Here is a 70,872-nt window from a genome sequence, read left to right as displayed (position 1 = left end):
CGTTGGCACATGGCAGTACAAAGTAAAGGACACCAATTTGCTGAAGTCCTTAGGTCAGTGTCATGGTGACCTTCTCTCACATGACCAGGCCCTGTGGACCTTGGTCCCTGCCTTTGAAACTAGAGACTGGGCAGGAAACTAGAGACTGGGCAGGGTGAATCTGGGTGCTTCTTTGGGAGTGTCCCTTTAAGAGCAGGTGTCACTTGACCCAGGGGAATGTGTTCCTCCGCAGGCTGGGATCCCAGACCAATGGGTATTACCTGCTTCGGTGGCAGCACGGGGCACGAGATGAGCAATTTGTAATAGAATACGATGAACTTCTAGAAAGTCGTCCTATCCCCACAGCTCTTTTTCAGCCTCCAAGCAGCCCAGAGAGCCTGAAATTACACCATTAGCACTTTACAGTAAGTTATTATTTGCCATTGACACCACAGTGTGAATTAGCTGATTAGCTTGCTGGAGGACTGCAGGCTGTGGGAGGGGCTCCTCCGCAGCCTGGCAGGGAAGAGCTGGGCCCGCCTCAGGTGCAGAAGAATGGAGCCAGCCCCCCCAGGATGGAGGAGTTGGCAAGCCAAGGGCGCTGGATGCCCACAGCATCACACGGAGAACCGGAAGACCCAGGTTCAAGTTCTTCCCTTACCATTAATCAAGCCGTGCATGTCACGTTTCTCTTCTGTGCCTTGGTGTCCTCCTTTGTAGAGGAGGTAGGAGCTGTCCTGGATAGGGACTAGGAAAGTAGAATGATTTCTCAGGGCTGACATATGGAGAATAGTCAAAGCTGTTATTGCCCGATGCTGCTCTATGCTAGTCCCAGCCAGAGGGCTCCCCCTGCTCCTGAGAAAGGGAAGGAGGCAGGGCCTTAGGAAAAGAAATGTCGTGGCATAGGAGTGGGGAGTAGGTAGTCACTTTGTGGCGTACCTAATTCCTGGTCTACACAGGGTCAGAAAGGTAGAGAAAGGAGAGGAGGGAAGGAGAGTGGGAGTGAGAGGACCAACTTGAGCCTATCCCCCCTCACTGCATTCACTTTTAAAATAAAACCCATTTATATATAAATGTTGGCCTGATGCCCAGTCTCTGTAGAAAAGCTTTTCTGTATTAAACGCTACAATGAATTAAATTAACCATAATGATTTCTTTGTGAATGGAAACCTCTCTCTCCTCTCTCTCTCTCTCTCTCTCTCTCTCTCTCTCTCTCTCTCTCTCCTTTCTTTTCCCCCTTCCCCCTTCTTTGTGACATGGTTTTGATCAGGTTTTCCTTCCCTCCTCAATTCTAATGCTCCCCAGCTCCCCACCTCATGCCCCCCCCCAACAACCCTACCAGCAGGACTGGCCTCCCAGCAAGTGACCAGTTCTGTGAGCCTTCCCCAAGGTTAAACAGATGCCTTGTATTGTCCAATGCAGAGCAGAAGCCACTTAGCCGAGGGGGCCTCATGTGTGTTATGAGGCCAAGGGCATATTCTGAGAAAGCGTGTGCCCACTGCAGGGCAGGGACTCTCTGAGCCTCACTCCTCTTGGGCTGTAAGATAGAGGAAACTGGGAAGATGCTCTTCCTGTGGGCAGATGTGTATCTGACTGCACACAAGAGACAAAGGTACTTTAGGAATCCTCGCGGATGGGGCTTGCTTGAGGACATATCTGCCCACAGGGGCATCTTCAAGCATGGCTATCAAGACTTTCATCCATGATCCTTTGGTTCCCTTTTCCACCTGCATGTGTGCGCACACTTGCATGTTGATCACTGGGGACTTCCTGGGCCCATGCCTGGGAACATATAGACAGGAGCGAGACATGAGGCCTGCCTTCCAGGCACCCCATGGGAGGAGATGCTAAGTAAACAGTGATCAGAAGTGAGACGAAGACTTCAGCTACAGGAGCCTAACGGTGGTAACTTTGAACCTAGGACCAGACCTAGGGTCCCAAATAACACCAATCTTTCCCATGGGCATAGACCTTGATATTTTCAAGGCCCTTTTATGGGCATGCTGCCATTTCTCCCACACATCAAGCCTATAAAGCACATGTTATTATATACCCAGTTTACAGAAGGGAGGACAGTTTCAGACCTCTGGTACCAGTTAATAGGCCAGCCCTACCCAACCGCTTCAAATTCCATCTCTGCCAGGTAAGCCACAAGCAACTGTTGATTCCTGCCCTCCAACTGCAGCTCACAAGCTTCCCCTGCTTTTCCACTACCACGCCCAAGGACGTCTTTCCCAGACCTCTGCATCCCATCCCTGCAAGGACAGATGCCCAAAGCCTAGTCCTTTTTCTCAAAAACACCAAGTCACTGGGTGTCACAGGATCTCTTCTCATTGTTTCCCTGCCTCCTTCCCCACCTCCAAAGACCTGGTATCATTTCTTACACACTGTGATGCATCTCTGTTTGTGATTCTTTTGCCCTCCCCCTCCCTGCCTCCCCCCCACCAGTCTTCAGGATGACACTTAAGAGAGTCATTTGGATGACCTGCTGCTCCCCCAGATGGCGCTGTGGGAAAGTGGGGCCCGGCCTCGAGCATCCCGTCCCTCCTGCACGTCCCTCTGTGCAGAAGCAGCCATGCGGTACTCTACTCAGGGAAGGATGGGAGGCGTCCACTGGAGAATACGGCGTCAGCTCCAGTATTTGTGCTCTTTATCCCACCAAGTGCTGCTGTGATAGACGAACGTTTTATGCTGGCTCTAGGATTCATCAACTCGGAGAGGCTGAGATCAAAGCCAGAGACTGCCCTCGTCAAGTTCAAGTGTGAAAGAGGAAGAGAGAATGTGCTCTCGTTTATTTAGGTAGAGATGTGAGACGGATGGCCAGCAGGACTAAGAAACCTTTGTGACCAGGGCCCAAAAGCCTGTGGAAAATTAGGCCCTCGCGGCCACAGAACTCAGCAGGCAAGCCCCAAAGAACCAGCCCAACAAAGGCAGATTTCTCCCGAGGGCCTGGCAGCCCCTAGAAGCTTTGTGGAGGGCGAGACACAGCAGCCTGGGAAAGAGAAAGCATCTTGAGTCACATAAGATGTGAAGGGCAGGAACGTGGGATGAAGGCCCGCCCCTACCCTTGCCCTTTCCCTCGATTACTCTTCAGCTGGTGGGCACTGGCTTGGTGCTGTGGTTGGGAGCCTTGTACCTGTCTTTTTGAGTGCACAGCCACCCAACTCTTGGGGTGGGGGGCAAGACGTAAGGCTGTATCCCTAGCCTTTATTCCCGGGTATGCTCCTTCATGGATGGTGGTGGTGGTGGTGGGGTCACACAGGAAAGAGACCATGCAGTGAGGCTGGCCCAGAGGAATCTGGCAGGGTGCCAGCAGGCCTGCTCTGGCACAGAGATGTGAACGCATGGCCGTTGCAACTGGTCTAATTGCTGTCTCATCAGCTCTCTCAGGGGCTTAGTCCAAAGCCAAGGAAGGGAGGTTTCTGCTGGAAGACATGAGGGAGCCAGGGGAGAGGTGGAGGACCCGGCACTTTGAAAGGCATAGACAAACCTCAGCATGCCCAGGGCAGAGACCCAAGTTTGGGGGGCAGGAGGAGGGGCAGGGAGAAAAATAGCCAGGAGGGAAGAGACTAACATTTATTTCCATTAGCCAAGCTCAGCTTCCCCTGTGACCTAGTGTCTCCCCCTAGCTGGCATTCTGTTCTCCTTTCCCCAGGGTCGTCTTCACTGGGCTTCTAGGCTTTTCTATTTGCACTTGGTTTCCTAGACCACTACTGTCAGACTCCCTGACTACATCAGCGCTCCCCCCCTCCTTGATGCAAAGACCTAATTATAGCAAACCACATTTGGTAGGTCTGAGTGGCTCCTGCTTCACAACACTCTAGTCCCTAATTCTTACCTGTCCACTTATGTGTGGGTTTCCTGGTTCCCGGACTTTGCATACTCTTTCTCAGTCTCTTCCATTCCCAGGGCCTGCTTCCGCAAGCTCCTTCAATGCTGGGGTCCTCCAAGTGCTGTTCTCAAAATCTGCCTCCCTGTAGATGTTCCCCTGGGCCCTCTCAACCATGCCTGTGGCTTTCTCCCGCGTTCTCAGCAAGTGAATCTTGTATCACCTCAGCCTGGACTATTCACTCTTTCCAAACGTCAGCCTACATAGACTGACACTTCAGGATGCGTTCAGTGGCCATCTCTGAAGATACATCCAATTTGCCTCTTCTCAAACAAGACCCACAGTACCATTTGACCATACTAGTTCCATGTCTTTAGGAGTAGGATCTCCCAACAGCAATCCAGTCAGGCTTCTAGATAGAAACCTTAGTGCCTCCCTTCCTCTCACTTCTCACATGTAATTAATTACCATGTCCTGCCAATTCTACCTCCTTAATATCTCTGGAATCCATCCCAAGCATTCCATCCCTACAAATGCTACCTTTATCGTCTCTCTGCCACCAGAGTGCGTCCTCCTCTGAGAAGCCTCCACACCACAGGCAGTTAAGACCATTTCTCTGTGTCATACTCCACTGAAAACTCACCAGCAACTCTCTCTCCACTGCCTCCAAAGTCAAGTCCCAGTCCCTAAACCTGGCAGGTGGGGCCCTTCAGTTCTGACCCCCATTCACCTGACTCATCCCCCAACCCCAGCAAGACTTCTGGGCTGGTGTCACACTCCACACTCAGCCTCCACCTCCACTGGCAAACTTCTACTCACATAGGTATCTCGGGTCTGAGGATGCTAAAAAGTCTGGGGTTAAAATGTCGGGTTGGGGACAGATGTATCTCAGTGGTTGAAGAAAAAAAATAAAACAACTTCCTTTGCCTAGATTATGTAAGGCTCTAGGAGTGGGTTCTATTCCCAGTGCTGCAAAAAGGAAAACAAATTAAATGTAAATTTTCTCTGAGTCTCACGTTGGGCAGTGACACACACTTATTACCCCAGAACTTTGGCAGCTGAAACAGGAGGATCATGAATTTGAGACTAGTCTGAGGTCCACAGTCAGAAATGATTTCAAAACCAACAAAAGAGTGTGTTGGGCTGATGAGATGGCTCAGTGGGTCAAGGCATTTACTGCCAAGCCTGACAACTTGAATCTGATCACTGAGAAGGAAAGAACCAACTCCTGCAAGTTGTCCTGTGACCTCTACATGCATACTACGGCACACATGTGCATGCATGCCTACAAACACACAATAAATAAGTAAATGTAAAGAAAGAAAGTGTGTTCTTAGGAGACTGATTAACTAGCTAGGATAATTCTGTGTCTGTTTCCCTGTCTGTGAAACAGGGCTAGAAACAGTCATTTTATAACGGCAGGTTTCTCTCATAAGAGACTAAATTAGATAAAGCTACGAAGCATTAGAATGGCAAGTGATGGATACTAACTGCTCTTGCAGAAGATCTGAGTTCCTTTCCCATCACCCGTGTTAGGTGACTCACAACTGCCTGTAACTCCAGCTCCAAGAGGTCTGATATCTCCACCCGCAGTCACTGCACTCATGTGCACATGCCCATACACAGACACACATGCTTCAATATAACTAAAAAAAGTAAATTTAAGGAATGCTGCATATGTATCAGCTGTTAATTCTTGCTTGAAGCACCATCTGTACGAAGCTACCTCTACCTCCAAGATTAAGATCAGGGGCCCTGTTTGGAGGATCCAGAGTCCTGACTGACTTCACAACTGACACCCTCTGCCCATTGCTTGACTCTCCTCCCTTTCTACTTGATAGAAAGATATCTGCTAGGCTAGTGTGCAGCTCAGCGGTAGAATATATGCTTAGCATGCGCAAGGCCCTGAGTTCCAATTTCAGCTCCCCCACCCTGAGGAGTGTGGGGGGGAGGGGTATTTGTTTTCCTATTTTTGCATCTGACACAAAAGTATCTTTGTTCATGATTTTCATATGAACCTCAGAAGAATATTAATATTGCTGTCATTTGAGGGGTGAAGGAATTTTTTTAAAAAAAATCACACAATTAGAAATCTGGAAAAATGCTTAATTTAACTAAATCCAAATCTGGGATGTCCAGTAGCTCAGTGGTACCATTTTATTTTTCTAATTACAGATGGTTGTGAGCCACCATGTGGTTGCTTGGAATTGAACTCAGGACCTTTGGAAGAACAGGCAGTGCTCTTAACCACCGAGCCATCTCTCCCGGATGTACATGGCCTTGAGTTCCATCATCAGCACCTGATAGGATAGAAAACAAAATAAACAGATAACAAAAATAACTAAGTCTACCAGATTCCAACCAGGTGATTTTTCTACTTCACCTAACTGCCTAGGTAGGGAGGAGGTCTGGACATTTTGCCCTAAAAGGAAGAATTAAAGGAGCTATGGGATGGCTGTCTGGAGGAGACACAACTCAGGGGCAAGGACAATCCCCTCCCACTCATCTGTTTGAAGCCTACCAACCCTGGTATGTATGTTTCAGTAGTGGTGCCAACGCATGTGGTGGACACATGTGCAATGAGGTCATGCCAGAATGCTGGGGATGGAAGCCTTCATCTCGGAATGCCCACTCACCTCCGCAAAGTCCTCCAGAGTTGACAAGATGCGTCTCCGTCTTATTTTGTTATTTGACCAGCTTCACTGCTGGGACTGAGTAAGCATGGCTCAAATGGGACAGAGACTTGTCCCTTCAGAAGTGTCAGAGCCTTACGTCCAACACTTATCCAGCACATAAGGTCTTTAATAAGACCCACTTCCTTCCAGCTATGAGTCTGATGAGAATGAAATGAGGATTGGGGAAGTTATTTGCCAAAGAAAGAGGGATGGAAATGAGGTGGTTGATTATGCTGTCTGCAGATAGAAACAGCCCACTCTCACATGCTCGCTCCAAGCCTCACATAGATGTTATAGGCGGAATGCCCATGCTTCATTTAGTAGAGTACCTAACACAGAACCAACACTTGAAGTCTCATTTCTGCTGCTTACCAACTCTAGGGCCTTGAAAACGTCACCTACCCGCCATGCCTCTATGACCCCTTCTATAAGACTGAGACGATCTGGTCTGTCTTGTAGAATTGATGAGGACCTTAATTGAGAAGTGCCGGTGTCAAATGCCTGACACGTGAGCAGGGACTCATAAATGACAGTAGTCATTCTCTCAGATTTGACCTTGGGGCTCAGTGATAAAGACTCTGGAGCCATCTGGGTTCCAAGGCAGTTTATTCTTAATATTTACATCCTCCTCCCCCGCTTTCTTTACCCTGTATGGAGGCTGGAAGAGGGCATCGAACGTCCTCCATCTATTCACCTCTGCCTATTCTTTTGAGATGCAAACCCAGTTTCTTTACCTACCAGTTTGTGATCTTTGACAAGTGCCTTGACTTCTCCGAGCATCTGTTTCTTCAGCATGAGGCTGATTAAAAGATGAAATGAGTGAATATTTAACACGCTCCGTGAATATTTAACAGGCTCTAGGCACAGAGTACACTTTCCGAGTGTTGTTACTATCCACCAAAGGCCCGAGAGGCAGGAGCCAGTGCCCTTCTTCTCCTAAGGTCTCACATTCCTTTCATGAACAATGGACTGGGGCCAGTTGGAATAGATGAGTTTCCTTTCGTTCACCCTCCAGACCCTTCCAGAGGGACTCTGCCTACAGCAGTCAGTATGAGGAAGCATGACTTTAGTGGGAATTCCCTAGAGGCTCCTCCAGATTAGGCTAGAACAGTTCAGGACTGTCCAAAAGGGGTTTTGTTGGTCTTGGCCAGCTCAGAAACTATTGAAAACAGCCCCTCTTTCTTCCTTGGGGAATCAGAGGTAGGAGGTAGAAGGTGGGCCAGAGTCCACCTTCACCACTGCCCTGTGGCACCATGAAGAGGCCGACTTCCCGACGCCCCCTAGCAATGAGGCCAGGGTTGAGGGCCCGTAGCTGGGATCCAGGCCGCTGGGGGCAGGTGATGCCTGACCTATTCTGGTGTCCTTACAACAGGCTCCCGGAGCCATGGTGCATTTGTCCAGGTGCCTGCCCTAGGCTCCCTCAGCTCCACCCACCACAGCCACCGCCACCGCCACCGCCACCGCGTCCAGTGAGGCCCTCAAGGACCCGGAAGGAAACAAGAGCTCAAGTCCTGGCCCGCTGGGGTCAGCATGTGGCTGCTGGCGTGGGCTTTCACACACCAGCAGCGACAGGCGCATGTAAATGACCCCTGGGCGCTCGGCCCGCCCCGCCCCCAGAGCCGCGTGGAGGGAAATCAGGAGAGGCCCAGGAATTGTTTGTAATTAGTGTGTTTTTAAAGGCTTTTCCGTGAGCCTTTAGCCGAGTCCTGAGGAGGGCAGCTTGCCAGGGAGCATTGAAATGGAAATCCTGGGTTCTAGCCGGGACCCTCTTAGAAGGAGATTCTTCCCAAAGGCCAGAGGCCTGTCCCGGCCCCATCCCCAGTCCCCTAGCACCTACGCAGTCCTGGCCAACTCGGGGCGAGGTGGAGCAGCTTTGTGGAAGCGCATGCCTGCCCGCCGGCCTCAGCCTTGCCTCAAAACCCGCCGGTCAGCCGAGCAGGAAAGGCTGCTGCGGGGGCCCGCAGCTCTCACTACTCCCACCCCACCCGCAGCACCCTGTCTCCTTTCCCCCTGCTTTTCCCCAAACCAGAGGCTTCGGCCACAACCAGAGTTACCTCCTCTGGTTACCCAGAGTACATGTGTACATGCAGCATTTCCAGCACAGAGTGAGTGGCAGTTGAAAGCTTGCAAAGCCTTTGGAACATCCACCAGGCCAGTGGGGCCTTGCAGAAACTCCAGTGGCTACCGTCCATCATTGTCAGGTCTCGAAGGCGTTGAGGAGGGGGTTAGAGAATAACAGAGCTGGGCGTACACCCGAGCCCAGGTCTGTCTAAATCCTCAAGTCTGTAGGATGCCTCGCAGCCTCTCTCACCCAGGCTGCTGCTCCCACACGGTGCTGACACGCAGGCAGGACTGTTCTGGTGCAATCCCCGGGCCTTGTGGTCTGGGATCATTTCCTGTGGCCTGAAGTACTTATTTGCAAGTTGTAAGGACTGCCCGATTTTTGGAAGCTTCGCTGAATGCTTCCAGCTGGGAATTTAACCTTCTCAGACCCAGCTGTGGATCTTGAGAGCTCTCTTTAGTTCCCACCCATTTTTCTAGAACCTCTAGAGGTAAATTAATTGTATAAGGTGGGGGGTGGCAGTGGAAGAGTATTGCACTAAGATCCCAACGGGCTGCCTGGGTCTGATTCTGCCACTCACTTTCCCCTGACCTCTCTGTACCTCTCTGACCTCAAATGAAGGCTAGGAAAGTGCTTGCCTGCCCTGGTGTGCAGTCTGGGCCTCTTGTTTTCCCCTGCAGCGTGAACGGAGCTGACCTCTTCTTCTGCAGTGACCCCACAGCTCAAGGTCTTATAAGAACAATGGAATTGCTCCTTAGGAGAGCTGGCTAGGTAGATGTTGGGGGCAGAGGAAACCATTCTCAACCCCTTTTCCCACCTCCCCATCACTATATAGAAGGCAATGGAGGCACAGGATAGTTGGATGTCTTGCTTAGGATAATCGAGGGAAGCCTATGGGAATCGAGATTAAAAATCAGTTCAGCAGTGGTGGTACAATGGCTGACTGTATGGGGAGATTCCACCCCCACCTATAATTTCTAAGCCACGCCCGGTACAATTTTAGTAATAATTCAGATTTAAAATCCTGTGTAAATTACAAATGAAGTTATCTTCAAAAACCCTGCTGTGTATATCCTGTATTATTCATCTTCTAAAAGCACCACGTTCTTTATGAACCTCCAGAGATGTCACTGGACATTACACTACTTTCTGCCCTTAAATCCCCGCTAGACAAAATGGTGGCCATTTGCCAGGCGAGGGCTCTCTGTGCTCCTCAACAGCTTCTTCACTGTGTCTGTGAACCTAAAGCAACCTCAGGAACCTAAGGGAACTAAAAATAATGCTGGGTCCAAGGCTGCTGCTGGAATCTCTTGCCGCACCCCTCATTAACGAGGGGAGGTTGCTCAGACACAGCCCACCCTCATCTCTGCCCTTCCTTTGGTTGTAAGAAGACAGAAGTACACAGAGTGGGGGACCAGAAGTTATGGCAGAGTAATGGAAGTTTCATCCATATTTCAGAGGTGGTTCTGCATGCCTTTCCCTGGTGTTTCTCCTTCAGGAAGAAAGCCTTTCTGCATCTGCTATCACATGCAAAACATCAAGGAACTGGAGCATATATATTAGAGCCGCCAAAGGTCCTTAGAGATCTCTAGTTCAACACACTTGGGTTAGGCATGGAGAAACTGAGGCCCAGAGGGGGGCTGACACTTAGAAATACGGCAAGCAAAGCTCAGACCAGAAACCTCTTCTACCCCCTCCCCCCGTCAGTATGTTTCTCCACACTCCCTTCTACCCTGCTGCCTCTTGAGTATAAGTGTAGGCTCGCCCATGTGTGTGCTAATGCAGGTTGACAGCTGCTGGGAGGGTCACACATGGAGCCACACACCGGCCCATTCAGTCTGACATATACCCCAGCTGGCTTTCCCCCAACAAGTACCTCTGCCATGCACGCTCCCTGGTACCTCCCCACCCCTTTCCCTCTGCTCCTGTGCCTTCACTGTCCTTGCCCAAGTGCACCCAGACTGATGCACCAGGCCACCCCTGATGTCTGTACCCATGTCTCTCTCTGTTGCCATGGCTGCCCACAGCTGTCCGCAGAAGCACTTAGAGGTGCTGGGGGCTGGGAAGGTGTGAAGAGCTGGGATAGGGATGGAGGTGGATCTGAATATAAAATGAATCCAGAAGGCTCTGGCTAAGAGGCCTGGGGCCCAGCCGCACCTCAGATAAAGCAAACAAGGGATTATTTCCCAGGGTTTGGGGGCTTAAATAGGATGTGTTCTTATAGAGGAGGGTAGGAGCTGAAGCACAGCCAAGCTGCCACCCCAAATGTGTCAGTTCAGGTGGTCACAGTGGACTTAGGCAGAGGACAGGGAATGGATGACAGTTTGGGGCAGTTAACTGCTTTGGAGCCGAACAGGGTAGAGTCCTAGTCCAGGGAAGATCTTCTGGGCTGGGGCTGGAAGATGGATCACTGGGTAAAAGAACTAGCCTTGCAAGCCTGGGACCTATGTTCCATTCCCAGGACCTACATTAAAAAAAAAAAGTAAGCTGGATGTGGCGCACACGTGTATCTGTATGTACACGTATTCTAGCACTCCTACTGCAAGATGGGGGGCTAATACATGCAGCTGCTGCAGCAGGAGCATCAGGAGAGACCCCGTCTCCAAAAGGCGGGAGGTGAGAATCAGCTCCCGGGAGTTGTTCTCTGACTACCACATGCGTGCCACCCACATCCTCACACACAATAAGTAACAATTTAATAAAACAAATAAACATCTTGGGTTGGAGATGAAGCTGAGCATTTCTGGGCACCCTGTGAGTACCAATACAGGATTACTAGATGGATGTGGGAATGAATGAATGCATGAATTGATTGAGCTCTGATCCTCTTTATCCCTTGATACAGCCTGGACCTAACTAAGTCCATGTCAAAACCAAGGCTGGCTTGATGTCACTGGCTGTGTGGGGAGGGCTTATAAAAGACAGTAATGTCAGGAAAAAGAGTGGAACCCTAGAGTGCTGGTGGGGGCACTGGTCATCCCATCACAGTGGGACAAAGCAAGTAGGGCCCCTTCATGCCACGAAATCTAACATCTCCCCCTCTCACTTAGATGAGAAACTGAGTTTCAAATCAGACAGGAGAATGAATTATCTGATTCAGGAAGTCATTACTAGCAGGGGTTTGCCAGGAGCTTTCTTTGTTCCTGTGGCTTGGGCAGTCTTCTGGTAGGCAGCCTATATGTCATCTCCCTGCTGCCATTTTGGTCTTCCTTGCAGTCCCTGGAGTGTGAAAAGGCTTGAGATACTGGGCTCAACGGCTTCTGAGTATAGGAGAGCCATGGGAACTGGACAGGGTGAGAAAGCTGTAAAGGAAGGGGAGGAACGCACTGTTCCAGGGGAACAGAGTAGGGGCTACCTGATCATAGCGTCACCGTCCTCTTCTGTCTGATCTGATGCTACAAAGGCTAAAGCAGTTGCTCCTCACCCTCAAAATGTCTACAAAGAAAGGGTTGCGTTCCCAAGCTCTACACCGAAAACATGCACATGCAGGCACCTGTAGCACAATCCCTCGGGGTAACCGTCCCATCGAGTGACAGGGTCTTCCTGTCAGCAGGATTTGGTGTTGCAGCTCAAAGAAAAAGATGGGAATTTTCTTTGTTAACATACAATGCTGTGTGCATACGTTGAACTGGCTAGACACTGTGGGAAGAGTTCAGGACTTGAGGAAAAAGCAGGAGGGGGAATAAACAGCCACAAACCTCAGGTTGGTCCCAGGAGCTGCTTTCCAAAGGACATTCTGCTCCCCCACCTCCCGCATTCCTGTGAGTTGGGGTCTAGAAAAGAGGCAGCCAAGATGGCTTGCTGTTTGGACTGGACTGCTACCCCGGGGGCCCGCCTTCTGGTCGAATCCAACGTTTTCAGCTAGGAGAGCAGTGGTTGGATAGCTTTCAGAGCCAGAGCTGGGGATGTGGTCGCATGAGCCGAGTAAGGCTCCAGAGTAAAACTAGTGCTTTGTGTTTTTCTATTTTTTTCCCTTCCTTAATTTTCTTTCCATTTTTTCTCCTTTAAAAACAAAAACTGAACAAACAAACAAAAACCAGAGTCTCACTATGTACTCCAGGCTGGCCTCAAACTCATGATCCCCCAGCTTTAGCCCCTCCCCCTAAGCTGGGATTAAAAGTGGACACCACTCCGCCTGACTTGAAGCTACTGTTTTCTATACTGTATTGATACTGACCTCAATCTTAGTTTTAATCCCTATACAGAAAGGCCCCTGAGATGGTAAGCCATGACTTAATGACCGGAGGAAGATGGGGGAATTGTTAAAAATTGAATATATTGTGTGGTTTGGGGACATTTTTGTGTTTTTAAAAATTATTATTTATGTTTTTGAGACATGGTGTCATGTAGCCCACACTGGCCTGGAAGTTGCTGATATCTGAGGATGGTCTTGAATTTTTAATTCTGCCATTTCCCCCTCCCAAGTGCTTGAATTAGAGGTGAGCCACCGTACCCAGTTTTATTTGATGCTGAGGACTTAATCTAGGGCTTCGTACATGCTAGGCAGGCACTTCACCAACTCAGCTACATCCATGACTCAAATTTATGTTTTCCGTAAGTGTCTCTCTAACTAGGTAGCTCAGGAAGGCCTCAAACTTGCAGTCTTTCTTCACTAACCTGGTTAGGATGACAGGCAGGTACCACCATGCCTGGTCAGAAGAAAACACCTTTGATCAAAAGCACTTTGCCAACTCTATCTTCTCAGGAGTCCCTGTCCATGTCTTACATCTTAACAGAAGGATGAAAAGAGCAGGAGAAGTGGCCAAGATGCTTAAGCTGAGTCTACAAGGAGATGCTCGTGGAATGTAAGCGTAGGTATGGGAAGCCATTGAGCCAAGACAGCAGTTTGCCTTTCTTCATCCTGTGGGGGTCAGGATACCGAAGACCACTTTCTTGGTGGGCACTGGACCCCTTCCTCCCAAGTCTTGGGGGAAACCAGGCACCATAGTACATGGACCTGGGCCATCCAAACTCTGGCTCTGAGATGTACAGTCAGAGGTCACAAACGCTGCATTCTCTGGCCCCTGCGCCTCAGTTGTTTTGCAGAAAGAACTTTTTATGCCCATATCCTCACAGGTTTTCTGGAGGCAATTGACCAGAGAACTTCATTTTCTTCCTGCCCACTTCTGCCCTTCCCACTTTCAGAAAATTCCCACCATTTGTGGGGAGGCAGGATTCCTTGAAAAGAACCCACTCCGGTCCCCAAGCATCCCCATTTCAATTGTTGCTTTGCCTGCCCCCTGGAAAATGGGGAAGAGGGATCTGGTGACTGGCACCCCTGGGTCCTTAAATGAGAAGCATGTTTGTTTATAGCCAGATGAAATCCATCCGCACTGCCACCCCCTTCCCTGACCACGTCTGTGTATATGGCTCAGAAGTTCCTGCCACGGCCTCTGCACCAAGCTGGTTGAGGAGGTGGGGTCCCCTCCTCCCGCTTCTCCCAACCTTCCCACCCCTGCATTCCCGAGAGGCGGGGCTGAGGCAGCTGCCACATTCAGCGTGGCAGAGCCGCTAGCTCGGTACAAATCAGAAACACATTGGAGGCAGGCCGGCGGGAGCAGACAGGCCGGGGCTGGGGCCCATTAAGGCCGGAGCCCAGCCGGCCGCGCTGTTTACCGTCTCAGCACAAGGTTTCAGGTTTGCCTCCTGATTGTTTGTTTGTTTCAGAGATGAGAAAGGCCAAAGAGGCAGCTGACAGGGACCATGGTGGTGGTGGTGGTGGTGGTGGTGGTGGTGGGGTGTACAGGGGGAGGGGGTAGCAGGAGGCTCTGGTTTTTCCCAGGTTCCCCCCCCCACCCTGGAACTCATGGAGTGCTCCAGAAGTGAGCTGCCTCATTTCCCTACCCCCACCCCAAATTCCAAACAGATGTGCAGTCAGATTCTTCCTCTCCTTGGTTGGGGGAAACAAAAGAAATTCAAAATGGGACCCTAGAGACACTCCTTTCAGGAGAACCCAAATATACAGAAGGGATGAAAGGGAGATACAGGAAGGACTTCCGGAGGTGCAGGTGAGATGGGAAAGATGAAGGGGGAAGCTTGCCCCTTCCCCCAAAGACAAGTTCCTAAAGATTCCTCTCCACTGGGCGGTTAGGGGAGGGGTGCTGCCTAGAAGGCTGATTGCTCTGGGAGGTCCCACCGAATCTCAGATGCAAAGGATTCAAAGATGTCTTCAGACATGAATAGAGTCTCTATATCTGGATTCAGTGGGTCCTGGCTTAATGGGAACTGGCAGCAGGGATACCAGAGAAGAGCCCCTCCCTGAGAGCCGAGGACTCTGAAACCCAGAGAAGGGCAGCAGCTCGGGTCTTGGATGGATCTATCAGCACAGGCCTCCTGGCCCCTGGTTGGGTGCGCTCTCATTTTCTCTGCAAGCAGATCCCCCCTGCTTTCCTCTCACTCTTCAGCACAACTCAAACCTGCTTCATTGGATCTTTGCCGTGCTCTCTCTGCCTTTGCTCTGCTACCACAGCTCCCTGTGAGAGGACTTCTACCAGTGTCCCGCTGCCTGGGCCAGCCCTGAGTATGCACAAGCACTTGCGGATGGTATGGCTGAATGGCAAGTACCTGGGCAAAGGCAACTAGCTAGTCTGTCTCCATTGCGCCGAGAGGTTCCTCTCACACTTCTACCCTCTTTGTCAAGTTTGCTTTTATAACCCTGTCTCTACCCATATCCACCTGAAGCCAGGTCGAGGGAGCAGACACTCGAGAGTAGCCTGAAGTAGACCTCAAGGCTGTCTTGGGTGCTCTCTGGGTTCCTTGAGAGACAGAGAGACTGTAGATAGCTCCATAACATAGCCATGCTGGCTCACTCACTGTGTATACAAACAAACACTGTTCACAGAAGCATCTAGAAACAGGTGAAGACTACCAGTCCGAGCCAGGTCTGGTGGCACAGCCCTGAAATCCCAGTTACCTCAGAGACTGAGGTCGGAGGTTGAAACTTTGAAGGCCTCCTGCCTGGGCTACAAAGTGAGTTCACTCCTAACCAGGCCAACACAGTGAGGCCAAGTCTCAAAATGTACGAAAATGTACAAAAGATTACTGGGGATATAGTTCAGTGGCAGAGTGCTTGCCAGCATGTGTGAAATCCTGGGTTTAATACCCACTTCCACAATCAAATCAAATCAAATGACTACCAGCCTGGATGGCCCCGTTGTCTGCTCAAAGACCTTGGCCCCAGAACAGTTAGAAAAATCCTGACAGCTGTTTGTGAACTCCGGCGCTGCCAAGGTCAATGGTAAGGAACAGGTTAGGGAGAGAGATGGTCAAGATTGGATTTTCATATTCATTCATTCATTCTCTCTCTCTCTCTCTCTCTCTCTCTCTCTGTGTGTGTGTGTGTGTGTGTGTGTGTGCATGTGTGTGTGTGTCTGTCTGTCTCTCTCCATCTCTGTCTCTGTCTCTGTCTCTCTCTCTCTCTCTCTCTCTCTCTCTCACACACACACACACACACACGCATCTTCATTCCTCCCTCCCCGCCTCTCTCCCTCCTCTCCCCATCTCTCTTTCTCCTTGCAGTAAATTCCAAACAGATGGGCCAGTCATCTCTCCCACTTCTGAAGTTGAGAGGGAATATCAGCCATGGGGGAACCAGAAATCACTCCCTTCCTCAGACTAGACCATCTCATCTCTTCGAACCTCCTTTGCCTGGGTCTCCTGCTCCCCCGGGGTTGATTGGATATTAAAATGTATTCCCTTACTCTTTTTGTTCTGTTGTTACTATTGACACTTATGCGTTCCTCTTCTTGAGGCCACAAACACAGTGGGGGAGCACACTTTCTAGGACACTACCAACTAAAGGGCCAGACCCAGACTGCAGCCTCCTCCTGCTGGGGAAGAAAAGCGAAGCCCAGGGCATGACTGGGCATACAAATGGAGTAGTGTGGTGCCTGCCTACCCCAGTGCTCTAACGCTGGCGACAGCAGACACAGAGCTGGCAGCTCTCCGAGCCCTCAAGTGCTGCTTCTGGCTTTGTGCTTTGCAGCAAAAGCTGGGGCTCGTTATTTGAGCTATAGACAGAGGGATTTCTATGTCTCCATGTGATTTTCCCTCTCTGAGCCAAGGCCCACAATCCCTACCCATAGGCAGGACTGGGGCAAAGCTCAATCCAGTGATGTTTCTAGAAAGAGTAGAGGCTCAGCTGGCTTGGGTTGCCTCAGTTCCTGAGCCTACAATCTCGTGTCCTAGTCCCTAGAGAGAACTCTGACCTCAGCTGCAGCTTCACCTGGAGCCCCAGGACCTCTGCTTTGGGTGTGAACATGACCTGCAACTGATTTCATACCGGCTTGCCTCTTGGTCTTGTACTCCTGCCTAGCAGTTAACACCCAAGCTATCAGCCCGGGGCCCATTCTAGGAATATAGGAGGCCTAAGGTGGACAACCACTGCTGGCTTCCCAATGGGTACTAGTCATGATGCCGATGAACACTTCTGCAGTCTGCCATGTGTGGCAAGCCCTGTTCTGAGCGCTTTACTTGGTCCCTATGACACAGGAACTTACTTGGCTGCAATCCCATTTTACAGAAGGGAGGTCCGAGGCACAGGGAGGCTAAATGCCACAGTGAGGTTATATCCTTAAGTTTGTCATGGCAGCCTTGCAGGCTTCTGCTCCCTTTCCCCAGTTCTCCCAGACTTGAAACTAGGCCTCCAGATCCCATCCCCTGGGGCTTGGTTTGGACCACCAACAGGATTTCTCTGTGTTGCCCTGCCTGTCTTAGAACTTGCTCTGTAGATCAGGCTGGCCTCGAACTCAGAAATTTGTCTGTCTCTGCTCCAATTGCTGAGATTAAAGGCTTGTGCTCTCACCAGCACCACCACTACCTCTGTCACCGGACCGTGTCAAAGGTGCTTACCAGAGCTCACTAGCCTGCGATTAGCGCAGCCCTCTGAAGCTATGCTTGCTGGTTGCTTCTCTCTGTCTTATCAGTAGCTGTTCCTCTCCATCTGTTGGCCCCTGGCCCCATTGCCTACCCTGCTGGCAACATTGTCAACTCCTTCCTGCTGGAGATTAGCGCAGTGACGCACAAGAGAGCTAGAACTTAAAGAATCTAAGATTAACAAGTAAAGCTAACTTGAATATTTGATCCCAAGTATCCAAAATATGATTATTTAAACATGTATTCAATGCGAAAAGGTGTGAACACCACCTGCAACGGATGTCACACAAACTCGTTCCTTGGTTGTTTAAAACAACATTAAGCCAAAGTTTGTGGCTTCTGCCTGTAATCCAAGCACTAGGAAGACTGAGGCAGCAAGATGGTAAATGTGAGGCCAGCCTGGGCTACATAGTGAGACTCTGTCTCCCCCTCCCCTCCCCCCTTACTTGGTAGTATGCAAGTGATTGACTTGAGAACGTAGAAATCTTCAGGGGGCCAATACAAAACATGCTAATGAGACAGTCCGCTTTCTTTAGTCCATACTAAATACTCACGGAAAAGTGTATGTCTATTTCCAACAGACCTCTAGAACACCTTATTAAACACCCTGACAGTCAGCTCAGCTGGGCAGTGTCTGCAATACCGTTTGCATCCTCCACCTTGCACTTTTTGGGGTTTGTTTGGTTTTTTGTTTTTGTTTTGTTTTGTTTTGTTGAGACAGGGTTTCTCTGTGTAACAGCCCTAGCTGTCCTGGAACTCTCTCTTTAGACCAGGCTGGCCTCCAACTCACAGATCCACCTGCCTCTCTACTGGGATTAAAGACATGCGTCACCAGCCATCACCACCCCATCTTGCAGCACATCTTAATTCCAATTTGTTGGACTGTCCTTTGTTATGTTGTTATTCACGGAACCCAGGGCTCTGCCACTAGAGCCTTCCACTTCAGTGTCAAGTATCTAATTGCTACAGGTAGCAAGTGGCGATTGTCAGATTCAAAAGTTCTGTGGTGCCTATTAGCATTCGAAAGAGCATGCTGGCTCCAGACCCACTCAGTACCTGGGGCTCTCTTCAGCTCTTTTCACCCTACCCTCACCCTAAACTTCTCCAGCTCATGGGCTTCCCCCCACCTGCTTCTCATTCCCATATAACCCTGCCATTTCAGCTCTCTTTTGTCTTTCTCTCTTGGCTCTGGCCCCCTCTCTGGTAGTCTCCTTTGTCCACACTGTCTTCATCTTCCTTTCTGGCTCTTCCCACAACCCCCACCTCCTCTCATGGCCTGGTCCACTCTGCGGGCTTTGTTTTGTCTACTACTTTCTGTCCCTGCCCTGGACTCTCCCAGATGCCTCTAGCTGTACTCTCCCTCACATCTACAATAGAAGCTTTCCCCTCAACCATACTGTTAGAAAAAAAATCTTAAGAAGAGCCTCTCCGCTGATGCAAAATAACTCCAATTAAACCAGATTAGACCAAATTAGAAATGCCGCGTTTAATAAATGCAGCGCTCTCGGGTGGCCATGGGAGCCTAAAGAGCCAGTGGGAGTGGTCCTGACCCTCCCTTGGGAGGGGTCAGCATTTGGCGGGCTTTCCCAGAGGTGGAGTCAGGCCCAAGGCAACTTCCAGGGGGTGGGGCCTGAGATGGAGCTTTCCACTTCAGTGATGCTCCATTGGCACCCCAAGGATGACTGCCAGGGGCTGGGTGATGCCCCCAACTTAATATTACATTCCAGACTCTTTGAATATAGGGGTGTAACAAGAAGCTGAGGTGATATTTATGACCAACATTTTAGGCTCTCTTCGGATAAAGGGGCGTTGACTCAAGTCTGGCTACTTCCTGCGGGCATGGGGTGAGGAGGGAGAGGGGAGAGCTGAGAGTTGACATGCTCACGCTCAGCAAGAGGAGTGACTGGAGCGGCATCCGGTTTGCTGTCATCCTGGAGTCCTCAGGCAGCTGCTTTTTGAGAGAGATGAGAAGGCAGGTGGCTAGGAGAAAAAAATAGTGTTATTATTGGTCCTATGAAATGGGGCTAACCAAGGGATGGGACACAATAGCAGATAAAAACAGATTTTAGTTGGCAGGTGTCCTTGATCCAAAAGAGCTCGTATCAATGGTGAAGTCCCAGGAGCTGGTGCAGGTGTTGGCGTTGTCTGGAGAGTGCTTTGTGAGTTGGTCTTGGCCCAGGCAGCAGGAGTGACCAGTAAAATATGCTTGAAACTGGCTGGGGTTAAAATAGGCTCTGGAGACGGTTAGTTTTTACTAGACCTGATTTTTGATACAGCAGTAGGACTTTTCCAGAAACCTGTGTAGTATCTGTGAGAGAACTGGAACACATACCTTGGAGTGGTCATGGTCTCAGTTTATATAGCTATCATATTAAATGACACAGACTCAAAGGCCGTGACCCTGAAAGCATCTGGGATTCAGAGAAGTGAAATAGAATGGGTGTGGGTATGCCGTGCTGTGAAATGACTTCAGAAAAGATAGTGACTTGGGAGTCAAGAGACCTGAGTTCTGAAACTCTGGGTTCTGAGGCTAAGTCACTAGAAAGCTTCAGCAAATGCTTCTCTAGATAGCATGGTGACATTATAAAATGAAGGGGTTGGTTTCAGAACCTTGTCCCCCACCCACTCCTGTATCTGCTCACACCCATGACATCTAGTTGTCAGAGAAGTCAGAATGAGAGGCCGCACTTCAGAAGCGTGGTGAGCACTGGGAAGACTATTTCTCCATTACATGGTGGCCTCTGGTGCCTCTCCTGGAGGTATTCCTGGTCAGGTGGAACTCCCTTCCTTCCTCCCTCATGAACAATGGGTCCTAGGACTTGACCTCAGACTGTCATAAACAGACACTAAAATCTGTGCAAAGAGCCAGGTCACATTTTACACAGATGAGTTAAGCAGAAACCAGCCCGGGGGTGTACCAGGCAGATCTAGACGTGCTGTCTCTGTGTTTCTGTCTTCACCCATGCACATCCACCTCTGTGTTCTGTGTATCCCACAACAAGCAAAACGGTTTGGATACAAGCTTGACTTTTTAGGGGTTAGACCACCTGGGAAAATAGGTCTCTTGAGTCTACTTTGACAAACTACACACACCCTTTCTTTTTGAAAATTTTTATCTATTTATTTATTGTGTATGCATAAGGATGTCTGTGCACCTGAATGTGTGAAGATGTTTACACATATGGAAACCAGAGGAAGATGCTGGGTGTCCTGCTCTATCACTTCCTGCCTTCTTCCTGGAAGACTGCATCTTTCACTGAACCTAGAGCTGGGTTGTTGAGCAGCAGGCTCCAGCATCAGCAGTCATCCTGTGTTCCTGCATCCAATAGTGCTGTGGTTACTAGCATATATATGCCACCTTTTTACTTAGTGTGAGTTCTGGGGACTTGACCACAGACAAGTCATTATGCTTGAGCAGCAAGCTCTCTTACCCACTGTGTGTGTCATCTCTCCTGCCTCACTTTTGGGAATCCTGTACTCTACTGTGACCACCAAGTCCCTACCTCCAAGCCTAACTAACTCAGAGTCAGTGGTCTAGTAAGAACTCTTTTTTTTTTTTGCATTAGGTGAATGTTTTTACTGATTTCTAATGCAGAGATCTGAAGAGAAGGGGAATTTTAAAGTGATTTGGGCTGGTTATAATTCACTTGGAGCAATGGAACTAGAATAAGTATCTTACTTTTCTGGGCTTTTTGTTGTTTTTCTTTTTCTGGAGACGGGTTCTCAATATGTAGGTCAGGCTGGCCAAATGCTGGGACCACAGGATCATTTCACCACACCTAGGTATATTGCTTCTAGTTCATGAAATAAAATAAAATTTTCCTCAACAGCTTTTGTTTATGGAGGTGGGATGTGCCAGTGTGTCTTAAAGGGATAAAAACTTTGTTAATGTGTATGAAAACAGAGGCAAATGGATGTTTGAGCTCTGCATAGTGGCATGAACCTGTAATACTAGCTTTGGGGAGCCTGAGAAGGATCGTAGGTTCTAGGCCAGTCTGGGCTAAAGAGCCAGACCCGGCCTCAAAAAAGTAGATTGTTTTGCTTGTATGGACATTGGACCTGAAAACAGTTGCAAGACTAGTCTCAGCTCCCGGATCTGTGAGAGACTGCAGGAAGTATCTTCCCTGTTGTGAGCCTTGGTGGTTCTTCTGTAAGGCACACTCCTACCCTCTCTGTAGTGAGCAGGGCTCTGAGGACTTTAGGGTTTGAGCCCATGTGAGGGATTATCTACTCTACCCCACCACCCTAGGGAAACAGTATATACACAAAACGTGCTTGTGCTCGGCTAGCCTCTGCCGTAGACCTTCAGGGTCTACTCTGCTCCATGTGAGCACCTGTCACTGGAAAGTAACTAGTGCCCAGGCTGGAGAGAGGCATCCCCAAATCAGCAATGAGGTAGGAAGAGGTAGATGAATATGAATGTCTGGATGGATGGATGGATGGATGGATGGGTGTGTGTGTGTGTGTGTGTGTGTGTGTGTGTGTGATACCTGTGGAGGCCAGAAGAGGGAATTGGATCCTCTGGGACTGTAGGTTATGGGAGACTGTGAGTCATTATGTAGGTGCTGAGAACTGAATCCCCGTCTTCTACAAGAACAGTCAGTGCTCTTAACCACTGAACCACCTCTCCCACCTTCTCAAATGAAGTCTTGGTCAAAATTCGTAAGAGACATGGCATTCTGTCCTACAAAGTGTATTTTTAAAGAAAACATTTGTGTAAACATTGCCATTCATGATTCTAAGAAGAACACTTATTATCTCTATTTACTGATAAGGATTTGATGAGAGCCTACCAGAGAGGGCAGGCTATTCAACTAAAGCCATACAGTAGTAGTAGTAGTAGCCACACAGAGCTAGTTTCTGAATTCTAAACTCTGTGACAACAAAGCTCCACACCCCCCACCCCGGCCAGACTCCAGGATAACTGAGCTGTTCAGTCCCTGATCTGTCCATTAACTCATGTAAGACTCAGTGTAACCCCAGGAGATAGCATTATTATCTTCCTTGTAGAGAGGAAAACTCACCTAAATAAAGTCAGAGTTGCTAAGGGGCAGAAAGGGGATGTGCAGCTGGCCATCTACCCTGGGAACCTTTACCTATTTCCTGACTGTATTTTAGGCCGTTTTAGGTCAGGCCAATGTTGCCCCAGTGGGGGTTTTAAAAGAAACATATTCTCTGCGCTGACTGTCCATTTATAGGCAGCAGGACAGCCACGCCAAGGCCCTTACAGACTGAATCCAGCATGGCTTCCTCTTCTAGGAGTGTGTGGCTACTGAGTCCACCTTTTTTTTTTAATGGTTTTTTGAGACAGGGTTTCTCTGTAGCTTTGGGACCTGTCCTGGAACTAGCTCTTGTAGACCAGGCTGGCCTCGAACTCACAGAGTTCCACCGGTCTCCGCCTCCCGAGCGCTGGGATTAAAGGCGTGCTCCCCACCGCCTGGCTGAGCCCACTTTTTAAGTCTGACAGAGGCAAGGTGTGGGAGTGCAAAGAATGACGTTTCTGGCATCAGAAAAACCTGCCTTGGCTTTGGAAATGCACTTCGTGACCTTGGGCAGCTCACAAACTTCTCTCCATGTCAGTGTCCCACGACTAAAGGCTGTTGGGAGAAGTAAATGAAATGGCTATATAGAAAAGTGAATTATATACTCTAAAGTGCTCTTGAAGGCTCGTTTTAATTGTTCCTTGTTCTATAGGGCTAAGTTCTTCTGCCCAGCCTGGGCAGAAGCGGCGTCTAGGAAAGGGCTTTAGAAATGCTAATGCCAGGCGTGAGTGACAGGCCTGGACAATGGAGGAGGGTGCTGTGAATGGGGCAGCCCAGGCCTGGGAGCTAGGCTCCCCACGTGGGAGCTGAGTGGGGGAGGGGCGGACTGGGCGACACTGGACCTGGCTGACTGGAAGAGACTGGAGCTGTCAGCAATGCTGAAGGGGAGAGGACTACCTGCTTGGCAGTGGTCGGGATGGGGCTCCCAGGAGGAGAGGGAGATTGGCCGGAGGAGCCCTGGGCCTGGAGCCAGAGGGTACAGACTAGCTGACCTGGAGGTTCAGAGGAAAGTGGTGGGGGAGCTGTGATGGAGGCCCTGGGACTGCGGCTGAGTGGGGGGTAGAAAAAGACTGAGGGTTCTGAGCTGGGCAACTCGGGGCCGGAGCCTCTGCTGTGGAGGTAGGAAGGGCAAGATAGTGGCTAGTTTCTAGACACAGCTGGTTTCTCGATACATCTGAGTCCTGAGGAAGTGACCTGGGAATCAGGCACCCAGGGCCAGAATGCCTTGCAGGTGGTATGCATGTGTGCTTGTGTGTGTGAAGGGGCAGGAGAGGGGGCGTCTTCAGCTCTGTCTTCTTCCCTCCTCTTCAGCCCATCTCTCTCCTTCCTCTTCCCCGGGCTTTCTCTCTTGCCTTCCCCTCCCCCTTCACCATGAAGGCTGTTTTTGTTCCTCCTCGGGGCCTAGCCCCCGAGGTGTGCAAACAGGAAGGACCTCTCCCCGGGCAGTGAGTAAGGAGGGAAAAATGAGGTGTTGAAAAGATGACAAGTCGCCCTGTCAGAGCTCACCTTGGCAGGGAGCAGGCGGCAGGGGCCGGCGGGTGGTGGGGGGAGGTCTGCCCTGGAAGACAGCCTACATGTGCCCAGAGCTAGGCAAGCGGATCGGCAACAAGCAGGCACTGTGTATGCGTTTGTTTGGTTTAGAATAGTCCACCCCTCCTATTCCCACCATCAAAGATCCCTTCCCTTCCTTCCCAGTGGGAAGAATAAGGCCAAGGGGCCAGCAGCTTCGTGTGAGATGGAAGGGGTGGGGGATAGATGGGAAGGGGCTGGGCAGGAGGCCCACCTCCCTCATCGAAACCTGCTATCCCACAGCCTCCTGGCTATCCTGCATCAAAGGCACCACAAACTCATCATGCTCTGACTTCCTTAAAGCCGCTCTCCACAGCCCCGCACTCTGTCCCTCTGCTGGGAGTCATCCAAGGCTGCTCCGTATCCCAGGTGGTTTCATCTCCCAAGCTGGTCAGTTTGCTTTCAAATCTCTCCCATATCTCCATTTTCATGGCCAGCACCCTATTGTAACTGCCTTCATTCCTTCACCCACCCACCCACCCACCCAGTCTTTCAATCTCTGCTTATTCAGCACCTGCCATGTACATCAAACTGACTCCCACTCTCACCGGAGGAGGTGGAGCTACTGGCTTCAGGCAGTGGTTTGTTTTAGGTGTTGTGTTGGGTATTCCAGACAGGGTTGCAGTGTGTACAGCCTAGCCTTGACCTTACGGTAACCCTCCTGCCTCAGCTTCTCAAATACTGCAACCACAGGCATGCACTACAGTGCCCAGCTTTCACAGTGATTTTGGAGCCAGCCTACTAGGGTTTGGGTTCTCATTCTGCCACCGTTACTGGGCTGTTGTTCAGTTAATCTTCCTATGCCTCCGTTTTCTCATGTGGCGAATGGAGAGCCCTGAGCTCTGAACTCAGGATTGAATATGCTGATGTTTAAAGTGAGAGGCACCCAGTATTCTATTAGCCTTGTTGTTTAAAATACGGAGTATGAGGGCTTGGAGAGATGGCTCAGTGGTTAGAGCACTGACTGCTCTTCCAGAGGACTCGGGTTCCATTCCCAGCAACCACATGGCCGCTCGCAACTGTCTGCAATTCCAGTTCCAGGGGACCCCGATACCCATGGCAAAACACCAATGTGCATAAAATAAAAATAGATTTTAGAAACTCACAATTGAAAATGTGGAGTGTGGCAGGACATGATGATAAACGGACTTAACTGCTGCCTAGAGGAAAGCCTGCCCGGGAGACAGACATTTGCAGCTGGAGACCATGGCCACAGATGCTTACAATCATCTTGTCAGGAAGTTAGCAAGACCAGTTCTGATTAAGGGTGCATTGGCTCCAGGATTCATGCCTGGCTCTGTTGCTTCTGACTGAATGACCTTAAGCAAGTCATTTCTCTTCTGATCCCCAGTGTCCTATGGATGACAGTTGGCACATTTGGGAAACTTCTTAGGTGTCAGGCCTATGTGAAGGCCCATTTGAACTGCTTCTTGGAAGCGGAGCTACTTTTAATCTAATTAGTTTCACAGATCAAAAAACTAAGGTACAGAGAGGTTAAAAGATCTGCCCCAAGTCACAAGGCACGTGAAACAGAGCTGGGACTTGCAGTCTTCTTGAATAGCCACTTCCTTGAGGAGTCGCTGTGGAAATGTCAAGGTATGATGTCCACAGAAGTGCCCAGCAGCCTGTCAGCCCACCCAGAGAGAGCCATCTTTTGGCTATGGGCTCCAGTCACTGAGTAAGCCCTGAGGCAGTACCAGAGGGCAGGCCAGAATTCTCTCGGTCAGAAGCAAACTCAAGCCTGGGCTAGTGGCCAAGGGAACCCATGAGGCTGTTTGAGGGTAGAGACTAAGTCACTTTAGGATTCCCTGGAGCTTCCAAAAGGAAGTACTCAATAAATACAGGAAGGAAACTGCCTTATGGAAGGCCTCCTATGGCTGTCAGTGCACTAGGTCCCCAAGTCCTCCTCCCAGACATTCCAGATGTCATTGTGCCTGTTTTCCTGATGAGGGAGTTGAGGCTCAGTCCATAGGACACGGAGATAGAAGGTGTGCACGTAACTGCGAGAATAGGAAAAAAACTCCTCCCATCAATGCTGAGCTGCAGGGGCTTAGAACAACCTAATTAGGCACAGAGGTGACCACAGGCTGCCACCTCACTGCAGCCAGTGAACAAGCTCCACCTCCGCAGAAGCAGCATTGGGCAGAACTGGAGGGTCATTGAATTTGCATATGTGGCCTGCACCTTCACTGACAACTCCAGCGACAAGGCTGGACAAGTCCCACCCTCCCTGCCCTAAAAGCCTGGGAAGACTCAAAGTTTCCTCTTGGGAACAGAGACCAGCAGGGACTTCTGACTCACCCAGTCCCTGATGAGACCTCAGGCCAGCTACTTTCAGCCCGGAGGCCTTGGGCCTTTCTTCTCTCAGTGCCTGAGTGCAAGTGAGAAGCTGCTGTGGCAGCCATGTCTAATCAGGCAGGGGCCCCAAGAGACAGAGGCTCCTTCATCTCAGTCTGAGGAGGGGTCAGTCTGGGGCTTGGGGAGGAGCCTGAGGAGACACAGAGTCCATCCAGTCTAGACCAGCCCACATTCCTCAGCTGGCCTGGAGAGGGTGAGCATGCTCAATGCTCAACCGGAAGCCAAGCTCTGCACCAAGGAGCCTTAGCTGCCGGCTGTGTTTGGTGAGCAAAGAGCCTCAGTGAGCAGTCAATTGCACAGAAAAGCAATATTTTGCTTCTTCATCCTCCTCATCCTCCCCACCTCCCCACCCCATCAAAAAACTCTTGATATTTTGCTTCAGATCAGGGCCAGCCATCAGGATTAGTCTTGCTAGATTATGAAGAGATGTGGGGTCTTTCCACATAGGGGGTGCTCATTTCTTTTCTCCCGAGACTTGGGCTCTGACAGGGCCCAGAGGGAGGAGCTACGAGAAAGGCTTAAGTGCCTGCCCATCCATTACTTTAGTGCAGCATCTAACTCACCCTGTGGGATCCTCATGGCCTATTTTGTCAATCAGACCAAGACTGAGGGCCTGTGCCTTGCTTAGGACGCACAGATAACTACCGTTGAGATGGCCTCAGGCTCGTGTCTCACAAGCGAAAGTCTTTCAACTGAGCCACAGCACGAGAAGCAAAGCTCCTCTGCGAGGCCTTCAAAGATGCAGGCTAACCATTGGCGGCCTGTTCTGCTTTCCTAAGGAGAGTCCCTCCTTGTGAAGGTAAGTCAGTGTTCCAGCAACTTTCTGTTTAAAAAAAAAGAAAAAGTCTGCGGAATGGAGAGATGGTTCGGCAGTTAAAAGCACTAGCTGCTCTTCCAGAGGACTCAGGCTCAATTCGCAGTATCCATATGGCAGGTCACAAATGTCTGTCACTCAAGTCCCAGTGGATCTGACACTCTCCCAAAGACCTACGGGGGAAAAAAAGCTTTCCTTCTCAGTCATGTGCTGGTTGAGGAGTATTTAAGAAATTCCCCCTCTCCCAGACACAAAGATCATTAAAATGACCCCACCAGTGAAAGAGAATCAGCACCAGCCAGCTCAGTGTTAGATTTCCCGGTAAACCTGTTGTGGACATACACAAGGTCTATCTGACAACCTGAGATTTTAGTGGCCCTGTTCTAGGCCACCTCCCCCTGCTTCTAGCCTATGTATTTTTATTCTAGTACCATGTATTTTTATGAGTCGAGGTCAACTGGGTTTCACTACTGCCTAGGAGGTTCGAATGTGCCAACACTTGTGATTTTCTGGGACCTTGGCCTTGTGGCTGAGAGTGCTTTCATCACTCCACCCCCTCTCCCAATCTCCTGACCATGCACTCCCCATCTTATTATTGGAGATCAGCTCAGAGAGTCTCTGCTCCAAGATGCAGGGACGCAAATACACATTGCATCCTATACTACCCCTCCAGACTTCCGTTCCTTCAGTTCCCTTTGCCTGAGATCCCTACCTTCCTGCCACCCTTCTTCCTTCTTTTCTCTGTTTCTGTCACATATGCATATGATTAAAAGAAATCTCAGTCTGGCTTGAAGGTTCTCGCTTTTAATCCCAGCATTGCAGAGGCAGACACAGGGGATCTCTGTGAATTTGATGCCAGCCTGGCCTCCATAGTGAGTTCTGAGCCAGGCAGGGTCTACATGGTAAAACTCGGTCTCAAAATAAAACAGACGAATGAAACAACCAATAACAAAAAAGAAGAAAACAAAGCCAAAAGCAAATGGAGTTGTCAAGCTTTCTGAAAAGCATTCAGTAAGCTAGAGGTGCAGCTCTATGGCACAGGGTTTGCTCCGCATGCCTTAGGACCCCAGCACTGCAGAAGAAAAGAAGAGGGGCCATGGGGATGACTCGGCAAGTAAAGAGCCTGCCTCCAAGCCTGGCAACCTGAGTTTGGTGGAAGAAGAGAATTGTCCCTCTGACTTCCACCCGTGTGCCACGGCACATGCATGCCCACACAGACACACACATGCACACATTCCAATACAAATGTAGCAAAAATCTTATAAAGAAAAGAAGGAAGAGTGGGAGGAAGGGAGAGGCGAAAAACAAAAGAAGGAAGCCCAAGCACACAGTAAAAAACAAGCATCCTCACTGCCTACCTCCTCCCCTGCTTCAGGTTCCGTATCTTTCCAGCGGTACTCTACAGCTGGCTAAGCACTGATGCACATAGATCTTTTTGTGACATGTGATCATTTGTAAAATGGCCCACTGCACTGCACCTGGTCTTTGTAGCTTGCAGCCTTCTGCAGACTGATACAGCAGTCTGGAGGGTCTCCCTTGCACTGGATATAGGCTGTTCAGTAAAGCCTCTGATGGCTGTGTCATGATTTATTTAGCTAGGCCCCCAGTGATGGACACTTAAACACTTGTTCATCTTGCAGCTACAAACAACACAACAATAAATATCCCTGTCCAAACAAACTGTGCTCTTGCTCATGTAGGAGAGATAAATTCCCACTAATGCAATTGCTGGGTCAGTGTGTGTGGATTTGAAATGTTAGTACATCTCACTGAAGTATCTTTCAAACAAATACAACCAGTTGACAACAGTGACAGCCTTAAAAGGGAGCCATCCTGCTCCCCTCTGTCCTTTCCTTACCTGTTCCCTCCTCAGGCCTGAAGCACAAGTGACCTCACATTTGGTGTCTGGGAGCACCAGCGCTCCTCCCAGCTTTGCCCGCCAGATGCTTTACCCTGAACAGAGTGTGCATCCGCCTCTGCTTCCCCAGGATGTCTCTGTCCTGTCTTGAGCCCATCTCCCAGTCTAGACCATGCGTTCTTTGAGAAAAGGATTAAACTCTATTCATCTTTTGTGAGCCCTGGTTGAACGCACCACAGGCAGAAGCTGAATACCTTTTGAACTAAACAAAGCTGAACACAGTGATGCATGCCTGTAATCCCAGCACTCAGGAGGCTGAGGCAGGAGGACTGCAGTGAGTTTGGTCTTAGCCTGAGCTACAGAGTGAGACCCTGTTTCAAAGCTCTGAAGGAAATAAAAAAATCCTAGTCAGTTGTACTCCAGCTTGCCACTGAACACAAGCATGAACCTGACTGAGCAGGCCTTGCTCGGCTCTTTTGCTCCCCGAAGACTGGCTGCGTGTGCCAGTGCCCCGTCTCTGCTTCTCATAGGGTTGGTTTCCAGCTGCATGCCCTTATATGTCCCCAGCTCTTCCGAAGGTGCCCTTAGGTACCGGGGTCTTATTCCTCTTTTTCCTGTCACCACGCAAGGTGTCCTCTTGTCCCATACTCCCAGGCTGGATCTGCAGTGTGCACCCGGTGATCTCTAAGAACCTGGCAGCACATAGCGCCTGTCACCAGAACACCTGAAGCAGATCTATGAGGTCCAGCTGGAGCCAGCTCAGGCTCATCCACATACAGTGGCTCCTAGCCGCTCTGAGACTCGGGCTGCTGGGGTTAAGACATCCTTTGCTGCCCCTCCTCCAACATCCTTCTGTTCTGGCTGCAGAATGTCACTGGCTTTTGGAGTCAGTTTCCTTGCTACTCTCCTTCTGGGATTAACAGACGGGGCCAGGGAAATCAATGTATGGAGGGGGCTGGAGGCGGTGGGGTTCAAAGAACCTCTTGGGATAGTGAAGTGTAGAGGCAGAAAACTGGAATGGGGAAGTACATGCCGAGCTCACACAGTGCCACCAGTCAGCAGATGCAAATGCCATGGCATTTGGAAAGGTGGCTCAGGGGCTCCACGACGCAGCTTCCTCTGTGTGAGGACTGTCCAAGGTTGGGGCACAGTGGACAATGTATTGCCATCTGCATGCAAGTCTGAGGCTCAACCCAGGCCAGAGAAAGGCCTGCTGAGGCTGGTGGGGGAACGAGGCTGAGAGTATGTTCTTGAGAGCCCGATTGGGTGGGGTCACATGACTCCTACTGGGCACACGTACACATACACCCCACCCCCACCCCCACTTCCACTGCACCTACCTTGGAAGAGCCATCCTTCCAGCAAAAGCTGCTGAATACTTTTGTTGAGTCCCGCATGCCAGGGCTATCAAAATCGTTGAAACACAGCTCTTAACCTGAAGAACTTACACAGGTGAATTGGTTGCTTGCTGAGTGAGCTTGCTGATCTGAATTTCAACCTTGGAACCCATAAAAAATGGAAAGAACTGACTCCAGCCAGGCGGTGGTGGCACACGCCTTTAAATGCCATCACTCAGCAGGCAGAGGCAGACAATCTCTGTGAGTTCTAGGCCAGCATGATCTACAGGGTGAATTCCAGGAACAGCCAGAGCTACACAGAGAAACTGTCTTGAAAACCAAAACAAAACAAAATGGACTCCATAAAGTTGTCCTCTGACCTCTAAATGCTTTGCACACATGCACCCCCCCACACACACACATCACACATACAATACTTTTAATAAAACAGATGGAACTAAGGGGTATCATAACTTTTTTTTCCAGAGGCTTCTTAAAGCATGAGTAGAATTGAGACAGGTATAATGACATTTCAAGATAGTGGTCCCTACGCACATGGGTGGAAAGGTTTTGGTAGAATAGAGGGTTAAACCCAGAGTGGTGCCTTTGCACAAAGAAAGGGCTTTATGATTGTGTAATCTGGGTGCCAGCTGGGGGTACCACCTCTGGAACGTAGCATGCTCTGGCAAGCAAAGTGTCTTAGGCTGCAACTCAGTGAGCAAAATTTGGGACTATTTTCTCCCTTTTCAGAAACCAAGGCCAGAAACCATGAAGTGAGGTGGATAGGACCTTCTGTGGATACATCAAATAACCTCTCAAAAAAATGACTGTGTTTCCCAGGCATGGCGGTGGAATCCCAGCACTTGGGAGACACAGGCAGGAGGTTTATTACAAGTTTGAGACCCAACTGGGCTGCATAGTGAGTTCCAGGTCAGTTGGGTTACAAAGTAAGAATATATCTTTAAAAAAAAATCTGCTCCATGTCTAGAGGCCCCTGAGGCTTACTGTTCTAGAACTTATGGCTCCAGGTACCAATAATGGATCTGCTATATTTTAAGCAGAAATCATCTGGCCATTAGCCACTTGGGATATTTTATATGACAAGGAACACAGCCATAAAAGTGGGCCTCCAGTGTCAACAGGTGTGCCACTGGGGCTTTCTATTAAAAATAACAGAAAACAGCTCAACATCAAAAATGCTGTATTGGAAGGAGGGCATGCCTGGAGGAGTCACCAAGGAGGCAGGGGAATCTCAAACAGAGGAACAGTACAGACAGACAGACAGACGTACAGACAGATAGACACAGCCTGCCAGTAGAGCTGATAGCCTGCTGCATCATCACCAAGGGCCCCATACTACTGTGTAGTTGCATTTCAATTGTATTTTAATAAAGCCTGCCTGAGGATCTGAGAGTGAAACAGCCCCACCGGTCAGCCTTACAGACCAGGTTATGGTAACACACACCTTTAATCCCAGTAGCCATAATGACGTATACCCTTAATCTCAGTAGCCACACTGGTAGCCATAGAAATCGGGTGGTACATGCCTTTAATCCCAGCCCTGGAGAGGAATATAAGACAGGGGAAGACAGCTCTCAGGGGCAGTTTCCTTCTGAGATTCCTGGAGGCAGGATTGCCATTTCAGACTGAGGTCGAGTTAAGAGCCAGTGGCTGGCTGTTTTGCTTTCCAGACCTTTAGGTTGAACTCCAGTTTCCGACCCTGAGTTTTTATTAATCGTGCATCACTACTGTGGCCCCAAGCTGTCATTGTTGCTTCTGACATCACCACCACAGCAAATACTTCTAGGCTCCTGGTCCTCACACATCCCACTCCGGACTTCAAGGCCTCGGAACAGCACCCTTGGCTGGTGCTCTCCACTTGAGTCTGAAGCTGCTCAGGGCCCCAGAGGCACAGGTCCGGAGTCTCTCCCCAGACTGCAGTGGTGTATTTCTCCAGCCAGTAGGGGCCCTCTGGCACCGGCCAGCATCCCCTCTCCTGAACTGACTCATTCTGCCTAAATTGGAAATGTGGGTCACTGTTATACCATGGGAAGGATACCAAGGGTGCTCCTAAAATACTTTCATGTGGTACCACTCAGGGCATAGAAAAGGTTCGTGGCAAGCCACCAGAACGCACCAAAAGAGCCCTATTTTGCTATACTGGGCTAAGGCCGAGAAAGACCAATGAAGAAGGAAGCTGTAGGTCTCAGCCTGAGCAGCTGCAGAAAAAAAAAGGCTTCTGTTACGTGGGAGAAGACATTTCTGTAACTATATGGGTTTTTTCTTTATGCTGGCTACCAGCTAGCACCTATGTGTGATCTGTCTGAATGTATGAGTGTATACCACATATGTGCTGGGTGTGATCAGAAGTGGGCATCGGATTCCTCAGAACTGGAGTTAGAGATGATTTTGAACCACTATGTAGGTGCTTGAATCAAACCTGGGTCCTCGACAAGAGCAGTAATTGCTCTAAGCCCGAGTCATCCCACTGGTCCTCTCTCTTGGCACGGTGAGGCTTTCCATTAAGCCTCTACATACTATTCTATGACATGCTTTTCTTTCTCCTTTAATAACATTATGTCTTGAACATCTTCCTCTATCAGTACTTGATAAAACTTGCAACCATTGCATAGCTTTAATTCCAGCCTACCCAGCTGTCAAGAGACTGGGTACAGCTGACCGCTTGCTGCTAGCACACTGCTCTCTAAAGCTGCTGCTGCAAATGTGGATCAACTGCTTGTGTCTTCTCTTCTGAGCTGAAACTAGATATGATCAGGAAGACAAACTATTGTTTTCTAAAGAACAGAGCATGTTTCTCCGGTGTATTCATTGACCCGTCACGGAAGCGCAGTGAGGCTGAAGGGCTGAAGACTAACAACAGCCAGGCTTTTGGAGTTATAATGAGTCTCCTCCCAAAACTGTTGGTAGAAATAGCAGTACAGTCACTCAAGACAGCAATGTGACACTATCAACTTGGTAAAGATGCTCAAACTACGGCATGCTGATCTTTCATTCCCTTGTACTTACTGCTAGACAAACACACGTGCACAAAGGAGTACCTTTCTATTACCTTCAGTGCTAGTGAGAATCTAAACATCTACTAAAAGGGTTAATGTAAAAGAACATGGGAGTGAAAAAGTCAAGCTGCAAAACCAGAGCATACATTCCACCAACTATGTCCATTGTAGAAACAAACCCAGCTGTTTGTGGGAACACACACACACACACACACACACACAGAGAGAGAGAGAGAGAGAGAGAGAGAGAGAGAGAGAGAGAGAGAGAGAGAGAGAGAACATTTCTAGAGATAGAGCCAAGGAATTCACATCATTTTCTCGGTAGTGCTTACCTCAGTGGATGAATGAAGGAAAATAAGGTGTGAGGAATTCACTTGTGTCTGAGTTCTGTTCTAAAGATGGATTTGAAGCACCATGGCCAACTGTTAAATGAGTTTGCCCTGGCTGTCCTGCAGCACCCTGTTGAGGCGTCCCTATTAGTGTCACTGTGTTAAGATGTGTAACTGGCATTCAGATCATTTTTTTTTACCCATTCTGCGAGTTTCCATCTTCTTAAAGGTGATTTGAACTTGTTCACCCCCACAGTTTGGATTTATTTTTTTACCAGTTTCTTTGTGGGTATTTTGTCTCTCCTCTTTCTCTCTCTAGTCAATCTTTTCCACACAGAACACAATTACACACCTGATTCCTGTTTCTGAAAGAAGGTGTTTGGTGCTCTGATGAACATTTCTAGTGAAAACGACAGTTTTTCTAGAGCTGATAAGAATTTATAGTTACCTGGCAACACCGTTTCAGACAAAGCCCAAACGATGCCATTGTACTGTGCCAAACCAAAAGAAGAACTTTAATAAGCTGTTACACCACTGCAAATACAGGAACATTAACCCATAACATGCAACGAAAGTGATTTTTTTCTTTCCAACGTATTTAACAGATAAACTTGACATCAACAGGTCAGTGTAACATAGTCTACAGATCAAATATGATTTGTTTCAACTTTCAGGTTAGAAAATTTATGTTCTTGCTGCAATCTCAAGTAGCATTTAGAAAGTTTAGTTTCCCCTTTCTATCTTCTAAATGAAAGAATGATTTTTAAATGTAATTGCACGCAACCATTTTCACATTGGAAATAATCACAAGGAATCAACACGTTTAGTCTAATTGACCAGATTCATTGCCAGTGTTAATTTTGAAAGCGGGCTCCTGTAGTATTGTGGGTGTTAGATAGGGAATTAGCCAGGCTAAGAGTGATGCGCCTTGGCCCTTACAGTGGGGGAGGAAACATGCAGCGGCACACTGGGCAGGTGCCGGACTTCTGAAGCCAGATGGACACACACGGCTTGTGGAAATAGTGGTGGCATGGTAGCTCGGTTGCCACCTCCCCCTTCACATATTCACTGCAGCAGATAGGACAGCACATTTCCTGGCCCACGGCACCATGATCTTCGGTGACCAGGATCTCAGGAAGTGCATCAATGCTCTCCTTGCTTGCGGGTGGGTTAGCCACCTCGACATCAACGGCCAGAGACTCCAGGTGAGCAAGGGCAGTCTCCATCGCCTGAGCCAGGCGCTCTTCAAGGGCCATGTAGGTGAGGAACTGCGGATCCACATAGGAGATGGCTTCCGCCACCCCCAACCCATCTGCAAAACCATCAAACAGGCTCCAGTCCACTTCTAGGTCTTCGCTCACACTGGAGTCATCTTCCAGGTTGTTGTTGCCATCCAGCATGAACATCCCAGGCTGCATCAGCTCGTGGCTGGATTCGTTTTCCCCCTCACTGCTGCTTTCATTCTCATTGTACCGGAGCCAAGGAATTTCTCCTTCTTCCAGAGAGGCCTGCTCTTCTTCCTGAAGAGACGGTTCTTGTACTTCTTCGGGATAGCCACTGCCACTGCTGCCAACACTGGTACTGGCAAGGCTCCCAGCTCCGCTGGTGTTCACACTCCCTTGAGCTTGCTGAGGGAGTTCTTCCCTTCCTGGCAGAGGCTCCCAGCTTTCCCCACTGGAAGACTGGGGTTGTTCCCGGTTTCGATACTTCCAGTGCAGAGCAGTCATCCACTCTTTGTCACTGTCAGAGTCGTCTTCATAGTACCTGTAGTAATCATCAGTGTATGCCCAGAAGTCAGGGTCAGCCATGGTTCGCCGCCGTCTGGACACCTTCTCTGCTTTCGCCTGCCCACTCCTGTTATCCTTCTTGTCTTCAGGATACTTCAACTCACAGGAGCTGCCTGCACCCTCATTTCGGCCTCTTCTTGCTAGGGCCTCTGCATGGGCTTCCTCAGCAGCAGCACTGGCAGCATCTCTCCACCTGGGAGTACTAGGTGGTACATCGTCATCATCATCAGTATCAAAAAATACTTTTGGTTTCACGCAATTTGGAGTAGCCACATTCCGGATTTTTGGTCTCACCACCGGTTCCTCTGCGCTCTTTGGGGTGGCTCCTCCCCCCCCACCACAAATACTCACAGGAGCCCTGCTAGGACGTGCAGGTACATTCTGCCTCTCTCTCTCCACATTGCTGCTACCCTTTGGAGCTGCCCTGCCTTCAGCAGAGGCCATCTGAGAGGCCATGCCATTTTGCTTCAAGAACTCAGCTCTGGTAGCAGAGCACCGTGCAGCAGGGGGCGGTTCTACCTTGCCACGCTCCTCTTTTACATCCCGGCGACCACTAGAGAAGCGAGGAGACCTTGCCCCCTTCTCTACATCATCCTTAAACTTGCCAGTTTTCCCTCGCACTGGCAGTCTGTCAACAGGCCCAGCCCCCTCCTCCTCACTATCACGGGCCCCCAAAGTGTCAATGTGTCCATAAGCCAATCCTCTTCGGCTCCCTGAGGCCCTGTACTCTCTTGGAGGATACCTGGAATAATCCTCATTCTCAACATTCATGTTGCTTCCTGAGCTCTCCGTGTCATTCCAACGACGACGTGTGCTGGCAAATGGTGACCGGCTCCTCTTGGTTTGACCGGGGGCTGATCTGTGCATTGGGACTTCGGATGCTGTACTTCTTGGGCCGGCAATCCTTTCCTGCTGGCTCGCGGGTTGCCTGAAACTGACAGAAGCATGCCTCCTTCCATAACCCCTGTCTGCACCGGACTGATACCCTCCTGCTGATATGGGCCGAACAGGCTTGCTAGATTCCTGACCCATGGCTGACTCAAGAGTTTCCAACAGATCTGGGACGCAGGTGCAAAGGCTCTCGCTCCCAGTTCAGAACTAAGGAACAAGGAGATCTAATTTTCCTTCAGTAGGCAGGTACAGGGATAGGGGCCCTTTAACATTAGTTTCACTGTCTTCTAAGGCCTGAGGTAGCATTCCAGTGACTGTCTGGTGTAGACCTGGAACACATTTGTAATGTTTGCAAAATGATTACAAGGCTGGGTCCGCGAGAAAGCCAGACTTTAGTGAAGAATAGGACAGAATATGTGTAAGTGTGTGAGTCGGGGTGGGGGGAGGGGGTGACTGAGTGCTTAGAATGTAGACGTGCTGTGGAAATATGGGAAGAATAGAGCCTGCTGCGAGGTTGGCTTTTTTTTTGGGGGGGGGATAGTTTTCTGAGAACTGCAGATATTGAGAAGAAATACGATTTAGAACAGAACTGAAAACATAGTTCACTGTGTATGCACAAGTGCCAGCGTCTGTCAGGAGAGAGACAGGTGGATAGGGAGCCAGCAGTCCTGCAATGCAGGGATTTCTGGAGGGGGGTGGGTGCTTGTGGGTAGGAAAGGGACAGGAATGGGTGGGGCATCTTTAGAGGGGAAGGCTGTAAGCCTGACAGAAAGGGGAGGGTCAGCCCTCCTGTTCCGTCTGGCAGCTGGAACTATAGAGGGAAGCCTGCATGTCACAGGCAAGGAAGTGAAAGGGCATTAGTAGCAATGAGGAAAGTGTCTAAGAGTCAACGTGGGAGGCAACAACGGGCAGGGAGAAAGCCCAGAAGATATATGTGGCGGATGGACTAGCAAGGCCAGCAACCAAAGAATGCTGGCCTATGTTAATATGGCAAATAGGAAGGTGCAGTATGGAGCAGACAGAGAATAGGAGAAAAGAACATTTGAGAAGAGTGTGTGAGCCAGCTTCCTGCGTGGACATGTATGTAAGGCAAGCAGTAGAAGGATGAAGATGCCTTTACATGTGTGTATATAGCAGACAGGGAAGATGGAGGCCATTTCTGAGGGGGGGAAGAAGAGGAGGGAGGGGGAGAGGAAAAAGAGGGACAGGAAGGGAGGGGGAAGAGAGAGACAGAGAGAGAGAGAGAGAGAGAGAGAGAGAGAGAGAGAGAGAGAGAGAATAGGCACTCAAACATGGGTCAGAGGAGGAGGAGAGGGAAGATTCTAGAGGTAGGAGGTAGGTGAGGGGAGAGGAAGGAACTAGAGGGTGTGCGAGAGGGTGTGCGTTAGCCTGTTTGCGCATGCGCAGAGAAGGGGCTCGCTGGAACCTTGAGGATGCAGGGACAGGGACCAGACTGCAAAGGTTTGTGTGTGCGTGTGTGCGTGCGTGCGTGCGTGTTTGTGTGTGTGTGTGTATGTGCGGGCGGGAGCGTGTGTGCCTGTGTACGCGCACGCGCGTGCGTGCGACACAGAAAAGGGGGTGCAATGTCATAATAAGAGACAGGAATACGTTATCTGCTCAAAGGGCAAACCCAAATCAATGTGGCAGGTCAAAAGAAAGAAAAGCGTTTCGTGTAGAACCCTGATTTTCCCTGAGAATATTGTTTATCTTCTAATAATTCTTTTCGTGGGCACATTTTGTACCTAAAATGTTTAGCCATGTGCCATTAGACAAAACAGCAGCAAAATGGGGGAAGAAAGGCCAGAGAGTGCTCTGCAAAGAGGCCAAGAGCATTGCAAGGAGAGACAGGTAGGAGTGGCAGAGGGCCGCGACCACCAGCCCTCTCTCAAACAGCCATAAAGGCCATTCGGGCTGAGGCCATAACGGAAGGTAGGAGCTAGACAGAAAGGGATGCGGTCCCCAAAGAGGCCACGGGCCTCGGCATGTGGTTAAGTCCCCTCCGCCCCACCCCGCGCCCAAGACGAACCCGCAAAGGGGTCATTGGGATTCTGCCCGTGCCCATTCGGAAATCCTTGCCCACCCGTCCGGGCTACTGCAGCAGGCTGCCTGGCACTCACCTTCCCGGCCAGTAGCGCGCTCGGAGGGGCAGAGCTGTGGGACCTTCGGACGCCACCACCACCGCGGCTGCGGCTCAGGGTCTCGGCTCCTCCTCCGCTAAAGAGCACTAGGGCAGGCGGGGACTGCGGCGGCGGAAGTGATTGTGACGTCAGCGCGAGTCCGCCCCCTTGATGTGGCGGGGGCGGCTGCTGCCCTCTGCACATCCCCGTGGGCTACAAAACGTTATTTCGTTGGAAACGCTCTGATTTTTCAGGGACACACACACGCAGCGAGAATTGTAACGGCACTAAGAAATGCTAAACATTTGCCACCTTCCCTTCAGTTTTCTCTAATAAACTGAAATCTGAAGATTCTGGTGAATTCTAAGACGATAGTTAATTATATTACTATATCACATCTTATGTTACATGTTATGGTCTGTCTGGGGATATTAAAATATAAAGCAGTATTCAGGGTTGCAGTAGAAACGTCAATTTTTTTTTTAACCTGGTGTTTGAGGCAAATTGAAAGTATTTGCAATGAAATCTGGTACTCTCGTCACAAAACCAGACTTACCTATCCAGAAAATAATTCATTACACACAACACGGGTTCACATTTTGTGACCTGCACCACATTCTAAAGTGTCGCAGCTAGCCAAGTGTGGTGGCGCACACCTTTAATCCTAGCACTTGGGAGGCAGAGGCAGGTGGTTCTCTAAGTTTGAGGCCAGGCTGGGCTACAGAATGAGTTACAGCAAAGCCAGAGCTACCCAGATGAAACCCTGTCTCTGAAAATCAAAACAAAACAAGGCCCAGATGAGCCTTTCTTGAACTCTTTAAATTGAATGGACGTTGAGAACAATCAGTGTGGAGTTCCTGAGTTCCCAGCAGTAGCAAAGCTTTGCTCTTACAGGAAACGCATGTGGTAGAACAGTCACAAAAGACCTCAAGGGGGACAATACAAACAGTATGGGTGATTCCTATTAAAAGAATACTATGTCCACCTAAGGGGGCAAAATCCAACAAGGGGCAAAAAGCAAGGAGATGGTGAGTAAGAGCAAAGAAAAGAGAAAATAGCAACAACAAACGGGAGCAAATTCACACATAACAGCGTGTAGTAAGGACTAGTAACTACGTAAAATCAAATTCAGACTACATGGTGCCTCATGTTTTTGATGCCAGAACTCCAGAGGCACAGGCAGGAGGATTTCTGTTTTTTCCAGGCCAGCCTGGTCTATACAGAGACTTCCAGGACAGCCAGCGTTACAAAGAGGGAGACTGTCTCAAACAAAACAAAATTTGGAGCATTTCTTTTTTCCCCTTTTTCTTTCTTTCTTTTTTTTTGTGGTGGGGAGAGTGGGGTGTGGGAAGGGATTGTTCTAGTTATTGTCAGACAAGCTCTCATTATGTATGTAGCTCAGGTTCACCTTGAACTTTGTAGGTTGCTCAAGCTTGCTCCATTAAAAGTAGCAACACTAATCTACAAGTAGAGAAGTCAAAGTAAAAAGTGCCTAAGAGAACATAATAGCTGTTTCAGAAAGGACAAGAGAGAATGATCACAAAATGTAAGCACCAAGTAATGCAGTTTCAAAATATGTGGAGCCATTGCTGTTAGGAATACAAAGACACCAGGAAGTGGATGGCTGTAGTGAGAGTCTTAACCCACACTGTTTGTGCTGCAGACAGATCAAACGGACTTCCAAATAATTAAGGACATAGGGAGACTGACCAGTGCAATTAATAAGCCAGGGCTAATGTATATGCATTTTGGACTCAAGAGGATTCATTTTTTTAATAGAAAGACTCTATTTTGAACAGAAAACAGTATAAAACACATATTTGAATTCATCTGTCTCACAGACTGAGCACCTTTTGGTTTCTTTCAAGCTTCAGACCCTCTACTTTTGAAACAAGGAAATTATAGCTGAAGCTTTGACGTTATCCGATTCCCCTTAACTTCTTTCCTTAAATGAGAACCATTTGGGAGCTTGTATTTTTCTACTTATTTTCTAGGTCCTACATATATTTCTGTACACACTATGCATTATTATTTCTTTGTTTTAAATTAGGTAAGTCATCTTCAAATTTCATGAAATACTATCATTGAAAATTCGGCAATATTGAAACACGTAGCTCTGAGTCATGCATTTTAACTACTGAGTGCTATTTTATCAATTACTTAACATGGTATAACTAGAATACTCTATGGTAAGGAATTCCATTGCATGAATTATGAAATTTATGTATCTCTTTCCCTACTGTTGGAGTTGGATCATTTCCATCTAGTGAGATTGTGAGAATTCAATGACCATCTTACTATATGGCTCCCTGTGTCTTTTCTCCAGGGCAGTTTTCCACTCAACCTATGGTTGTTTTGCAAGTTTAATCTTCTCGACCCTCCAGGAAGTCTCACTTCCCCAACAGGCTACCCCTGAAGAATATTGCTGCTAGCATCTCATAGATGCCTGCTTATCCCAGTGAGCTGGTCCAAGCGTCAACATTTTTAACCTGTGCTCTGGTAGGGAAGGGGATTTGAAAAATTGCTCTGCTCTGCTCTGTGTACACACATTTAAGTGGGATTTCTGGGTGAAAAGACATGTAGTAGTCATCCGGGTGTGGTAGTGAAGGCCTTTAATTCCAGTGCTCTGAAGACAGAGGCAGGACCCTCATGAGCTCCCAGCTAGCCAGGGCTACTTAGAGACACCCCATCTCAAAACAAACAAAAAACCAAAACCAAACTAAAAAAACGTAGCAGTTATTTACTGATAAATAACAAATTGTCTCAAACACATAACACAACATGCAAACATTAATTATGGCACAGTTTCTGTGAATGGAGAAGCCAGACATTGTTTAGTCACAGCGCATCGGGCTTGAGTGTATAAGGATGAGCTCAAGAGCACTCTCATCTGTGGTTGGCGTCTCCTTGAAGGTTCAGTTGGGTGGGGGTGGGGGTCCACATGACAACATAGATGTTGTCAGGTCTCAGAAAGCCTAGGTCAACCTCTGTGTTGACTGGCAGGTTGTTATTCTTGTCATGTGGATCTGTTCATAGGCTTCTTGGTCTCCTCACAGCATGGCAGCTGGTGTGGTGGGTGGTGGTGGTGGTGGTGGTGGTGGTGTGTGTGTATGTGTGTGTGTGTGTGTGTGTGTGTGTGAGAGAGAGAGAGAGAGAGAGAGAGAGCGCTAAGATAGTAGATACAGTCTCTTTTTATAACTTACTCTCGGGAGTGACATCTCGTCATTTTTTTCTATGTCCCGTTTAATAAAAAGCAAGCCACAGAATCTGCTCCTTTCCTGTATCAATCTGTAGCCACAGCTGTTCACAGTTTTCCATCATTATCCTCTACTGTCCATGAGATCAATAATGATACCTCGCCTTTCATTCCTGATACATGTGATTCTGTTTATTCTCTTATTGAGGGCTTAGTAGTCTTGAGGATATTTCCGAAGACTCAGGTTTGGACTTGTTTTCTTTGCTGTTTATCTACATTCAATTTCATTGCTTTATGTTCTACTTTTTATTATATATTTTCTTCTGCTTACCTTGGATTTAATTTGTTTTTTCCAACAGTACAGACCTAGGTTTTAGATGTTTCTTACTTTCTAATATGTATATTCAATGCTACAAATTTCCCTCGAAGCTCTGTTTTTGCTGCAACCTATGTATTTTGGTAAATTGTGCTCTTTCATTTTCACTTTTCTTAAAATATCTTTTGCAGTGCTCAGGACTGAACCCATGCCTGCTGGGAAAATGCTCTGCCATTGAGCAACCCCCCTCCACAACCCTAGTCTTTTTTGTGTTGAGACGTCTTCTTTGACCCATATGTTATTTAGAAGTTTATTGTTTAATCTCCAAATATTTGGGGATTTTCCAGCTATCGTTCTGTTATTGATTGCTAATTTAATTTCACTGTGGTCTGAGAGCATACTTTGTATGATGTCTATTCTTTTAAATTTGTTACGGCATGTTTTATGGCCCAAGATGTGGTCTATCTTGGTGAATGTTCCACATGAGCTTGGAAAGAATGTGTATTCTGTTTTGTTGGATGGAGTAGTCTATAAATGTCAATTAGATACAGTTGATTGATGGTGCTATTCAGTTCAACTATATTCTTACTGATTTTCTGGCTGGATCTGTCAATTGTTGATAGAAAGGCATAAACTATAATAGTGGCTTCATCTATTTCTCCTCTTTGTCCTATAATTTTTTGCCTCATGTATTTTGATACTGTGTTGTTAGGCAAATATATATATGAAGGAGTTTTTTATATTCCAGAAGACTGGATCTTTTTTATCATTAATTCCCAATTTATTCCCAATAATTTTATTTGTTCTGAAATTTGCTATGCCTTAAATTAACAAAGCTATTCTGGCTGCCTTTTGATGGGGATTAGCATGGTTCTCTCTTTCTCCATCTATTTACTTTTAAAAATATTTATTTTTATTATTTTTTAATTATGTGTGTCTGTGTATAGGTATGTTCACAGGAGTGTAGGTGCCCATGGAGGCCAGAGCAGTTGGGTTCCCTGGAGCTAGAGTAACAGGCAGTTGTGAGCCCTCTGACACTGGTGCTGGGCATTGAATTCCAGCCCTCTGGAGAGCAGCGCATGCTCTTGACCACTGCTGAGTCATCTCGCCAACTCCTTCTATCTATCTACTTTTAATCTGTATGTTTATCTTTAAAATTGAAGTCATTATGGCAATGTATTGTTGGGTCATGTTATTGTTTTCCCCTAGTTGGTTGGTTAGTTTGTTTTGCAAGGCTGAAAATCAATTTAGGGCTTTACATATGTAGGCAGATATTCTGTCTATCACAGGGCTACATCCTCAGCCATGCATGGGTCTTGTGACTCAGTTCATTCTAATAGTCTCTATTAATCTATTAATTGGTGCATTTAGACTCTATTCAAATGAATATTGATATACTGTAGTTACAATGATATCACCATATTTGTGACTATTTATTAATTGCTATTGGTACTTGCTTTCTTTGAGGGGAAAGTGTTTTGTTTTTGTAAAGCCCAGTCTGGCTTTGAACTTGTCATCCTCCTGCCTCATTAGCTCCCTGAGTGCTATGATTACAAGTGAGTTCTGTGCCACTAGATTTTTGTCCTTTGTTCCATTGGGACTGGTTTTTTTTTTTGTTTTTTTGTTTTTTTTTTTTGTTTGTTTTTTTGCTTTGGAGTCCCACTCTTTGCTTGTCTTCTCTGATTTAATTAAGTACTTTGTATGATTTCATTTCCTCTCCTCTCTTAGCATATCAGTTATACTTATTTTACTTTCTTCAGAGTTTAGCTTGTAATAAACATTTACTTACTACCAACTTTCAAATAAAAGCACAGAACTACATGAAGAGTGTAGGCACCTTAGAGGAGAATACTTTCATTTCCTTCCTCCTGTGCCTTAGACTATTTCTATCATCTAGTTCTAGAGCAGTCAACATTGTTATTACCATTTTTGAATGAACTGTTGCTTCTTATATCAGTTATGAGTAAGAAGAGTAGATAAAATAGATAGCTATTTTATTATACCTTCATCTTCTTGAATGTCTTCCTTTTCTTTATTAAATCCAACTTTCTAACCGTATCTCATTTTTCTTCATTCTGAAGAACTTACTTCGCCATCTCTTACAACTCAACTCTTGGAGGTGACACCCTAACACTTGTGTCAGAATCTACTAATTGGAAGTGAGGGCTGGGTCTAGCCTATACTCTAGGGGAGAGGATTACACGAGATAGTAAGTTTCAGGGTATGCTGATGCGGATGAGGAGCAGAACATAGAGTTGAATAGATATTGCCAATTTCCTTCTCAACGTGGCTGCAACAATTTGCATTGCCAGCCGCATTCGTCCACATCACTCTCCTCACTCCTGTCCCCCAGGACTTACTTGCCGCCTGTCTGGAGAGCATGGGACACTGACTTTGCCTCAGACATTTTCTCGGATGTGTTGACTTGTTGGATACTTTTCTCAATTGTGTGTTCTCATCTTTTATTCATTTCTCTCTTGGTGTCTTTTTTTTTTTGTTCTCCTGGATGTCTAAGACCTCTTTGCATATTCAGAACACCAACTATTAGTTATATTGGTACTACAAAAGTATCATCTGCTCAGTGTTTCCTTTAAATGTAAACAGGAAATCATAGCAGCACTTAAAATACACCTTAGGTGGGTGTTTCTCATAATCCAGAAGTATACAGAGTTTTGTAAGCTTGGCAAAATATACAGAAGCAAAACCCAAAAGGGTTTAATCATAGGATCAACTGGCAGGCGAGAAATCAGCAAAAAAAGTAAAAAACTCTAAGCAGACGACAACCTACAGAAATTAATTGTCCCTAATTGTACAAATGGAAGGTCAATTTCCCAATCATACAAAGAGCTCTATAAATCAATACAAACTAACATCAATTGTAAAATGATCAAAGGATGCTGGCATGGATTGTATTGGAAAGAAATGATAGATGACACTTAAACACGAGAGAAGATGCTTAGGCTCACAGATAATAGCAGCCTCACTAATAAGACAGATCAGTGACAAGTGACATAGCATGTCACCGAAAGCTCGGAAGCCCAAGGACCCTTTGACAGAGCTGGCGGAGGCAGGAGAGCATTTGCAACAGGCAAGCTTGCAGTATCTTCAAAGGAGCTCGATTGTGTCCCCTCAAGGTTCACATTTGAGAAGTTTAATCTTCAAACGCATATGTTAATATTTGGAGATCCTTCGAGGAGTAATTGGGTGATATGAGGTCAACAGAGTTGGGGTCCCATGGTGGCATTAGTGGATTTATAATAAAGGAAGAGAGATCCGAGGCAGCATGCCTGTTGCCTCTCTCTCTGTTATGCCTTCTGCCATGCTGTGATGCTAAGAAGAGCCCTACCAGACAGGATCACATGCCTCTTCCATGCCTTTGGACTTCTTAGCCTCCAGAACCATAAGCCATATCCACTTCTTCATAAAGTGCCTAGACTCAGAAAGAGAAAACTGAGAAAAAGCTATCTAATTACTAACATATGTTCTTTGGAACAACAAATATACTTCCAGGAATTAACTTACAGGTATATTTATACAGAATTGAAATGTGTGTTATTACACCCACTGCAGTACTGTTGCTAATAGCAAAACATTAGAGTGAATCTAAAGGCTTACCAAAAGAGGAATTAATAAATGTATTGGTAGAGTCATTACTACGGCACAGCTGAGATACACAATCTAAATCTACCTGCATCACAAGGGATAAACATGAAAAAATATATTGAATGAAAAAAGGTAGATAACAGGATGATTGATGCATTACAATCGTATGTTGTATATAGTTTTTGTTTGCTTTGTTTTGTTTTCTTGAGATAAGGTCCTTCTACATCACCCTGGCTTTCCTGGATCTCACCATGTAGACCAGCCTGGCAGGGAACTCACAGAGATCCTCCTGCTTCTGCTTCTCACTACTGTACTTAAAGGTGTGAAGCACCATACTTAGCTTGGTTTGTATAATTTTTGAACATTATTATTCTACCTCCCCAAAGAATTGGCCATTTGATCCCTATGATGCTTAATTTTAGGAGTCAATGACTGAATTCAGGAGTGGCTAGCTTGAGGAGTAATTCTACCCTCGGTGAGGTCTTTAGAGTTACACACACATTTCTATATAATTTTAAACATATTTGTAAAAAATAATCTAAGTTCATCGTTTTAAAAATTGTATGCTTTTATTTCAATTTTTACTTGCTTCCTTCTTTTGAATACACTAGAACTCCCTAAAACCTTTGATAATAACCAAATATTCATCATTTCATATTTACCTTCCTAGTTACATAAGTATGTTGTTTGTATATATGTATGTACATATATGCAATATGTGTGTGGACCTCTATTTGTCATTTTTAAAATTAAAACCAGTTTCTAGGCCGGGGGGTGGTGGTGGCGCACACCTTTAATTCCAGCACTCAAGAGGCAGAGGCAGGTGGATCCCTGTGAGTTCAAGGCCAGCCTGATCTACAATATCTAGTTCCAGGACAAGTTCCAAAGCTACAGAGAAACCCTGTCTCAAAAAAACAAAAACAAAACAAAAAACAAAAACACAAAACAAACAAACAAAAAACAGTTTGTAGAGTCACCTCTTATATCTTAGGGTTTCACATATTCAGATTCAATTAAACTACACATCATAATATTTGGAGTTACAGGTGACTATGAGCCATCGTGTGGATACTGGGAACTGAACCCGGGTCTTCTGTAAGGGCAATGAGAGCTCTTAACCGTTGAGCCTTCTCTCTAGTCCCTCATCAGAATATTTGGGGAAAACTGTTTCTATGCCAAACATATTTTATTTGTTTTCTTGTTATTGTTTCCTGAACAATCCAGTATAGCACTTATTTACATGGTTATTATAGTGTATTGGGTATTGCAAGTAATCTACAGAAGATTTCATGTTTATAGGATGGCATGTGTCAGTTCCATGTAAATACCACACACTTTTATGAGGAACTTGAGCACCTGAGACCTTTTTATATCTGTAGAGCATTCTTACAACCAATCCATTCAATAACAACCTCTGGAAATCTAGTATTATTAGTAATTATTAGCCTTCAATGGTTGCCCAGTCTTTCCTGATATGGACATGTCTTAATCTAGCCAGACACTAACTATTGAGAGACAATTAAGACTTTCAGTGCTTGGGCCGAGCAGTGGTGGCGCACACCTTTAATCCCAGCACTTGGAAGGCAGAGGCAAGGGGGGGGGGGATCTCAATGAGTTCAAGGTCAGCCTGGTCTATAACAAGAGTTCCAGGAGAGCCAAGTCTGTTACACAGAAAAATCCTGTCTCAAAAACAAAACAAAACGAAACAAAACAAACAATAAAAAACAAAAACAAAAAAGAAAGAACACTTTCAGTGCCCTCCCACACACGAATGCATGTTAATATTTTTTTAACCACTGTGAATAAATACTAAAAACAATATTTCAGAAGGCAGTTTTGTACTTAAAGGTTTTTAGGTGTGATTGGGGATTTTCATTTCTGTGGGGTGATATCACAGAGGAGGCATTCTACCATTCAGGTTGGATAATGTGTATCTTTTTTTTCCTGCTGTGCTAGAGACTAAACTTAGGGCCTCCAGCTTGCCTGGTGAGTGTTCTAGCAACCGAGTTATATCCCTGGTCCTAATCTTTTACATTTTAATAAATTCTGTCAGGCTGTCTTTCCGCAAGGCTAGAGTGGTCTCCTTTTCTTTTGTCACGTGTGGCCCTGTTCTTGACTTAACTGATCCTAGACAGATTCTTCTCCTTGGATTTGCAGCTCCAAAGGAAACACCGGAAGTTTGAAGGGCTGTCATTGAGTCCTGCATCAATCGCTTTGGGAAACCAACTCCATGTTTTGAAAACGCATCCTTATATCTGCCTGAGTTTGCCAGAGTTGAATTCTGTTGCTAGCAACCAGCAGAAATTTACAAACTCTTTCATAGACAGAGCCTTGAGCCTGGTCATAAACCAAACACCAATCCCAGCTACAAACTCAACTTTAATCCAGGCCACAGACTTGGTTTGAATCCAAGTTTGAAACTGACGGCCAGTCCTAACCCCACAACTCGCCAAGCCCTATCTGGCATCTCTCTAGTGGGTTGCAAGGGGCTTCAGGTGGTCCAGACAATGACTGTGTTTTAGCCAAGTGCCTCTAGAGCCTGGGGTCCAAATTCACATCTCGGTGACAATTCAACTGGTGGCTTCTGGAGACGAGAATTCCTCCCAAAGCCAAGCTGGTGAAGCTCAAGCTTCAGATGGTTCGCAAAGGATGTGTGGGTTCCAGAAAATAACATCAAAGCAGAACCTGTCGGGCTAAGATCAGGTTTGGTTTGTGAGGCAGGGGATGAAGGCAGAGAGCTCTTTGTCAGGCACCACAGAATGGGGCAGGGGTGGGATTTGAGAAAGTCAGGAATCTGTATCCAAACGGGGACAAATGGGGCTGAATTGAATTCAATACTGGGGTCTGGGTGGGTCCTTATGAGACAGAGGACCTGCACCCAAAGGATCAGCTCACAGTGAGTTGCCATGGAGAATCCAGGCAGTCTGTGGCCCAAAGGCCTCCTTTGTCTCTCAGCTTCCTGGCACTGCCTTGACTGGCCTATTGGCCTCATGCTGCCCAGCCCCTCTCCAAGCTGTTTTGACTTCCCATAGGCCCAAAGCCACCTGCCACCACCCTCCCACCCCCCACCCCCTGCCTTCACTCCAGCCTCCCTCCCTTTCCTTCCCTGGCATGGCCTTCCCTGGCATGGCTTCCCATTGCGTGCCTCCTGTTGAGTTTCAGGGATTAGAACCTTTTTTCCCCCTGGGGAACGGAGCTTCTTTCTTTTTTTCCCTAGAGCCAGTAGGACCTTGCCAATTCTGGTCCCAGTCTCACCTCAAGGAACCCTGGGAGGAACTGAGCAGGACTTTCTGGGTGTGGGGCTGAAGGGGCCAGCCAAGATAAGAAGACAGCTAACGTTGTCAAATACCTCTTAGCTGCCTGGTGAGTCCTTGACCTACAGTCTCATTTACTTCTCCCAGGAAGCCAAGTCTCCAGCCCGTTCAGATGAGGAGCTTAGTACTGCCTAGATATGTTCAAGGCTACTCAGCTAGATGAAGCAGAGCTGGATTTTTGACCTGAACTGTCCGTTCCACACCTAGCTACTTCAAGGCCTAAGGTGAGCGGCCTAAAAGGGATGCCTTCTAGGTGGGGAGATCCCTGGTGGAGGCTGAGAGTAGCATCCCGGAACCAGCTGAGGAGGCAGCAGGTTAGAAGTAGATTAGGGAGGCCTGGAGGGGCCAGACTGGGCTGACAGAGAAGCGGGTTGTAAACCTGCTCTCTCTGTGCCCCCTTCTCTCCTTTTCCCTCAGTGCTTCCATTCAGAGGGCCCAAAGAGAACCCACTGATAGTGTTGAAGTAATAGTGGTACGGGGTTAGGCAGAGTTCAAAGGTCACATCGCAGCCATTTACTGGCAAGAACTCCAAGCTGCCCCAAGGCCTTGCATTTCCATCTTGGCAATGGAGAGATTGTATAAGCTAATGGCTGAGACCCATAGTAGTGCTGCTAGTGTGTGTGTGTGTGTGTGTGTGTGTGTGTGTGTTATTCCTTTGCGGTACCTTTAAGGACTAACCACGCCCACTTCCACCCACTTCTGACCTCCTGGTGGCCATCTTAGCCTCTCTTCTATCTCTTGGCGTGTATACACGTGTCTTTGTCTCTCTCTATGTTTGTCTTTATGTCTCTCTGTTTTCCTCTTCTTTAAGTAACAATTGTCTCCCTCTTCTCTAAGTAATAAATGTTTAGCTTTATGTATAGCCTTATGTCCAACTACTCTTCCGTCTACCGCATCCAGCCGCCTGACTCTGCCGCTCGCCCAGGGACCCTGCACTGCTCTGGCGACAGCCTCTGCCTGGCTCGCAAGCCGCTCAGGGCATCCCAACCTATCTTCTTTTTAAAGAACAAAAGTGTGTGTGTATGTGTGTGTGTGTGGTGGGCAGCCTGGGCAGGGAAGAAGCATTGTGGCCACATCAGTAGGAGAGTTTTGCCCACAGAACATGACTTGGGGTAAGAGCAAGAGCAAATATATGCTTGGAAGGTGGATCAATTGCTGGCACAAAAATAGCTCCATTGGGCTGGCCTGGGATCTGAGCCCTGCCTCTGGCTGCCTCATTCACAAAAGAAGCGTAGAGAAGCAAGCTGGAGGCTGGGATTGTGGGAAATGGCCCTTTGAAAATAGGAACAGCACTCAGGGAGGTACAAGGAGGCAAGAAAGAGCTGGAAACATAACACTGTTGCCCTGAGAAAGAGAGAAGCAAAGAGAGAAAAATTGCCCCTCCGAGCAAAAGACTGTTCAGAATTCCACAGAGGCACGAGGTGCTAGAGTTTCTTCACATTACTGCTAAGCCAGGCGTATACATGCCTCTAATTCCTAGCAGTCAGGAGACAGAAGCAGAAGGATCACCACAAGTTCAAGACCAGTCTGGGCTACATGTGCATGGTGAATTCTAAGACAGCCAGGGTTAGCAAAACCCTGTGTAAACAAGCAAAAACTCCAGGCTATGCCACCCTGAACAAATCTTTTTCAACATCCTCTGGCCGCAGTGTTCCTACCAGCACAGTAAGTTTGGTTCTAAATGCCCTCTAAAGAAATCTGGCAGCTCCTGTATTCCAGAATCTTCTATAAGAAGGCTCTGAATTCCTGCCATTTGAGTTTGATTGTGTCTCAGACACTGACTTTTTTTTTCTTTTTTTTACTGAAGTGCTTATGGGAGTCAGAGTAATCTTAGAGGTGGGAACTGAGGGCACCCCATAAGGCAAGGCAAACCCCTCACCATGGCCTAGAGCTAGGGTTAATTGGTACCATCCTTATTTTCTCTGCTTCCTCTCTCCCTACCTCTATTGTGTCTCCCCACCTGGTTTCAAGAGACCTCTTTCCTCTGCCTGGAACATGGCCATCTCCCTCCTTTTCTGAGCACCTTCATGAAAGTGCCTCAGCACACTGTAATGGCTCCCCTCCCTCTTCTCTGGCTCTCTGGCCAGTTCCTTTGTTTTTCTTCTCAGTACTGGCTATGAACCCAGGGCCTCAGAAATGCTAAACAAGTACTCTACCACTGAACTTTCTCCTTTTTTCTTGTTTTGATTTTTATTTTGAGACAGGATTTTGTTGAGTTGCTAAGGCTGGCCTTGGATTCATTCTGTAGCCCAGACACTCTTCTTGCCTCAGTCTCCCCAGCAGCTGGGATTACAGGCCTGTGCCACTAGGCCCAGCTTTTCCTTTTGATTTTAGCTGACTTGACATCCCCTCCCAAAACATCTCCCTGGCTGTTAGTCTAGGCCTGGCTGCCCTCACACACACTGGGGGTTCTCGAACACTTAGCACAATGGTAAAAATGCATGCCCTGTAAAAGTCTCTTAGCTTTCTCCCTTTCAGATTAGCTCCAGGGCAGAGCCTTTGTTTTACCTTGTCCACAGCTGGTGACCAGCAATCAGGACGTTTTCAAACAAACAAGGTTTCTTAAAAAGAGAATCACTCTAGTTGTTTAGTAGTGTAGACCTTCTTGGGGGCAAGGTAAGAGACGGACAGTATGCTCCTGGGAGCGTGGTCTCCATTTTGGGTTTCGTAGGTATAGAGACAGAGAGGCAGAGAGGTGCCCGGTTTTGTCCTGCGAAGAGAGCTTTGTCCTGAGCTAGTGTGGAGTCAGGCCTAACAGCAGGTCTGCCTGCTTTGCGTTGCAGCCTTCTTTTTTGCCTGCCGCCAGCCACCCTTCCGAGGGAGAGGAGCAGCAGCAGCTGTGGCCTCTCCTCTTGTTTCCATAGCAACCAGTGCTTACCTCCCGCTCACACTGGTTCCTAATTGCCTGATTACGTATCTTCTCCCCCCCACCACCCCAAACCTCAGCTTCAGAGCTTCTTGAGAGCAGGGTCCATGGCGAGCTTTGCTTCTCATCACATGGCCCTGGGCTCACTGAGTATTACTTAAATGAACAAAAATGAATGCATGACCATCCGCGCACATGGGCTTTTAAAAGCTTTCATCACAAACAAGGCACCTGGCAGCCTGTAGTGGCTGAGGGGAGGGGGGACCTTGAGGATGCAGTGCTTCTGAGCTCACCTCTGCTGAGTGGCGTGGGTGGCCACCCCCACCCTTCTTCTTCCCCTGCTGCCTAGAGAAGCTCTTTAGAAAACAGGCAAAGGCCTATGTGGCCATGGCTGCTGGCGGGAGGGAAATGCCAGCAAGCAGGGCAGGGGGGGCACCCTCCACACATCCATTTACTACCCTTTCCTGATAGAAGCCATCTCAAAATGACCAGCTTCTGCTCTGAGAATTACTTGAAGCAACTGGGTTTCCTCCCACTTTGAATGTTCAGTTGACCATCTTGAAACTTGGCCTCTTCCCCTCTCCATTCCCACTGCAGCTTCTAGCTCCTGACCAGCTTCTACCTGAGCTGCTGCAACAGCAACCTCCCTGCCCCCACTCCTGCCCATTTCCCTCCCAGCTCCTCTTGCTGCGTTTTTCCACGGTACAGGCAAAACAATGGTGCCACCCAGAAATCCTCCTATGTTAGCCCCAGTCAGAGACACGGGGAAGTAGATACTCACGTGATTTTTGTGGCATAGAATGGAAGTTACCAAGGCCCCAGAGAGGGAGCAGGCTAACTCCTGACGCATGCACTTAGTCCTTCATGTTGTTCACCAAACGTGTTTAACTCTGAACTGGATACTGAGCTCCAGAGCCTCAAGCTTACAAGGATGGGGCCATGATGAGTTGCAACCTTAGCAGGAGGGACCAGAGAAAAGACCTAGCACTGTGAGCTCCACTTTCCAGGGCACTGTAGGGATGTACAGACCAGTATGCTGGTGTGGAGCACAGAAGCATCACAGACAATTAATTACTGGAGTTAAACATTCTATGAGAAGTCTATGGCAGGCATGGTGATGAATGCCTGTAATCCCAACACCTGGGAACCAGGGGGTAGAAGCAGGAGATTCTCAACTCCAAGGTTAGCCTGGGCTATACATCCAGACACCGTCTCAAAAGAAAAAAATGGTTGCAAGCAACAGACATATTCTGCAGAAGAAGGAAATCTGCGGTGCTGTGGGATTAAAGTATAGTTCATAGGAACCTCACAGTGTAGGGAAGAAGGCCAGAGGACAGATTGGAAAGAGGCCCAAGTCGGCTGTCGGGGAGGGCTTGGGAAGATCAGGAAGCAGAAGTTCCATGAGGATGCTGATGAAGAAATGGACATGTGTGTTTCCTCTATTCTTCCATGACTTGCTCCGGATTTAAAGTCCAAGGGGAGTGTCTGGTAACTGCCCAAGCTTGCCTTCTGGCTAGACTGGGCTGGGGACAGGAAGGCCATGTCCTTTCAGCTTTGTGCTGGGAGGCACACATGGAATTACTGTGTCACCAACCTCATTCCCAACGAGGCAGAGGCCATTCACTGAAATGAAACAGAAACCTAAGGAAGGGTGAGTAATGAGAGCAGCACATCCGTGAACTAGCCGAGCCACTCTCCCTGCTAGACTGTAGGGAGAAAGAGGAGGAGGGCATTTCAGTGCCGGGAACTGCTCAAGGCAGCACTCAGTCGGCTGGACCCGATGCTGGGCTGCCCTGTGCGGCCGGAGAGTAAGGACAGAAGGATCGCTGCAAGGGAGAAACAAAGTGTGCTTGTGCGCTGCAGCACTGGAGACTGACTGGTGGGGGGCGGGACGGGGGCGAATAGCAGGGCTGAGAGATGTGTCTTAGAGAACCAGTGAGATGGCTAGGCGGGTGAAATGCCTGCCCTCAAGCCCAATAACCGGAGTTCAATTCCCATGGTGGAAGTGGAGAACTTTCTCACTCCGACCTCTACCAGCATGCTATGACCCACAACTACTCTCATAAATAGACAGATAAATAAAGGCAATAATTCTTGTTTTTTTTTTTTTCAGACTGAATCAAAGCTGGGTCAGCCTGCACTATACAGCAAATTCTAATTTGGCTTAGGCTGTGTAATGAGACCTTATCTCAAAAACAAAAGCGAATCAAAAAGTTTAGCGTTAGGCCTGGTGGGATAGGCCTGCAATACCACCTACTCAAGGGGCTGGATCAGGAGGATCACAAGTCCAGAGCCTGGCTGTATAACTTAATGAGATACTGGATGAAAATAAGCCAATGCAGGAGGAGGCTGGGAACATAGCTCAGGGTTCCGATGCTTGCTTTGTGTATGGGCTCAGCAAGGAATGACTTCCAACACCATTCCCAGAGAGACCTAGTCAAGAACAATTCAGGACCCAGAATTCTTGGCCATGTGAGGACAAGCAAGACCTAACAGGGAAAGAAAAGCCTTTCAACTTTCACACATTCAATGGCAAGCAGCAGTGTAGGCCTAGGTAGGAGGCGGGGGCCAGCAAGCCTCCATCGCTCTGCTACAGGAACATAAACCTATACTCTGGCGACTGATCTGAATATTCAAGTCATGGCAAGTTGATCTCTGCCAGAGAAAGGATTTGACAACTGTGTAAAGGCAGGTACATGTACAAGGGCGTAAGCATTGGCAGGAAGAGAGAACTCTGGAAATGGCCTCAACATTAGGGAACCAGCACCAGAGCCTGGCCTGCATGCAGGACTTGCCCTTCGACCAATAGGGCAGGACAAGAGGGGACGTTAGTTACTAGGGAGAGGACAACTCTCCTTTCTTTGTCTCTGTCCCTCAAGTGTGGAGTTTTGTTCATTACACTACACGTTAATTCCTCGAGACAAACGGGCTTTTCGGGGTCTCTGAGTACATCTGCAAAGGTCCTAGCTCTTCCTGAAGATTTTCTCTGAGACTGTAGAGGAGAGAACTGTAACAGAGGAGGGAGGGTAGGAAGAATTCAGAGGGAGGCAAGTTGTTTTCTGCTTATAGAGTTCAACCTGTTCCCTGAAAGTTACAAAAACAGCCATGAGTGAGCTCCGGGGGAGTCGTGCAGAGCAGGGGGTGGGTCTTCGCTTAGTACTTTAAAGACTTCTGCATTGTCTGAATGTTTTACAAAGTGTCAGGTCGCAGAAGTCAAAAGTCAGTCCAAACAATGAAGGTACTGGCATTTGCGAAGAGGGTAGAGACCCAACTGGATAGGCTGCCTGACCAGGGAGTCTTCCCAGCAGGGCTTCCAGAGCTCGGCCTTGACATCTTGGCGCAGTCTCTAACTGCTGACTTGTGTGTTGCTGACGCAGACAGCGAGCAATAGCTCTGGCTTCTATCTACTGGGTGGAACCACCCTCCTGGTCTAAGTTGCAACAACCTGTCATGTCTCTAGACTCTACCAGATATTCTTTAGGGGTCACAGTAGAGAACAAGTACTTCAATATGCAGGTAGCTTTGCTAAACCCCTCTCATTATGGTTCTCTGTCAACAGCCCTCTGCAGCTCCATTGGTCTGGGAGTCAAGAGATGGGGCTGCTCCATCCAATCCTTCTGCCACCATCTAGTTTAGTGACCATGGGCCCTTGGAACCTCATTTTCCTTGGTTCTAAAATGAAATTAATAAGATTCATGGCTCAAGGATAGCCAGGCTCCCCTCTTCATCTGTGTATTTCCCAAAGACTTTCCAAAGTCTTCCTGAAGGCAACGCAGCAACCACCTCTCTGGACCTCAGTTCCTGCCCCGGCTGCTGCCCTCTCTCTTTTCCACTTAAGTGGTCCTGGGCTAGGTACATGGTTCCCTCCCCAAACCCATGAAATTCTTCTGTCCTTGTTCATAACAAAGGGCATACAACCCTGAGAGAATGTCGGTGTCTCCTACATTCTCAACCCCATAGGCAAGCCCATTCATTTTACCTCCTAAGTGACTTTGGCTTTAAAAAGTATTTCTTTAGGCAACAAAGACAGGCAGATCTCTGTGAATTCTAAGGCAGTCTGGTCTTCATAGTGAGTTCCAGACCAGCAAGGAATACATAGTAGGACTATCTTAAAAACCACCTCCACCACCACCTCCACCACCACCACCACTACCACCGAATGCTGATTCTGGGGTTAGAAGTGCAGCTTGTTGGTGAGCACTTGTCTAGCATGCACAAAACTCTGGGCCCCATCCCCAGCACACACAAGATCTGTGTAGGTGTTTTTAATGAGGTAGCACGTTGTTTATGTGTAACTAGGCAATGTGCTTGAAACTCAGAAATCCCCAGCAGGAGTTAGTGAGGAATCTCGCTGCAATTCTATCAACTTCCACACCTGCCCCCTGTACGCACAGGACGACGACTGCTGTGGCTTGAGACCAACTACCCCTCAGTGCCTTCTGGGTGGGAGACGTGCGTCGTATGTTCTCACTTCGCCCATCCTCCCATGAAACGAACACTAGTGAGCACACTGCTGTGTACCTTGCTCTCCCCCTAACAGTGTATCTTGTCACTCTCCCTGCTCAGTACACAGAAAGCTTCATCAGTCTGTTTTTGTCCACAGTATTCTCTTGGGTACAGCTCGCCTTGCTTGTTTTGCTGGAGTATTTACCAGCACCAGCTACATGCAGGCTTTTGTGATTATAAACAATGCAGAAACACAGGGTTTTTTTTTTCTTACTTTCTTATGATGGTGGAGATGGAACCCAGGGCCTCACATATGCAAGGCTAGTGTTCTTACTGTTACCTACTGACAGACATCCCCAGCCTGGTCTAAACATATTTTAAGTCTATCTCTTTTGGTTTCTTTTGTGTCTACTCCAAAACAAACTAGCACCATCCTCTTCTGGACTTGGCTGAATAGCCTCCTAAATTTGCTGTTCAAATCTCCACGTTTTGAAAACACAGCTGGAAATCACAGATGTGGTGGTGCAAACCTGCCATCCCAGCACTTGAGAGGCTAAAGTGGGATTGAAGTTTGGGGCAAGCCTGGGCTGCAGAGTATGGAGATTTCTATTAAAAATAGCCATTGCCAGGCTGTGGTGGTGCACGCCTTTAATCCCAGAATTCAGGAGACAGAAGTAGGTGGATCTTTGTGAGTTCAAGGCCAGCCTAGTGTATAGACCGAGTTTCAGGACAATCAGGGCTGTTATGCAGAGAAATCCTGTCTCAAAAAAAAAAAAAAAACAAAAATAAACAAGTAGATAAATAGCTATCAAAACACAGCTGTAAGCATTGTCATTTTGCTGCTGACAACCACTCTCTGGCTCTCCTGTGATCTGGGGTAAGCAGAAAGCCCATTAAAGCCTGTGAAACCTTGTAGAGCTCCCCCTCCCACCTTCCTCTCCCGGCTTCCTCCTCTCTGCTCCTTCCCCCACCATAGCTGTCTTGCTGACCACCTTGGGGTTCTTCCTTTGCATGTGTTGTTGCTGCCCTGTTCTGTTCAGCGCATCCACCTTCAGATCTCAGCTTCCTTATCAGCTCCCCAGGAGCCTTTACTGACCTCCCTCCTGGGCCAAAGCTCTGAAGACCTCTGTGTTCTCCTGAGTGGAGTATGCCTCTTCATCATAACCCTAGGCTGAGCTACAATTTCATACTTCCCGTGGGATGGTTTGATCCGTGTGTTGTCCCTCGCCCCCATGTAGACAGGTCGAAGGGTGGGGCTATCCCTGTCCTTCAGTACCACCAAGGTCCTGAACATAAGGAAACTGTTCGTTGATCAACCAAATCTGGAGGCACCTACAGGCTCCAGTAGAGGACCCACCGTGTAGTTTGTGCTCAGCGAATGTTGTGTTCCTCCTTCTTGCTTTCGCTCGGTTTTTCACTCTGGAGCCCTGTTTGCCTAACAACCACATTCAAGTGGGCTGTTCTGCAGCCACCAGGCCTGCAGCTTCTGCCTGGGGCCTCCTACTCCTTAATGTGACTCATTTGAAGGTTGCTCATCCCTTCCTGGAATCCCCCTCTTTTGTCTTGTTGTGGTGCCCCAGGAGTCTCTACCCTGATCTGCTTCCTCTGCTTCCTCTCTGCGTTTTCTTCTTCTGCCCACTCCTGAAATCCTGGGGCTGGTATCCTCAGGTCTCTTCCGGGCCCCTTGTCTTCCACACATAAACCCTATCTCTGGCCTCATCTATGTTCAAAGCTTCTGCCACGGCGTATACGCAAACCCCAAATCTCATTTCCAGGTTTCTATAACTCATTTCAGGTCCCCCTGTTACATTCTAGAATGTAAACAGAACCAGACAGCAAAGATCCCGTCTGGGTTTGCTTGCAATGTCCTGTTTCCCCATGTTCTGCGTGCCACCCAGTAGGGGTGGAACTTCTGTTGTCAAATGAATGAGTGGGAAGGCCAAAGATAGAATGGGGACAGCTTCCTCCTATAGGTAGATTTCCTCTCAGTAGGGCAGTGGAGCAGGGAAAAGGCTGGGCCATGGGTGCAATGGTGGCCTGTCTTTTCTTGTGCAGTCCCAGGCCAGAGGAAGAAGGAAAGTGAGTCCAGGAACAACCTGAGCCCAGGAACCAGCAGCCCCAAATCAATACACTGCCCTCCAAGGTTGCATCAGGTCCTCTGCAAAAGCTGTTAGGCAGCATCCAGGGGGCAAGTGAGCCATGCTCATGAGAACACGTGTGAACGTGCCATGTCCAGCTGCCCTGACCTGTGGTAGTGTTGCCAGAGACAAAGGACACGAGGTAGAGACCATCTGGAGTGGGACCAGGCCACTTTGCTCCCAGTGCCAGGGCCCGGCCAGCCAAGGCCAGAGTAGAGGAAGGTCTGTTTGCCGGGGGGGGGGGGGGGGGGGGGGGGAGAGTCAGTCTGCTGGTGCCCCTGCCACATTGCTTGAGGCATAGCCTCCTCTTGCAGGTCAATCTAAATGAATGACAAAGCTCTCTCCTGGTTGCTACGAGAAGTGGCACAAAAGAACAGTGGTTTCTAGGTCATAGCTGAGCAGGCCCCAGATCTACCCATCTTCTGGTTCTCACGGACAAACTCCAGCTCTGATCAAGACAGAGAATGTCCTGTGCACTTTCAGCCTCGTGCTTTGCATACCAGGACCTCAGGTTTACTTCTTTTTCCCCCCTCCTTTTAATTTTTTTGACAATTTCATTCATATATACAATGTATTGTGATTATATTTACCTCCACTGCCCTCTGGAATTCCTTGTTATTTTCCCTCTGAATTGTTTCCCATCAAGTCCCCACAGTGGTTATACCATTAAGAAAATGACAGTCACACCTCTAGGAATCATTAATAGCCATTAGCTCCTCAGGAATGGGTTGATCCCTATGGGTACCTCCTATAACCATGGTGGGAAGTTGCAGGGCCCAGTCTTGTGCAGGTGTCCAGAGCTGCTATGTGTTCAAGGCTAAAGCAGCAATATTATAAATGGATGCCAGTGTTTCATGACACTTCCCTGTCTTCAGATTCCTAAATTTAAGCTAACACGACATAACACAAATTGATAGAGAAATTATTTAGAACTTAGAAAAAGGCACGATCTTTTCCTTATATCCCCATCACAGTTTCCCCTCCTTCCTCTCCTCCCAGGCCCTCCTTCTCATTCTCCCTCTGTCCCTACCCCCACTCCACTCCTCTTTGTTTTCTGTTTAGAAAATGACAGTTGTCCCATGAGTATCAACAGAACATGGCATATCAAGTTGCGGTAAGACTAAGTACCTTCCCATGTATCAATACTGGGCAAGGTGGCCCAGTATGGGGAGTAGGGTCCCAAAAGCCAGTAAAAGAGATAGCTCCTGTTCCCACTGTTAGGAGTTCCACAAGAGAATCAAGCTAGACTATTGTTGTATACACAGAGAGTGTCTAGGTCAGTCCCATGCAGGCTCCCTGATTGTCGGCTAAGTCTCTGTGAGCCCCTACAAGCTCAGGTTGATTCTGTGGGATTCCTTGACCCATATGGCTTCTCCAATCCTTCCTTGCTCTCTTCAGCATGATTCCCCGAGTGTGGCCTAATGTTTGGCTGTGGCTCTCTGCATCTGTTAAAAAATGTCAATGTCATGATGCCTAATGATCTTCTGCTGTAGTCACAGATCGGTGCCTAGCCCAGTTGTCATCAGAGAGGCCTCATCCAGAAACAGAGACCCAGGCTTATTTCTTGACCAGTGACCTCAGGGCTGTTTGGCCTTCCAGAGTTCACAGTTCCTTTCCTGATTGTGTTTTAGAGGCCAAAGGAAGCCCACAGTTTTAGAGAAAGACACACAAGTAAGAAATACAGTGTGAAAGATGGTGGTAAACATTAGGGAGCTAAAGAAAGCAGTGGAGGAGGGGTAGGCAAGCTGTGTGTGATCTTCAAGGTGTGGCCAGGGATGTCCTCCTTACTGAGGGCCGGTTAGAGCAAAATATGAAGGCAACGAAGGAGGGAGGCAGCGCTTTATGTTACACTGTGAGGATGTCCCAGAGTGCGCCTTGCCTGTTACACTGACTTCCCCAGGGGACCACAGCAGCAAGGCATCATGGGAGGCTGACCTTTGGATTTTGGCCTGACCACAGAGATAGAAAAAAAATACATCTTCTGAAACTCAGGCTGGGCAAAGAAGTGAAAGTCCATGACAGCCTGGGTCAGGTAATAATGATGATGACCTCAATCACAATAACATTTAATCTGCCTACATTTATAAGGTATGGCAGTCCATTCTCAGGATGAGCCTGAGAGGTGGGTACTATTCTTGCTTTCTTTTTGAAAATATTTTATTTTCATTATTTCTGTGCGCACGCGCGCGCGCGCGCGCACACACACACACACACAGAAGCCAGAAGAGAATATCAGATCCTCTTTAGCTGGAGTTACAGGTGGTTGTGGACCACCTGACATGGTGCTTCGAACCAAGCTCTACTCCTCGAGAACACAGCAAGTGTTCTTCATCTCCGAGTCGTCTCTCCAGCCTGAAGATTTGTTTTATTGTTTTTTAACTGTGCATATATATGTGTGGGTCTGTGTGTGGATGTGCACATAGGAGTCCTGCTCTCCGAGTAGGCTCGGGATGTCAGATCCCCTAGAGCTGAAGTTACAGGTGCTTGTGAGCCACCGGCCACAGCTGCTCAGGTCCACTGGGGGTGCAGCACATGTTCTTCACTGCTGAGCTAGCTCTCTGACGGCCATGTGCTGCGTTTATGCCCATCTCACACAGGAGAAAATGGAAGCCCAGAGCAGTTCCAGAACTTGTCCAAGGTCCACGAGCAGTAGCTAGGCTTTGATCCTTTTAGGAACAGGAGCAGTCTGGACTAATGCAGGCAGAACAGTGGGCCGGAGGCGGCGGGAGGGGGGCTGGTGGTGGCACACGAGACTGTCACTTGGGTTTTGCAGGGAAGTTCAGATGCAGTTGAAAGTAAAGCACAGTCAGGCATGGAGACAGAAGCCTGTATGGTCTCAACGCTCAGGAGACAGAGGCAAGTGGATGACAGATTTAGACCAACCTGGGCTACATTAGCTGCATCTATTTCAAAATAAAGTCCTACATAACATGGCACCCGACTCAAGGAAAAGATTTGATTTGCTGTCTCCATAGGAGAGGAAAGAAACTGGCTGTCAGCCCCAACTCAGATCCCTGTCCAGTTGAGCTAATTGCTCTATCCCCAGTGCCCAGCACATAGTAGGTGACCGAAAATCACTGAAACAAATGGGCAAATTAAGAAGCGATGTTCTTTCTGCTCTCATTTACCAAGGCTGGCCCTGCTCCGGACATTGCGATCTGTCCAAGGCGCCAGAGAGTCTGAACTTCTCCTTCATTAAAAAGGTAAGGCATGAAGTTCAAGGAGCATTGCCAAAGTAGAGCTTGGAGTTTCCACCTGGGGCTACAAGTACAGAGACGGTAGAGCTTTTGCCTGAGGGCAGTGATGACAGGGGCCCAGAGTAGTCATCCTGGTCAAAGTCACTGAGAAGTGCTGGACATCTGCTTCCTTGTCTCAGCTTTTCCCCAGGAAGGTAGTGATTATTCGTCTCTACCCTAGATAGCTGAGGAACCTAAGGTTAGGTGGCTCCCACAGGGTCATAAAGTTAGAGCTCGCTTTAAATTCTGAAGCTTGCAGAACTTGACAAGGTGGGCCAGCTACTTAGTGCGGTTACTGGCTAGAATGAAGTCAGAAATTCCTTCCTGCTGACATAGTGGCACACTCCTGGTAACTCCCCAAAAGTTGAGAAGCTGAGGCAGGAGGATCACAGGTTGCATGTCAGCAGTGGCTAAAACCACAAAAACAAAAACAAAAACAAACAAACAAACAAAAAAAAACAACTCAAAGAAGATCCTTCCCTGTTGATTCCTGCCTACCCAGCCATTCCCTAGTAACACCCCGCCACACACACACCATGCTTCTCTCCTCCTTGGCAGCTCCTGAAGCTGGGTGTACGAGGTGGGCTGCAGCTTCAGCTTCTCTGAAAGTAAAAACGCCAGAGCAGTTCCTACCTCCCTCCACCCAGAGTTGGAACAGGCAAGATGGGAAAGAGGAGAAACAGGTCCTTGCTCCTGTGTTTGCTACCTCACTCAGCAAGTGAGAGTGTCCTTTCTGAGCAGAGGGTCCTGCTCGGTAAACTGGGTGTTAGTTGTCCCATAGGGTGGTTGTGAGGACCAGCTAAAATCACTGCAATGTCTGGTTTAGGGAGGGTTTCATCCCAGACCAGCCAGGAGCCCAGAGAGAAGTCAGGAGGCTCCTCTCACACATTGCCATGCCCTTCTGGCTCCCCTCTATCTGCTCTACCTTTAGCCCATTAGGTCATGTTATTGTCCTGTCGGACTTGGAAGTCATGTGACTTGCAGACTACCTGCCTTTGGTTGCCATAAGGACAGACATTGCAACGTGGAAGAATGTGATCTCCAAGTGTGTGGAGAGCCTCCTGACTTTCCAAGATTACACTCCTCTGCCTTTGTGGGCAGATCTTGGGGTGACAGTCACAGCCTTACAATCTGCTGCTTCTGCTGACCACTTCTCCAAAGCAAGGCTCAGTGGTACACACCGAGGCTGTCCTCAGAAGCACAGCTATATTATGAGCCTCTCCCTAGTCTCCTCACTCTGCGGTGACGGCAACGAAGAAGGGGGAATGGTTGTTGCATCTTGGGAGAAGGAAAGTGAAATACAGTCACAGCAAGGGTTGGGACACGAGCAAGGTCTGCAGGAATGCAGAGATGGTACAGCTCTGACCTATGAAAGTTGTGCCTTCGACCACCTTTAGAAACTACTTACTGAACACGCCACAACACGATTCTTTATCATCTTGTCACATCATTTCCTCTTCCATGGGGACATGACTCTTGCTAACATGGTCAACTTGTCGCTTTGAACAAAACCAGTCTCTTCTCTGCATTGTCTATAAGGCCCGTTCTTTCCAATCTTTCATTTCCCAATAGTCTACAAAGTGTCTAGGTATAGACACCTTTTATTTTTCCTACTCGGTCCTTGGAGTGCTCTTTCTGGGAAGTCACATATTTCTGCTCTGGAAAATCTGCAGCTATTATCTTGCGGTGGTTGCCATTTTCCAGTTGCATGTTTAGAGCATTGCTTACACTGGTAGCTCTCAGTGCCAGCCTTCACACCTCTTAATTCTTCTTCAGAGTTTGTCTCTATGCTATTGTGAATTCATTTGGTGCCATCATCTAATTAATATATATAGCACCTTTCTGGGTGTCTCAGTTTCTATATATATAAAGTAGGCACAATATTTTAGAGAAACATTGTTAAGGTAGAAGAAAGTGTATTTAGCTGGACAGTGGTGGCGCATGCCTTTAGTACTAGCACTCAGGAGGCAGAGTTTGAGGCCAGCCTGGTCTACAGAGCAAGTTCCTGGACAGCCAGAGCTGTTACACAGAGAAACTCTGTCTCCAAAAAATCAAGAAAGGAAGAAGGAAAGAAAGAAAGAAAGACAGACAGACAGACAGACAGAAAGAAAGAAGAGAAAAGAAAAAAGAAAGTGTGCTTGGCATGTAAAAAAGATCTCGATATAGCCTGTTTCCAATCACAAGTGTGAAAGGTCACTCATCGGAACCTGCCTAGCCAATCAGGCAAAGTGTCATGGCGTTACTTTGGCATTCAGCGTTAAAGCAAGGGATCCCATATCTGTCAGTTGTTTCACTCACCTTGTACTTCCCAGTTACCTTCCACTCCACACCCAGAGCCAGGAGCTCTGGCTTCTGTGCCTGCCCCTTCAGTCTCCCCTGCCTCTGAAGGATCCCCACAGAGCAGGGATGGCCAGCCGGGCTGCCTGTCCAACCATGAGCCTGGGATCCTCCCCATGTATTTTTGGAGACCTTTGCAAATGTGATCCTGACACCTGGTTCCAGAATATGCCACACCCTAGGAGGACTGGAAGGATGAGGTCAAGAGAGAGGTTGCTGTTGGGGGTCGGTAGGTGGCCCCTGGCTAGGCTTTCAGTCTGCACACAGACCTCCTCTGTTCTCTCAGGGCTGCTGCGGAGGCTTGTGGGGAGATTGTGAGGAGCAAGAACTGGTTTTTCCTCTGCAGACACAGCTGTCCTCCTTGATTCTGGGGATGGGGGAGAGTTCTTCACAGTCTGGACTTACCTTGGGAAGAGTGTCCCAAACACTTCAAGGTCATGAGCTCAGTTATCCTTTCTGTCCTATAGGGACATACAATCACCCCCTCTAAAGACAAGGAGCTGAGAAGACTAATCATAGTCCCACATCACCTAGGATGGAAGCTGGGCCCAGTAGGGTCTCATGGTACCTAAGAGATTTTATGTGAATTACCATGAAGGGCTGGGTGTTAGTTGCAGAGACACAGATGGAATTCCAAATTCCCACAGTAGTCCCCAGGAAGGGAAGGCTTGGTAGGGAAGGGAGGCTTCTTGCTGGGGAGCCTCATCCCTGGGACCTGGCACAAGCCTCTATCCATTGCTGGCTGGGGCACCACATGACGTAATTTTCTCCCCATAATAGAGTTCTTAACATGAGTGGTCCTGGGTTCAAGGAGCAAGGGTTGGGCTCTGGACATGCAAACTCTGTTTAGAGGAGATTTGGATACCTTGGGCTTAGAATTCCTGGCTATTGGGCTTCTCAGTTTTGTCTCCTAGGCCACGGGGCCAAGGGCAGATGGGGCATGTCTGACTCTAAACATACAACCAGTTCTTCCTTCTGTGCTCTTCTACCTCAATTCTAGCTCACCTCTGGATCTCACTTTCCCTCTTTCTATCACCAGGGTTCAGAAGCCATTGCTAGAGCACTGAGCTCAGTGGGACAGAGATTGGTGTCTTTAATCTATCACAAACCACCGCTCTCATGGAGAATTTCATGAAGGACCAGTGCTGCGACACTTTCATCTACTTATGTCTCTTTGTATGGTAGCTGGGTTCAGAGAGGGTAAATAATCCCTTCAAGATCACACAACATCTTTTTCCCCAACACAGAGGCCTATCTGTAGTGATTGTGGCTGGTGACAGAAGCTGGAATGAAAGCTACAGGAGGAACAGGAAACTGGGAAGAGGCCGGAAAGTTAGGATGTACTGAATGATAGCCCACCCTGGAGTCGTTAGCCCAGCTAGCATGCTGCTTCCCTTGGTGAGGATCAGCACAAACATCCCCCACTGAAGCCCTCCCTGCGGGACAGCTGTGCAGGCTTTGGGTGGTGTGCCCCAGATGTGGGAGGCCCCAGGGTGGAGGCTGGACTTTCTCTTTAGTGACGTGGTGTGCTCTCCCAGTATCCTGAGGGCACAAGCCAGCCTCTGGCTCATCTCTGCTGTCAGGCCCGGTGAAGGACCGTCAGCATGCCTGGCTGATCAAAGGCACTCCCACCCTCTGGCTCCAGGAGTGTCAGGGCTGAAGAGGAGTGCAGAGAGCCCAGATGCCATTTTGCCATGCTTTGAAGTCCGACTGCATTCGGAACGGGGTCTAGAGGTAGACCTATCAAACACAAACCTAGCGAATATTCTTTGACACATGGTATGGTGGGGCAGGGGAACCGAGTCCTGTCATCTTTGACCAATCCTTTTACCTTGGTAGGCCTTGGCCTTCCTGACTAGACCAGAAAGACATTGAACTTGACCAAGTAAGGGCCTGGTTGACTCTGCCATCTCATGACTATGATTGGCACTGAATACAGGGTGGCTGCCACTGCTGAGAGTAGGGGCAATTCATTTCTTCGTTCATTCATTCCTTCATCCATCCATCCATCCATCCATGAAGTCCCAGTACTTTCCTTAGCCTTGGAAGTAAGGTACCCTCACATGCTGCTCTACTGTCTAAGAGAACTGGATTTGGAGCTGGCCTGCTCCATAGGGTACTTCGGCTCTGCTGTAGACCTAGGATGACTGTGTTGGTTTTTAACTTCCACTCAGCAGTGGCCATAGCTGGCAGGGGTTTGGATGGAGTCTGTCTCCAGCCAAGTTAAGCAGCAAAGGCAGCTACAAAAACATTTTCTCGTGCTCACAATCTTGTTGCTATGTCTTCAGAGAATGGGCAGACATACAGCAAGGCAGGTTGTAGAGCCAAGGTACAGGCAACCTATCCACTGCCTCCAGGACTTGACCCTCTCGGTGGATCCTAACGTTGGCAATTATTTCTTCCCTTGTGTGTGTACTCACTGGGAATGGAAACTGGAGCTTTGCACATGCTAGGCAAGTACTCTACTGCTGTGCTACACCCTCGCCCTGGAAACTTTCCCCACTCTGTCTCCTCCTTTCTCATCTGTCAAGTTGTATGAGATAGCATCGCCATATATACCTCAGGCTGGCCCCAAGCTTTGTGATTCTTGCTTGAGCCCTTGAGTGCTGGAATTATAGGCATATCTGATTTGGGAACCATGTGTTAAATGTTTCTTTACAGGAGAAGCAACTGGCTGGCTGTCAGAGGCAAGGAGAGGGAACTCCGGGAGTTTCTGGTCTCCCCCTCTGGAAGATGCATCCCTCTCTGCCCCTTCTCTAGCCATTATGGCCTAGGCCCAGACTGGTTTTATTAAGCCCTTTGACCTCTAATAACTTAACAACAATGTCCATGGGCTTTCTGAACTTGCTGGTCTTGAAACAATAAAAAAACTCTTGATTTTTATTATTTATGTGTGTGTGTGTGTGTGTGTGTGTGTGTGTGTGTGTGTGTGTGTGTACATGCACACATGTGTCTGTGGAGGCCAGAATTGGCTGTTGGATTCCCTGGAGCTGGAGTTACAAACAGTTGAGAGCCAGCTATGAGGGTGTTGGGAACTGAACTTGGGTCCTCTGGAAGAGCTGCTGAACCATCTTTAAACAACTTCTTTGTTTAAAGGAGTTGTTTTTTGGTGTTACACGAGGAGAGACCCATGATAGGCGGTGGTGGCGCACGCCTTTAATCCCAGCACTTGGGAGGCAGAAACAGGCGAATCTCTGTGAGTTCGAGGCCAGCCTGGTCTACAGTGCGAGGTCTAGGCTAGTCAGGGCTAACACAGTGAGGCCCTGCCTTAAAAAAGAAAAAAACAAGAGAGAGAGAGAGAGAGAGAGAGAGAGAGAGAGAGAGAGAGATGCCTGCACAGCCATTTCCCTTACTGAAGTCAATGTCTTTTGCTTGGTTCTGGCCTACTTCACAGCCCTGTATTACCTTGGGGTCAGGGATGAAAGTAGGCTGCTCAAACTCTCAGCCGTCTGCTAAGGAGTAGTATATCCAAATCTTTGCTTGCCGCAGAGGAGTCAGTAGGGGTGAGTCAATCTGCTCATGGTCCCCAAGGCAACAGTTCTTGCCACAGCCTCTAAAGAGCCAGGCTATGCAGAGAGGGTGGCCAGGCTGGACTTGGGAAGCACATTAGGAACCACCTGCTGCTGACCTCACAACTACATTCCCATAGAGAGGACCTCTGCGTCTCCCCAGGGCCCACTGCGTGACAGCATCCTATAAAGGTGAAAGGTGAAAGGTGAAATGAGAAAAGCAAGGCTGCCCTGTGACTTTAGAGATAGTACGGGACTAGCTCAGGGTTCCGCTAATGGCAGTGGACAGAGATGGAGCTCCCAAGCACTCCAGGTGAAGAGCATTCAGTACCAGCTAGCCCTCTGCCTAACCACCAGCCTTGGGTCTCAAATCACCCAGAACCAGGGCATCAGAAGTCAGTAGTCTGGCATCCCCTGCACAGCATGCACACATTCCCAGACATGCATGAACACTCGTGGACGTGCACATACCTATGCCTGTATTGTAGAATACAGATGGGAAATCAGGCCTTGTGGAGGGGAAGGAGAAGGCCAAGTTTAGGCTGGCAAGTCAGTGGAAGGCAGATCTTTGGGCCCTCTGGCTGTGGATGGAGGGTTCCTGCCTGTCTTTCTTCCCTTGGAAGGTCCACAGTAGCTGTCACTACATACGTGGACTTCTTAGTTCTCAAGCCTTGGATGCAGGGTCTGGCCTGTTGCTGGAGACGTTTCCACTCACTGCTCAAACGCAGACCGGCTACTAACCCCTCGTGGCCCAATTCCCCCTCCCACAATAGAACAAGCTGTTGTCCCAGAAAGATTCCATGGAAAGAATTGGACCCAAACAGGGCAGCTCAGGCTGCTGGTGTGTGTGTGTGGTGGTGGTGGGGGCGGTACAGCTAGCCCTTCCATCAAAGCCCCGGAATCCAGAACTACAAAGCCCCTCAGGCTGGTGGGGAGGAAGTAAAATGAAGCTGACTTGCTAAGCAGCTTGCCCTCACCCCCCTCAGCTGCCTGGCTGGCTAAAGAGGCGAGACCCAGAGGAATGATAATAAGCCTCCCTCCCATCTGGATGGCCCTTTCACACCCCACTGACTGCCTTCCCACCCAGCCTCTTCTTGTCTCCCCCCACTCAAGCACAAGTAGTAGGGAATGATCCCCTGGGCCAGATGGCGGCTCCGAGAGCACAGGGAAACCTGCTGGAGGCTGCGTAGCATTCATGGTGACATTAGCCCGAGACCCAGGGTACCACATCGCCTGCCCGTATGCTGTTTAGATTCCTGTGCTGCTTAAAGACCCAGGCCTAGGCTCTGGATTTCGGCTCCGGCTAAGGGGGCAAACTGCTTAGGGCCTCTAGGCTGGAGGAAACCCTAGTAGGAAATGGCGGCAGATGGAGACAGGGCACCAAGAACAGATATAACTTAAACACCAAATCTGTGCTTAGCCCAGGTTTCCTTCTCTTTGAAGAATTTCGTCCAGCTTTTCTCAAAAGCAGCACTACCGGCAGACATCTTCTTAGTTGTCCCTCACATGAGAACATCTTCTACTTAATTCTTGAAGAACGTTTTCATTGGATATTGAAATCTGAGTTGGCAGTTCTTTTCTTCTGGGATTAAAAAAAAATACTATGGCCTTTCTTGTGGCCTCCATGCCGTAACATCCCCCTCCTTTTGTACTCAGGTCTCTTGACTCAGGAGGAGGCAGGAGCTCTTGTGGGGTGATCAGTCCGGTCCTTCCTGGTTCTGTGTCCTGGAGGGGGGAGCCTTACATGCTACTTGGGCCTGGACTGTGCATCATTGTCCTGAGACAGCAAGGCTGGCTGACCATACTGCAGCCTCTCCTGGGACTCTGGTATTCTCTGAGTTTTCGGGTTATCTGGCTCCCCAGGCCTGAGCAGATCCCAGTGTAGGAGAAAGAGGCCCTCTGCTAGCCTTGTTCCCTCTTGAGGCCAGGGCCTGTATCCTGTGCCTTTTGCTCTTTCATGTTGCCTTAGCCCCTGGCAGCCTACTGAGGCAGGGATGGCTCTTACCAGCCCAGCCCCAAATCTTTTGTTTTCTTCTCACCTAGACCTTTGCAAAGGACCTCCTTGGTGGGGAGGAGGTGGCATTCTGAAGGGCTGCCGTGTGTCTCCTGCACCAGGATCCCTATGTTGCACCCTGGTGGCTGGCTTGCCATAGCCCACTCGTGAGTTTCAATGTTTTCTACGCTTGGGAGATCCTTTCTTCTCAGCTTGCAAGCTCATGCAGAGGCAAGGCTGCTTCTTTCCCTCACTGCACTGCGCTTCAGTTTTTGCATCCATAAATTGGGGGTGTGAGATGATATTATATCATAAAGTCGACATGAACCATTTTGAATAGTGGTTGGCCTGTAACAAATACAGCCAGTCTTCTATAGGCAGATTTTGTAGCTGAGCACTCAACCAATCAGATTCAAAACATTCAGGGACCCGTCTGTGTCTGCAATAAACAGCACAACATCATAACTATTTACATCCTATTTACATTGTATTGGGTCTTGTACATCTTTTAGAGATGAGTGAAAGTATATGAGAGGATGTGTGGGTTATATGCAAATCCTGTGCTATTTTGCATAAGGGACTTGAGTATCTGTAGAGCTGAGCACTCCCTGGGGAGCCAGAGCCCATGCCCTAAGGCCCCCGAGGGGCTGACTCTACTCAAGAGAGATTAGTTCATCATTATAGAGATCAGTGACACTATTATAGCATAGCAGCACACAGACACCAGACTCCAACTCCCTATGTTCAAATCCCCCGTGTCACTCCAATCAAATCATTTAACCTCTGTGTGATTCCATGTTCTCCTCTTTAAAAGGCATCTAATCAGAGGCCCATGTCCCCAGGCTGTCAGGCAGCTCACAGGAGACAGTACATAGAAACCCATAGAGGGGAGCTGGGAGCTACTGATGCCCATGAGCTAGGACGAGGATTACTCTGGCCACTGAGAAAGAAGGGCAATGAGAACTATGGGGGTAAGTGTTGACTGTAGCTTGTGCTAGGGAGGGAACTCCTGTGTCCCCAAGGTAGCCCTTGGACCCCATCAGGTTCCTGGCTAGCTGCTGCTATTTTCACCTCGGCCACCTTTCCTGACTTCCTCTCTTGGCTTCAGTTGCCCTGCCCCATGCCCGACTTCAAGACCCCCTTGGAAGGCACACTAACTGCTCAAGAGAGTACACAGGCCACCAGATGTTCTCCCAGACTGGCCTGGGGTACACTGTTATCCCTGGCTGCATGGGCCTGGCGGTGAGTCGGCCTACTTAGTCACACGGAGAGAAAAAGCACATAAAATGGACACGTTTACAGTTTTGACCAGGACTGGAGAAGAAGCCACTCTCAGCCGGCTTCCCTCAAGCAGCTTGTCAGTTTATGGAGAGAGGAGCA

General features: G+C 48.4%; 1 protein-coding gene and 2 long non-coding RNA genes across 4 annotated transcripts; all 3 read right to left on the bottom strand.

Annotated features, from left to right (window-relative positions):
• Window positions 1-5,919: 5,919 nt before the first annotated feature.
• On the bottom strand, window positions 5,920-7,703 carry LOC125389498 (uncharacterized). The gene is made up of 3 exons (XR_007228462.3): window positions 7,222-7,703; window positions 6,445-6,641; window positions 5,920-6,108 (listed from the first exon to the last, which is right to left on the bottom strand). It is a non-coding gene; the product is annotated as an uncharacterized LOC125389498 (long non-coding RNA).
• An 11,177-nt stretch (window positions 7,704-18,880) lies between these two features.
• LOC125389437 (uncharacterized) lies at window positions 18,881-26,493 on the bottom strand. The gene is made up of 2 exons (XR_007228455.3): window positions 26,332-26,493; window positions 18,881-19,399 (listed from the first exon to the last, which is right to left on the bottom strand). It is a non-coding gene; the product is annotated as an uncharacterized LOC125389437 (long non-coding RNA).
• A 7,736-nt stretch (window positions 26,494-34,229) lies between these two features.
• Pja1 (praja ring finger ubiquitin ligase 1) lies at window positions 34,230-38,684 on the bottom strand. Of its 2 annotated transcripts, none has more exons than XM_048417844.3 (2): window positions 38,539-38,684; window positions 34,230-36,464 (listed from the first exon to the last, which is right to left on the bottom strand). In XM_048417844.3, exon 2 carries the CDS (start codon window positions 36,395-36,397, stop codon window positions 34,679-34,681), a length of 1,719 nt encoding a protein of 572 aa, XP_048273801.1. In that variant the 5' UTR covers window positions 36,398-36,464; window positions 38,539-38,684; the 3' UTR covers window positions 34,230-34,678. The 2 variants fall into 2 exon arrangements, with proteins under 2 accessions (XP_048273801.1, XP_048273800.1); XM_048417843.3 differs by having other exon boundaries at window positions 34,230-36,750; window positions 38,539-38,666.
• Between the last annotated feature and the right edge of the window lie 32,188 nt (window positions 38,685-70,872).

The sequence above is a fragment of the Myodes glareolus genome, chromosome X (assembly GCF_982192425.1).
Source record: "Myodes glareolus chromosome X, mMyoGla1.1, whole genome shotgun sequence".
NCBI classification, from domain to species: domain Eukaryota; kingdom Metazoa; phylum Chordata; class Mammalia; order Rodentia; family Cricetidae; genus Myodes; species Myodes glareolus.
The sequence above is the reverse complement of the archived record's forward strand: the minus strand, read 5'-3'. Positions and strand labels throughout refer to the sequence as shown.

What these genes read in the sequence shown, in the direction of transcription:
- Pja1 (XM_048417843.3), bottom strand. Translation starts at nt 36,562, where the DNA reads ATGGGTCAGGAATCTAGCAAGCCTGTTCGGCCCATATCAGCAGGAGGG.